The sequence below is a fragment of the Poecilia mexicana genome, unplaced genomic scaffold, assembly GCF_051168715.1.
Source record: "Poecilia mexicana isolate PSO_F unplaced genomic scaffold, ASM5116871v1 scaffold_1, whole genome shotgun sequence".
NCBI classification, from domain to species: domain Eukaryota; kingdom Metazoa; phylum Chordata; class Actinopteri; order Cyprinodontiformes; family Poeciliidae; genus Poecilia; species Poecilia mexicana.
Genome location: NW_028263370.1, coordinates 14,542,559 through 14,613,553, shown reverse-complemented (window position 1 = coordinate 14,613,553; position 70,995 = coordinate 14,542,559). Strand labels below are relative to the sequence as shown.

The window sequence follows — 70,995 nt, the reverse complement described above, 5'->3', positions numbered from 1 at the left end:
ATGCCCCGGTGCACAGTGCACACTGCTCCCAGAGACATGCGCAAAGCGAAGCTATTCCTCACGCAGACACGGTGCAGGAGGGGCAACTCCCGGCTCACAATGGTGCTTTGTACAGTACGCTCACTTGCACATACTTACACATATGATTAAAAAGCATGAAAAGTAACTGGAGGCTGGATGTGTGCACTGACCTGCAGCACTGAGATACACACACACACACGCACACACGCACACACACCCACACACACACACACACACACACACACACACCCACACACACACACACACACACACACACACACACGTGCACAAACACAGGTTTGTTTGTTTGAGAGGGCTGCAGGGGCTTGAAATGGATTGGTACTTCACATTTACTTTTCCACACATCCAAACTTGTTTCTGTTGATTGTTGTGAGGTCATTCATCAGGACTAATGAAACTGGCAGACCCAGACTCTGCTGCACTGGGCACCAACTCTGGCAGCGCAAGCTAACTCAAGGAGAAAGGGGACTGATTTAATTACACGCTGAGGGCAAATGCACACGCATGCATGGCAAAAATAAAATGGATGAAGTATAGGCACATACTTTTTTAGTTTTTAGGAACCAAGTCAGAGTAGACACATTACAAAAAAATTGTATTGCACTTTTTTTTTTTTTCTGATTCTGCTACAATGACAGCCTCATAAATCCAGCAGTTCTATGAAGGCCTCAGAGGTTTGTTAGAGAACATTAGAGAACAAACACAACAAACACAACTGCAAACCTTCGTAGAAATGGCCATCCACCTCAAGTGATGAGTCTGGCAAGGAGAGGGTTAATCAGGGAAGGAAGCCAAGAAACCTCTCGTGACTTTGGAGGAGCTGTGGAGATCCAGAGCTCAGGTTGGAGCATCTGTTGACAGGAGAGCTAGTCGTTTCACGCTCTGCAAATCTGAACTCATGAGAGACGGGCAAGAAGAAATGCATTTTTGAAAGAAAGCGATTAAAAGTACATTTTGGACAGAACATGTTAAAAATGTTCTGAGCAGGTACACTGAGGAACTTTTAGCTCTTTGTGCAAAACACATTGTGTGGTTTAAAACTGACGTTGTGCATGAACTGAGCATTTCCATGGTGAATATGGCAGCAACATGCTGTGGTGATGGGAAGACAAATTAATTAAACTAGAGAGTTTGTGGAAGAAATCCTATTACAGGTTGCAACAGAGTTGGGATTGGGATGCAGGTTCAATTTTCAGTCAAACTGCAGATGTGAATCCAATCAAAATGAAACAGATGAAAGACAAAAAAAAAAAGTTATATTCACACTCGCAACTAATTCCAAATGAGAATTAACTATTTTCTGAAGGTCAGGGAAAAAAGAAAATATTGTTTCTAGAGACTCTTGAAAGATACCTGAAAAGAGTTTTAGCAACTAACATAGCAAAATTATGTTCTTCAGCAAATTTAAAAGGTACGCTACTCATTCCAGATTTTATTTTATTATTATTATTATTTTTTAAGGCTAAATTATCCACTTCAAAATTCCATTTTTGTTGGTCTAACACATGACATCCCACAAAAACAAATTGAGTTTTATTGGACAGATGCTTCATCCTGGCAGGTGTTGAGAGTCACCGATGCAAGTCAACCTGGCATGGCGGACATTTAAAAACTCCCCACCGGTGGCAAACTTTCCTGACACAAACAGCGTCGTGCACCGACCAAACAGATTAAGGTGGACTCAGCAACTTTGCAGCTAAATTCAATGAAGGCGCCATTAGTGAGGCCACTAACCCGCCTCTCTGCAGGTTCACAGCGTTCCCTTTCCCTAAAACAAAGAGCCACTTTGGCCCTGGAACAGGATGCACTCCCATCCCTCTCTCTTTCTCTCTCTGTCTGCGTTTCCCCCAGTTTCCCCTTTCCCTGCTCGGTCTCCCTCTCTGTCCATTTGTCTCCCCACTGGGTTCACTTAATAAGCTTCAAAGGTTTCTGGGCAACGTGGTTTTAAAAAAAGAAAAAGAAAAAGTTACCATGGCATTTATTTGGCTCACAACATCTCCCCTCTTGCTGAGTATATGGGGTTGCCATGACATCAGTTGGCACATTATAAAGCATACAATTGTGTATATATGTGTGTGTGTGCATGCGTGCACGTGTTTTTTGCGCTCTTGATGGACACTGTGCGCCAACCCCGGCTAAATGCTCAGACATTGGTGGAAAAGTGAGCAGCAACCGCACTAACAGAGTTCAGCTTCGCTCTGCCAACTTACCGCTACAGAGCGACGCAGCCCACAACATACATGTGCACTCAAACTCCTGCTTGGTGGGTGATGCTAATATGAATATCAATTGGAATATTCATTAGAAAGTCAATCTTGGATGTGTGTATTTAATCTCACAGCCTCAGAGCTGAGCATAAACTAGAAAACGTAACATGTGTTTGGCTTTGACATATTATTAATAAACTCAGCAACAGAAGATCTGGCTAAGAGTAACAGCAGAAATGCATTTTTCTGCGAGTACATTCTGTGTTTGTTTTGGTTAAACTTACCCGTGAGAGTCCCGGATCCAAGTGCAAACTTTGGAATTGGCTTCGGGTTTCCGCGGATGGTTAATGTTTTCTTGCTGGCACCTCTCTTTGTTTCTGCTCCTGTTTGTCGCAGGGACTTAGGTTTTTTTGTGTTCGTGCATTTATCCTGTGCACTTCAGTTAGCGACGAGCGCAGAAGTAACTTGTCGTTCCTGATTTGCACGTTTAAGGGAACAGAAATGAGATGAGCGGGAAGGTCAAAGCAAAACTGAGTGCAGCAGGTAATGTATTGCAGAATGATTATTTATCTTATAGTCACATTACTACCTGTGATTTTGTGTGCTGGGCTTTTCATGTTTTGGTGCCACGTTCAAGAGGCCTCAGTGAGCCCCACGCCTCTCTATTGTATGCTAACTGAGCCGATCAGACAGTTAAGCACCAAATTGTTTAGATCAACTTTAAAAAATAATTTCCATTTAAAATTAGTTTGTTTCTCTTTGGATTTGAAACAAACCTATTTTAAAAGATAAAACTATTAAAAAGAAGTATATAATTAGAGGGAGAGAGAGAGAGAGAGAGATAAAAGGTTGTATATTTTGTAACAACAAAAGGCATGTTGAATATTATTACAATTAAACCCATCTAATATTTGCTAAGCAGCTTCTTTTGCATATTTCCACCAGCATTTTGATAATTTATCTTTGGTGATGAGCTTTAAACGACTGAGGTTATAAAGGCTCCTTGCCATCACCCCAATCAGGCCAGGACTCTTGCTGTGCCACTCCAAAATTATTAAAATGACTTATATTAAGAAGAAACGTGTTGACAAAATTAAAATATTATTTCAAACTAAAACCTGTGAAGGGTATTAATGCCTTTTGGCTTCACTAAAGCTATTTCCATGATTTTGCAGCATTATACATTTACATCCGGTTAAACGATGAGAAACAAAAAATGAGACATTTTGGTCAGTATGTACGTTTGTGCTGTTAATATTGATCTCTAATGACATAAAAGTAGGTTTTAGCAAAGTGAAAGATCAAATGAGTTTCTTTTGCCTTCTTTTGGTGCCCACACATCTGTGTGACTCTTTGATATCTTGTCCCTCTAGTGGCCTCTAGTGGTTTATGTAGAATGTTGCTGATGTCAAGTTTCATCAACACTCTGTACCTGAGGTGGATTGTTCTATTTCCTGTACACTGTGTTCTTTTCTATCGCCATTTAAATGCTACATGATTCCAGAACTAAATTACCTGTACGACGAATTACTGTTTAAACTGTCTGAAAATGGTGTAAATTATGAATCAAATCTCCTGGTAAAATTCAAAAATAGAGATTTAATAGCAACCAGATGACATTAAAAAAGATTTGGGACTTTCCTTTCATAAGATTTGTTTTATTAGTAGTATTATTAAAGGCATTTAAAATGTTCTCAATCTCTTAGTACAGAAGATTTCGCTTTGCTTTTTTAGTCTGAAATATGACAAAATATGGTAAAAAAAAAAAAGGCAGGGCAGTCAAAAATTTGTCATATTTGTCAAATATTTTCTGTCCTGTTTCATAGCTCTTTATTTTGATATTGTAGTTCTTGATGTACCACTCAATGCCACCAAAATAATAAAAATATATATAAATAGTGTTTTCTCAACAGAGACTTGGGACATTGATATTACCACGGAAAGTATTACCAAAATTCATAGAAAGTGTATTGTAGTTTGCAAAATAATATTTGTTTTTCTTAAAGTTAATCAAACCCGAAGAAAGTTAAATAATAAAAAAAAAAATAAAAAAAAACAAACAAATATTTTAACAGAACACAGCATTGGTAAAAGGCCTCTATCAGGTTATTATTTAATCGGGGAAACCAAAAGATTTCTTTTGCCCCAAATTTTACCAGCCAAATAAATTCTGAGTTAACCAGTTATTTACATGGATTACATCACAGTACAAGTACTGGGCCCTCAGCAAGTACTGACACCCTTGGTGAACAGCGGTAGGCCTCATTAGAAAGCCTTCTTTACTGTAGCAGGAATGTCTAATCAGGAAACTTGAGAACAAGTCAACATCTTATGCCTTGATCTCTTCACATTCACTACGAAATAACGGCAACAAAATTGTAACTGCTGATGTAATGTGCTGCTCGTGCGCAAGCGTCATGAATACATTTCTGGCCTGTGAAGGGAACATTTTCCCAGTCTTCATTTACGATATGCTGAAAACACCTGCAACCTTTTCAAGGCCAAGAATCCGGACCCGGCACTCCTCCGTTCCCAAACAGCTGCTTTTTGTGAAACGTGCTGCCCTGCACAGTAAAATGTCCTCTGTTGCATTGAAGAAAACCTGTTAGTTTTGTCAAAGACTGTTGAAGAGCTAATCAGGAGTAACACTTTTACTTTTCTACATATCTAGTGTTTTATGAACACAGCCAGTGGTCTTCAATAGGTTTTATAATGTCAGTTCTTATTTCATTGCGGTAAAATAAACTATGGAATTTTTTTCTTTAATTCAACTAATCTGGTGAAATAACTGGTATTAAAATTAGTGGTGCCTCAGGCATTCATGAGAACTGTTATAAAATAAACTGAAAATCTGTATTTCTGAACTCATCCTTCCCTTTTGTTATAACATCAGAGCATCTGCAGAATCTTTCTATTCTCTGTAAATGAAGTGTGACACAACACAGAGGACCGTTTAACTTGTTCACTCCTCAAAATGGAAGGGATAAGAGCCACTCAAGTGATGTAGGTGTTCTTTTATTTTAGGTCAGAAGAATGGTACTAAAAACATGCTTATTTTTCACTTCAGTACATTTGTAAATACAACAGCTGGAAAAAAAAAAAAATATTGCACACGTTCAATCGGGATGCCAATACCAGTGGAGTCGCTATCAAAGAAAACAATGATTGACGTCATGAGGACAGAAAGAGAGATGACCGCAGTCCTGCGTAAAACAGACTCCATCAGTGTCTGGATTGCAGTGGACGTGTTCAGTGTGTAAGACGTTTACATCATAGTCATAATTTGTCAAAAGTGGGGAATTACATGTTTAATAGTTGTTTGTCTTCCCTCGCAGAAGGCTACAGAACAAAACAACAGTTTTTTTTTCTTTTTCCTCCTGATCTGTTTACGCTCGCCTGAGGAAATTTAACCGGCCAGCGAGCCAAGAGTAAGAAAGCCCTTTCTCTTTTCTCCCCCTCACATCCAAAGTGGACTTATTATGTTACTTGTGGCAGTATTCCCAGTGTGGCATTAGGACTTTGAGCTCTGATAACGTTCCTGAATCCCGGCGCAGGCCTGCTTTAGCCGGTGGTGGTCACACACCGCTTTCTGTCTTCGCCCTGAGCCGGCCTCGCCAGGAATTAGTAATTAATAGGCAGACAACTCCAAGCTGTTACTGTTTCTTATCCTGCTGAGGTAAGGGGATGTTTTGCAGTTCTTTAATAGGACACAGAAATTTCAGTTTTGGTTTTGGAATCACTGTGTCTTTAAAGTAACTTGTAGTACTCATTTTTAGCAGTGCTGTCTCCGGGCCCTCATGTTGCAATAGAAAAAAAAGAAGAAAAAAAAAACACAAAGGGGCAAAAATCTTCCAGTCTCCCTAATGTTCACTAATCTAATGAGGGCAACAGGGATATTAAGCAGATTGCTGAGCATTACGTTTTAGCAATAGAGACACAGACACCAACTATTTCAGCACTTCTGGGCCGTTTTCTTCTATCCAAACCCTTTACAACAACCCCCCTTTTAAAAAGTAAAAAAAAAGAAAAAAAGAAAAAAGTAATTTATTATTATATTATTATTATTCCTCCAGTCTGATCATATCAGCCTGCTGCATCTTTGGTGGATTATTTTTTGGCATGAAGGCGAGAAGTAATCCAATCATGCTGCTGCAGCTAGGAGTTGTTATTGCTGAGTGTGGGAGAAAGTGAGGGGGAGTAAGTGTGAGTTTTTGCGTGTGTGTGACTTTGACAGCAACAGAGAAAATGGTGCGGTTGGTCTCGAGCCAAGTTAATAAAGGGAAACAATTAGGACATTGATAGACTGATATAGCCCACAGATTCTGCAGCTCTCGTCTGTCTTCATAAAGTTTCCTCGACTTTATCTGCTTCACACACACACACACACACGCACACACACACACGCACACACACACACACACACACACACACACACACATTCACGCATGTAGGCCTCTGCGCTCTCATTACAGTGGTCTCATCACTTCCCTCAGGCTCTCCTGACAGGTGTGGCTCACACACACACACACACACACACACACACACACACACACACACACACACACACACACACACGTTTGTTTTGCTATCTTTGTGGGGACTTTCCATTGACTTCCATTCATTTCTACTAATTTCTACAGCCTAACCCTTACCTTTACCCTTTTCCTAACCCTAACCATCACATACCTAACCCTAACCCTAACCAAAACTCAATTCATACCTTAGCCCTAACTCTGACCCCTGACCCAAAAACAGGGTTTCCCCTCGTGGGGACCAGGCTCAGGTCCCCACGAGGAGCGATTGGTCCCCACAACGTAGCATATGTCAGGAAAATCGTCCCCACAAGGTATTACAAACAAACGCACACACACACACACACACACACACACACAGATAAACATTCACACAAACACGCACTCAGACCAGACCCTACAGGGCATTTTCCCTATCCTGAGAATGCACAATGGGCACTTTGTACACACCCCAGCCTTTAGCACCCCCATCCTCCCCCCCACCAGCCTTCCATCACATCCCTCTTTAAAATGGGAGATTATGCAAATGAGCTCACACCAACATGGAAACCCCACATGTAAGTGATGTGCATTCAGCGATGTATGGGGAGTCCGCACATGGATGCTATAGTGCTCGCTGTGAGGCGGATGTGGCCTCAGTCCACGGATGACATTCAGATCGTTGGAAACCAACCAGAACTTTTCTCATGGTCACCTTTAAAAATAAGCGAAATACAATAAAATTTTACGCCACTTAAAAAAAAAAAATCTAGCTTTTAATTTGACTAGATATATTCAGTTGACAAAAAAGTTCTAGATATATAGGAACAAATATATGTGGAGGAGGGTTTTCTTTTTAACTTTTTGTTTTACAAAATCCCAGGTGCCAAAGTTATTCCCACCTTTAGCAATTTACAGAAAATAAATGAAACTACTTTTCTAGTAAAACAAATTTCTCTCCCTTACTTCCTGTTTATGTGATATAAAGTCTTAGTCCACCTCAATAACATGGCCCCGTCTGCTTACTTCCCCTCTGTCGCTCCCTCAATCCCCCATACCGCTGCTGTCTTTCTCCACACCCTCTTCAGGTAATGCACTGACCATTGTAACTTTCTCTACATGACCACTCCCTCCCGCTCCCTCAGGCCATCCTCCTCCATCCACATCCCTGCGATTCTCTCCCAGAGTTCAGATTCAGAGACAAACTTCACCTGTTCGAAACTCTCTCTGTAATTGTATTGCTCCATTTTACTCTGTGTGCAATTTCAATTCTGTGGCTTTATTGCTTTGCTTGAGCCGTGTTCTTGTTCGGAGAGGCTCTTATAAATTAAATGAATTATTCTTGTAATTATTATAAAGCATTTGTTTCTTTTGAATTCCTTTTAAAGTCATCAAAGCGCTGAGAAACATTACACTAAAGAAAGCAGGTTTAAGATGCCGCAACAAACACTGAGGACAACTGATGCTCGGAGTGTCACAGGGCATTTGAAGTGATAGTGGACAGGTGTAAAAGTGCACCAGTTGTTAACATACCTTGGAAAACCTTCCAAAGGTTATGAAAACAGATTGATATTTTAGTACCAGTGGAATAGTTTGCGGTAAGTGCGTCGAAGCAGGAATCCCATCCACATTATTTGCAGGCAAGTAGATCAACGACTTGCAGCATTTTCCCCACAGTGGTTACTTTGACCCTGAGGTCGGGACCGCTTGGGTTCACAACCATTCGCTTCGAGATATTTAACTACATCTGTTGTATCTGATTAATCTCGACCACAAAATATGTCTAAGAAATGTGTCTGTTCAATAAAAAAATATCTGTTCAACTTCATAACAGCTGTATTAAAATTGGCAAAACCGATTAAGGAAAATGTAATAAACAAGGGGGAAAAGTCTGTCTTTATGGGAGAAAAGTGTGAGCGTTATTTTTTTTTTTTACCATTATTATTATTTCAATTGTAAAAAAAAAATCAAAAAATTATGTAGTAATAATTGAAAAATATATTATTACTTAAAAAAGTATTGATTAAATTAATTTATAAAAATTAATTCTGTGTGTTTCATTAGAATGCTGATATCTTTATGTGATGTGAGATAACTACTTTTAGTTACTTATGAAAAGTAACACTAAAAGACAGACATATCTATAGTTACAAAGTAAGAACAAAATAATCTGATTTAGTAAGTAGTTATGCCATCCAGCAATATTTCAATATTTAAAAACAAAACAAAACAAAAAAAAAACTGAAAGAAAAAAAGTATCTGTGAGAATCTGACCAAAATTAGTTTAGCTCAGTGAACTCCAGCGTATGAAGGGTTGCAGACCTTTGGAGTGAAGCATGAAGTGAACAGCTCTGTGAAGTAAACTGAAGCTGCTGGTACAAACTGGGAAACCGAGCGAGTGTGCAGAGACAGAGACGTGGCGGACACAGACCTGCGTGGATACGAGCTCGCACGGCAGGCTTGTTACATCCATCCGCCAGGTCCGAGGTCAGGCTGGGACACAGGTTACCACAGGGTTAAAGCCTCCTGCACATGAGAAAAACAGCAGAAACAGATTTAGGAGTGAGGCGGATGCCAAGAGTGCCATCTGTTTTAGCCCCCTCTCGCTCTCCCCCAAAACACCCCGTTTCCACAGCTTGCTCCATCTTTGTCTCTGTGCACATTAGCCCCCTTTTTCCCATCCCTCGCCTGAGCAACAAACACATTTTCTCAGCAGCTAAATATTACTGTGGATTTGTTACCAGAGCACCGCTCGAACACTGATAATGAACTAAGATGGTATAGATATGAGGACTGGGTTGGGGGGTGGGGTAGATGAAGGGTGTAGTGGGGGATAAGTCCAAATTTGGCAACCGTCTCAAGTGTAATGACACCTCCATCTCTGTGGAAAACCATCCCCTTTTGTCTTCACTTGCATGGAAGCTCTTTCTTTTTACTGTTTTGTTCCCAGAAAGCCCATGGAACATTTGCCAACATTTTTAAGAGCTGCGAAAAGCAGGATTTTTTTCTTCTGTTTTTTTTTTTTTTTTTAAAGTCTTCCACCTCGCAGGTGTTTCTTTTTAAGGCGTGCTCAACAATGCCAAGCTCGTCTTGGCTCGCCTTGAATGCCGTGAGCCCTTGGGGGGTGGGGGGGGGGGGGATGAGGAAGAGAGAGAGAGGGAAAGAGAGAGAGAGAGAGAGGGGGGGGGGAAAGGTTGGAGAAATCTTATTGATTAGCAGTTTGACGCTTCCCTTTTCTTTATCTCACAGTCGCTCTCCTTTTCTGTCTCACTTACACCATCTTCACACAGTTTTTTAAGTGCTGATATGGGATGAGAAAACCTTTTTAGGACAGGCCAAGTTAAAAAAAAAAAAAAAAAAAAAACTTAAGCAGAACAAAATATCTCAGATATAAAACTGCTGAAAGGGGCTGAACTGTCAGAGAGCAAAGTTGGATCATATGTTTGAAAACTGCGGTTTCAGTTTCTGCAAAAGTTGACGTGAGAAACTGATGAAAAGTTCTTGACTGTGATACTTCAAGTCAGCAGTGGCTCATTTATCCATGGATGTCCATAAAATGGATTCTTTCCTACCTGAATGTAGAAAAAGAATTTGTTATGATCTCCAGATTAGCTCAGACTTCATTGATTAGTTTGCTAATATTAACCCAGAAGAACCTACAAAGATTAGATGGGTAACGTCTGTGAACCTCAGTCAGTGACTTTCTCAGATAGATCTGTCTAGACTTTGACTAGACCATTTTAACATGTTGATATGATATGCTTTGATTTAAACCTTTCAATTGCAACTCTGCGTCCATGTTTAAGGCTTTTGTCCTGCTAAAAGCTCTATCCAGATTCCCATTATTTCTGATCAGCCTTCTTGTTCTGCTGAACAAATACAACCCCACAGGATGATGCTTCCATCACCTGGTCTCATATTTTTCTGCCACTCTTTAAGTCTTACTCCAAGTAAGCCAAAATAGTTATTTCTGGACTCATTAATCACAGCATAGCTGTGCCCTACCATTTAACTTTCTCAAATGATAAATTCAAACAGAGCTCCTTGTAATGTCTGCTGTGTTTCCTTGATCTTCATGATCACCTCTAATGGATAGAGTGTAAGGGATAAGACAAATGCATCATCACATTTGCCAGATTTGTTTTTGTAAAAAAAAAAAAAATGCTTAAAACCATGTGTCATTTTCCTTCCTTTGTGTTAATCTATCCTAAAAAGTTTGTGGTTGCCATGCGACGAAATTGTGAAAACGTATCAACAGTTTTCCTAGGGCCCTGTGTCTCTCACATTGGGCATAGCTAATATATTGCATAATAAATCAATTTAGTATTTGAGCATGAATTAACTAAAGAATTATGTGTTGTTCAGTGAAAACAACATTGTTTGTTTGGGATAATTTGTTTGCAATGTATCTGCTACAAAATCTTGTGAGGAATTTTAGAAGAAAAAAAAAAATCTGTAAACATCTTGGAAAGCCAATTTGGCTGAAGTTGTTGACAAAAAACATGGCCTTCCGTCACAATTTGTTTTTTTTTTACACTTTCAGTACTCTTATGTAATTATTTGTTTTGAGTCAAATTAGATACGTTTGATATATTTGTAACTTTCAAATCTTTAAATATGTGCATTCGATCTCCTCACTGTGAAATGTGAAATGCACCAATCAATCATGCAGAAGCAGAAATTGGCCAGTTTGTCCCTTAATTTGTTCTAATCAGTGACTAGCACGTCAGGCACAAACACATCAACAAGCAGCCTGTTCTCTGACACACTCTGATTAGAGCTGATTTAAAATCAGCTAAATGTTATGGACATATTTTTTTTTATTCATATGTAATTTTCTGACGGAATCAAAATTACAATCTCTATAAAAGATAAACCTGGAACTTGTCAAAATTTTAATTGACAAAATTTCACAAGTTCCAGGTTTTTCAGACCTGAAAGTCTGGAAAGATAGCCAGAGATTGGTATCAGCCAGGAAAAGCCTGAGCAGATATATGTATGAGAAAAGTAATAATTAAAACAAACAAACAAACAAACAAACAAACAAAAAAAGTTAAGCAACTCCCCCATGTCCCTTCGGGATAAGTGGGAGTAGACAATCGATGTAACAATGAATACAAACAGCTTTTTATAATTCTCTCATTGTGACAAGTACATCTCCTGAGACTTTCCTTTATAGTTTTACCATTTAAAGCCAAATTTTACCTCCTATTATTCTAACATGTTGAATGCAAATAGTGAAGAAAAAAAAAACATACTGTTAAATTGTATTTTTGAAAAGAAATCCATGGTCAGAAAATATTAAGCTTTCAAATTACTTACATGTGTAAGTCAGTATAAATCTAGACTGAAAATTAATATTTTTTTCCTGGCCTTGATCACCATTTGAAATAAGACAAAAAAAAAAAAATAAACATTAAATCAATTATATATTGGTTATTATTTTACTATTATCTTTATTGGCATTTTATTGCCAATTTTATCTTAAAAGTTTATTTATTTCTATTACCTATCTGTGATGCCATAAATATTGTTGAGCACTTTGGCCAGCTGAGGTTGTAAATGTGCCATGCAAAATAAACTTTGAACTGAATTGAATTAAGAATTATATTTTGCAGAAGCAATATTCAATAATGCTTCAATTTTAGCAGAATGTCTTAACTTTTGTGCAACAAATCCTTTCCGACCCTTTGGACACGCATTTAACTGAAGCTATTGATTCAGTGAGCAATTAATTTAATTGTTCAGGAGCGAATGTCGGCCTGTCTAGAGAGTACCCTGCCTTTCGTCCAAAGACTGCTGCCTTATCCCATTTCCCCTCCTGAGGTGAATGACACAATTTTGTTAAAGTCTTGGAGAAAACGTTTAACAAGCCGACATGTAAGGGTACATGTAAGAGTACGTTTACGTTTTAAAATGTCAATTTTCTGCTGTAATTACAAACCCACGTTGTGCGCTGGAGGCCGAGCCGTTATGACTTCATGAAAGAAACAGGGAAGGTGCTGCCAAAGAAGCCCCATGAAAAGGTGTCTGAGAATCCACACCCCCCCCACATCCATGAAATTTGTGTGTGCAGAATATTCAGTGCAGCTGTAAAACTGCTAAATTAATCTGATAAATTTGGGACAGATCAATCTCAGCTTGTTGGTTTTATAAGCATGTTTAGGAAGGCCGATTCAAACGAAAGCGGGAAAGTCTGCATCTATCTAACTTATTGCATTAGTTAAGATAAATAATTTGAATAAAATTACATAAACTATGCAAGAATGTGAATAATTTTGGTAAATAAGTATGTTTTTAAAAATGTATATACACTGAGATCTAATTAGGTATATCTTAGCTGTTAAATGCATATAATTTCTACTCAGAAATATTCATTAAAATCTGTCAAATGAAATGGATTCAAGTGACTGTACCAATGTTATTGGTGAAATTCAAATGTCCTGCTTTTTCGTTGCATTTAAACATAATCTGAGAGATGTTACTGAAATGTTTCAGCTGTTTCAAATAGATTTTTTATTTATTTATTTATTTATTTATTTATTTATTTATTTATTTATTTATTTTTATGAGCTGGTTTCTTAAAACTGCTGACTGGGCAAACCTCCATTACAAAAATTACTACCCACATAATGGGTTAAAATTACATATTTTTTACAGCACCGGAATTATGATATTTTTATTTATTTTTTTGTTTGTTTGTTTACAGTCTCAGTGGGTTCTTTCGAGTTAAGAACAGTCTTACTCTGCAGAGCCACCTAGTGGTAGAAAAAATAACAACAACTGCTGTGTTGGAGCTATTGTGATACCTGTGCAAGGTAATGAGGCAAGGAAATACAAAATGTAACAAGACTGGACTGGAGAGCACAATAAAACAGGAAAAACCTAAAACACATATTGGTATATTTCATACTATTTTGTGCTGTCTGCACATATTCTTAAAACATGTCTTTTTTTTTCTGGTTCAATTTACAGTTCAAATAACAAGAATGGGTAACAAAAACATTTTTTTTTTCCTGCACACAAATCAAATTGATTTCTGAATTAAACAGAGAGGAAAACAGAGAAAAGACAGGTGGAGTGCCAGGATATGCCGGCTGGATGGAAAGAAACAGGATGGGAGGGAGAGGGATGAGGGGGGGGGGGACCCAGAGAGAGGGATGAAAAGAGAGAGCTGGGAAAGAAGTGCCATCTGTTTTTTTTTTTTTTTTTTTAGCAACAACGAAGAACAAAATGGGAGTAGTGCTCAGAAGCAGAATGTTAGCATTGAGTCCGAGTGGGAGATGACTCTGCGAATGGGCTGCAAGGAGCGCTGAGAGGTAAGGGAAAAAGGGCAGATATGAGGGAGGTGGACAGATGGAAAACAGAAAGATGAGAGACAGAGGAGCAGAGATTGGGTCTGGCAGCCGAGTGGGCGCGCTGGCCACGCACACATCAGGAGGGGACGTGACTCGACACGCCGACTCTGCCCAGCTGGGTCAACGCTCTGCACAGCCATGTTGTTTTGGCATGCCGCTCGCTTCGCTCAAACACACACTCGCACGAACCTACAAACAAATCCTGTCACCTCCCGGCCCGCTCCCTGTCTCATATCTAAACACACACTCGTGCGCCGGCGAACACACAGAGCTCACACCCAAAATGCCACGGTTTTGGCCAGTGCTGGACAGGCGGGTGAGGGCCCCGGACTAATGGAAACGCCAAACTCGTTACTCTAACGCTGGGTGACAAGGGCACCTTGGGCTGCAGATGTTCCTGCTGATGACAGATGGAGCCTGGCACTGCCAGGGGACAGTGGGCCAGGCCCGCGCCAGCTTCATGCCACCTGCACCCCTCTTCTGTACCCCTCCACACAAACATGCACACTCTCCCTCCCCGCTTCCTCACTTGGCCTATCTCTCCTGAACACTGGCGCAGTGCTTTCCCCTTTGTACCCCCACCTCCTATTTGCATGTCTGTCCCTGTCGCCATCACTCTTCCTCTTCCACTTTCTCACACACTGGGAAGACGCCTTTCCCACTTTGCCCACTGTTACGATGACTGCAAAAAGATAACTATGACACTGGCAAAATCTTCTGGATCCAGCCTGACGGTAGCAGGAGTGATCCTCAGCCTAAGGCACACCAAGTAGGACTCAGTAAAAGAATCAGTTTGCTGCAGGGTTGTAAAAAAAAACACACATAAGTAATGTTTGCTTCATTTACTTCGACTCTCTGGCCTGATGGCCGAGTGCATCCTGCAGCTATCTTCATTTTTGGGCAGAATGAATGTGGATTCCAGATCAGCCAGTGCATGGTGCCGACTGTAATGAGGCTATTTATCATAATGGAAGTAGTGACAGACTCCTGGAGGTGATTTCCTGGTCTGGCTCAAAGAGACGGTCCACCAGGATAATTTGTTTGATGCTATTGGTAGCCAGATTACCAAAGAGTTTTCATCTGTAAATCTAATACTGATGGTTTTAGTGTCTGCTTTGGGCTCAGTGTGAAGCACTGTCCTCAACATTATCAAAGGTGTCTCTTTAGTGCCTGGAAAACGAATATAGATTATGGCTAGAAAAGATTTAGAAGTACCTCATTTCTCACAAACAGCACAATAATACCTCCAAAACTGTGGCTTCGAATAGGTGCTCCTGAAAATGGCCAGTGTGGCCCAATCCAACAGATGAGCTGCTGTAGCTGAAATTGCAGAGGAAGTTAATGTTTTTTTTTTGTTTTTTTTTTCTGGAAGACAGGTGATAGCATAGACAACGTCAACCAGCATCAGAACTATACCATGGATCAGTTGAAGAAAGTAGCTTGATCTGATAAATTGTGTTCTCTTTCATGTCACATTGATGGCCTGGTGTGAGAAACATGTGGTGTCAAGATGCACTTGGGAACAAGACACGCTAGCAAAAGAAGAGGCTTTCATCCTTCAACCCAGTGGCAGCTGGTGAAAATAATTCTTGGTGGGGCTGATGTGCCAATAGAGTGCGCTTCCTAGTCCAGATTAAGGATTTAAATGTTGGAAAAACACTACAATTTCACAAAAATATAACATTCCACATGGAAAAAAAATAAAATAAAACAGTGCAAAATTAGCTAAAAGTAAAAGGGCTCTTCAAGTACTTAATTAAATCAATGTCAACAGCTAATCCTGAATCAGGCTAAATACTGTGAAAAATATAAAAGAGCCCACAAATTCAACTGTGAACAGCAACAAGCTTATTTTATTTTATTTTTATTTTTTTGAGACATAACTTTTGAGAGTCAACTAATGGCAGAGAGCAGAGGCCTTCCTACCAAAAAGAAATACAACCACACGGGTACAGGCTGAAATAATCACAGCTACAAGCATAAAATTAACCCAGAAATCCAGAGGACTTAACCAGGCTCTGCTGAAACCACACCACAGCACCAAGCAATCTCCCTGGATTTATCTGACAATCAGACACTCTGCAAAATCGTACATATACGAATGTTCAAACAACTGAGTCACCAAGCAGCACTGCAGGTCCTCCACAACAACATGTCAGAGCGACAGTGTGACCCAGAAAACATTATATGAAGCAAACATTGCACTGAAAAAAAGAGAATGGAGGACTAACTTAAAAAAAAGAGTTAATTTGCTACATGTAATCGAATTAAGTTTACCAAATTTATTTTATTTATATTTTGGTTAACTTATAAAATGATAAGGAATATCATTTTATAATGTTATTCCCTCATCAAAAAGAAACCTGGATTGTTGCTTTGATTTTTTTTTTTTACTCGTGTTTGAGAAATCTTTGAATCACCCCTGACAGCCATTTTGGGGTGCCTACACGGTTGCTCACACAAAGCGCTGCCTTCTGTCTCACCTCTTCCACTCAGCTCCATCAGACTAGCAGCAGCAGAAGCAATTAGCAAACAACCTGCCAAACTTACCACATGAACTACTTCTCAGTCCAACTTTCCTAAAAACTGTTGTGACACCATTGTCACAACATTGTCTGAATGACCTGCTAAAGGCGTCGGGTCAGAAAGACAAAGAGGCCCAATTTTAAGGTGGTACATTTCTTTGAAGTTACATTTGATATATATAAAGCATTTTTATATCAAGTGAAGGTGACATAATTACTTGGTTGTACTATAAAATGGCACAATGTACCTGGAAAATACATAATCCTTCCCCCCCTTTTTTTTTAAAAGAAAATGCATCTTAGCAACATTTGCAGCAGCAACAGCATTATCCTAACCAGAGCAACAGAAACATAACATTAACCTTTGGCTGATTATCACTGTTCAGAAGTGATAATCAGCCAAAGGCCAAATGATAGCAGCTGATGAAAAGGAAATATAAGCACCGGAAAAGAGCAAAGTAATATGGAAGATAAAACTTATAAAGCGTTTTGAGCAATAGAAGCTAGTTGTCATCAGGAAAATCCTCCTCATTGTGATTCAACGTGGGGAATTTGGTCTAAGCTCCCCTCCACTGTCATCACCATCAACTTTATCACCATGACAACCCAAAATGAAGTTTCTAGCCAATGTTTCTGGCATCCCAAAACACATTAAATTCAGTGATGCTGATTGACCAAATGTTTATTGCTTTTTCCTACCAACCACATGATTGGCTATTTAGCTTCACTTCTGAGGCATCCCAACAGATAGGAGTCTGTTGGGAGAAATTTGATGTTGAATGAAAGTCTGTTGGTGGAAATATCGTGCAAATAATTCAGATTACATTTAGGCACACAGTACTAAGGATAACTGGCATTGATAATACAATTTTTAAATTGTGTAGTAAGATTTTTTTTTTTTTGACCCCTCCACCTCTTCCACATCTGGGAGGGCAGAACCCCATTATTGGGGTTCGATGACCTTCACTGCACGTCTTACCCGATTCTCTCTCTACTCATTCCCTGTCTGACCTGCTGCAAATAAAGGCCATCAGTGCCATCTTGAAAAAAATAATTCAAACATCCAGAGGACTTCTACCTTGGTGATACATCCACCCATTCGCGAACATTCAAACAGTGACGTGACAATTTGTGACCCACTTGAGTATCCCTACCTTGCCAAGAGGCAAATGTTACAGTGGATGAAGCTGAAATTGAACCCACAACTTAACTGTAAGACTACTAATCTACCTGTTGACCAACACTTTCAAACTTACAGAACTTAAAGAATCCGCTGCTAACACTCTGGTGCCATAATCCACAGCACACCTCCAGGGGTCCACCTGACGCCTGTGCCTCAACAGGTCAGGGATGTTTTGGCAGAAAAAAAAATGCTGACACACTGTTATGCTAGTGTTCGTAATGTTATGCCTAACCTATCTCCCACAACTAAATGCTGATGAAAGGTGATCTCCTGAGGACAGAATGCATACATCATGACCACAAAGAGTGGAAAACTCATGGTTAACATCAAAGTCTTTTTCTCCCCCAAAATTATGATGAGATCCTGGAAAAGTGTCTGTGCTGCCACGCCAGCAACAAATCCAGGCATATCGTCTGTCAGTCTGGGATTCCAAGTGCTGAAAGAACACCAAGGCACCAGAGATTCATATGTTTGCCTTTTCATAAATTTTGATAAATCTAACCAGGACCGGTAGCCAAAGTTGTGTCTCCAACTTGGCTCGGAACAGTCTTTCCCACTGCTGGAATTTTGTAGACCGTGCATTTTGACATTGAAATCCTGTGGAAGTCCTGTGACCACAAGGCAGCAATGTGCATGGTCATAATCAAGGTTTCATGGGAGCTTGTGGATTGTCAGTAAAAAAAAAAAAAAAAAAAAAGAAACACTTTGAAGATCCACTTTTGCAGTGTGCCTTTTTTTATGGGCTGGTGTGACTGATTCCACTATGTACTAACCCCCTCCTCCACATTTTTGCCCCCCTTCAATCAAGGCTGCGCCCCTCATCCCCTCTCTGCCCACTTCATCCAAAAACCATGTGTGGCATGTCATTTCAACTCCCTCTACACTGAAGAAGGGCCCCTAACAAAACAAAACAATTATCTCTCCCCTCGTTAGGACCTGGCTTGTATCCCCTCTCCCACTCAAACCTCCCTCTTCCTCCTGCCCGACGCAGCCTTCACTCTCTCCCTTCTCTAGCTGTCTGTGTGACAATAAGTCGAGCCGAGAGTCTCTTAAGTGCTTCTCGAGTGGAGCGTTTAGCTGATTTCAGGCTTCATGTTTCTTTTAGATGCCTCGGAAGGAGCAGCGGCACAGGACAGTTGTGGCAAAACGAGTAGGGTGAGCTGCCCACGAGAGAGAAATGAAGAGGAGGCGAGTGAGGAAACGTAGAGGAATGGATGAATGCATGCTCAGCAGTGGCATGAGCCGGGCGCTGTTGTGTGCTGATGAAGAGGACGGGGAATGGATTGCTTGGCAGAGGGAGAGTGGGCAGGATTCACCATGCCAGCTCTTAATTATTTTAATTGGAGTCATTAGCTAAGTGAGCTTGAGAGACATCACCTGCATGGCATGCAGGACCGCACCTGCCATAGTGACATGGCTATTATCATCACCACCCAGCAGAGATTTTAGTTATAGCTTGCTACTTAACGTTAATGTTGCCATATTTAGGCTACAAGCACAACTAACAGTCACATGGACAACACAAACAGATACAAAGATGTGCAAATAAGCATGTATTAACAGCTCAAACAAAAATGTTTACATATGGTATATAAAAATGCACATCCTTCCCAATTTACGGTTGGTCAGGGTTACCCAAAATATTTCTGTTAGCTAAACAGCACAATAAGATGAGAGAATGTTTTGTTCTCGGGTCAAAATGACCCGAGGACAACAGGAGGGTTAAGGGCTTCCTCAATAGAGCATTTAACTTTGTGTAAATTCAAAAGTTTACATACTTAGCATTGCATATAATTGCCTTCGAAACTGCATGGCTTGGCTCCAGTCTTGGTCCATTCCACCAAACAAAACTGGTGTAACTGAATCAGGGTTGTTTTTCTGACTTGCTCACACACAAGTTTTCAGGACTGCCCTCGTATTTTATGGGACTAAAACCAGGGCTTTGCAACGGCCAGTCAAAAACATTGTCTTTGTCGTCTTTAGGCTATTTTGAAATTAATTTGGCAGTGGTTACAGTGTCACTTTGAAAAAGGGATAGTGTTATCAGGCTTATAAGTTATCCTTAATGACCAGTAGATCTTGTAGTCTATGTAGGTCTCTCTTATCAGTTTGAGCACATATCTTCATGTTCTGCATGTTCTGTTACTTGGAGACAGAAGCTCTTCACTGAAGGGAAACATTTTCAACTCAACATTAGATTTCACTTTGAACACACAATCTGTGAATGGGCAATTATGCCCATTAATTATTGCATCTCTTATGCTGTCAGTTTTACCGCTCTAACTTTTTTCTGTTCACCAGTCCTTGTTGATTCCAATCTAAATTATTTTTCATGGAATTCTGTTTTCTGTCTCTTGTATTTTTTCAGAATGAATAAAATTAAACTGTATCAATCTGCTGAATGAACTAGGAAATAAAATTGACTCATAGGATCTCCTTGCTAGTGCACCGACTCTGATGGGTTCCTGCATACATACGCATAATTCTTATTGTGTATCTACTGCCTTCAGTTTTGGTTTAGTCAAGCTGGTAGTGACACATCATCAAACATTCAACTAATATGAATGCAAAAAGTATTGGAGACTACATATTTGGTCATTTTTCGTTAAACCTCTGGTGACATCATTGTGATGCTAACTGCAACAGGGTTTTTACCCAGTGAGAAACTTTGATGTAGATAGTGCTATACCTATCTTTGTTCCCCCAGCACCCAGCAGACAGCCTGGCAGGTGGGCTGGCAGCCAGGCAGAATGGCAGTAGGCTGGCAGGCTTAGCCCCGGGGCACCATCTCTAGCAGAGCCAACTCTGACCAGCTGGTCCAGGCTAACACTGCACAGCGAGTATGTACCACCAAATCAGAGGGGAGGTAGATGTTAGCCATGGAACAGACAACCCCACACCAAGAGCCTGACACCTACAGCAGAAGACCTGTCCTGGTGGGATTTAGGTGAGAACACGGTGTCTTGCTTGTGATTTGACAGTTTCTTTTTAGTGATGCTTACAATTATCTATTCTGGCAGCATCCTGTTTGCTCTCCAAGGCTGATGTAAGACCTGCAGTCCAGTCTGGTCCACAGTATCATAACTCTGTATGAGCTCCAGGAAGCTGAGGAAAGGATAGAGGGCCTTACCCTTCAAACATCGCTCAGCTGGTTGGTTAGCTTAGACGTGTTTAGACAACTGAATCATAGATCTTAACACAGATGAACAGGCGGCAAGTTGTAGGGCGTCTTTAGAACCAAGATGTCCTGCTGTGATGAACCATGTCATTTTAGTTTGCACCCATGAATGCATAAAAAGCATTTATCAAAGCAAAACTTTCACATATTAAGCCAAAATATGTTATACCCCTCGATGCACCTTGATGGAAGTGATCTTATTCAAGTGGTCCCATCCCACGCATCTCTCAGCCATCTCCACATCTGACGGTTAAAAGGCTTACACACACACAGTGAAAGAGCAGGCAGCTCATTGTGCGTCTTAAAGCGCTAACTAGGCCACTTAGCACCCTGTGACGCTGATCTGATCCCCGAGGCGCTGAACTTGGCAGCGGGCCCTCCTTCTTTTGCTCCTTCCTCTCCCCTCGCCATGGGAACCAGGCCATCCTTAATGACACAGGAGCGCTCTGCCGGATCCCACAATGTGAAGGGGGCTAACATCTGTCTTGCTAAGTGGCGTACTCTCTTGTGCACCTTGTTTGTTCAATCAGCAACCATCCTCTCCAGCCTCCTTCCTGTGCTCCGGCAATTACTGCCTTTTCGCCCCCAAGAAGAAAAAAAATCAACAATGAAAAAACATAATAAAGATCGCATCAGAAGTCAACCCAATATTGTCTTCTTTGCGTCATCGTTGCAGACAAGTTCGCTAGAGGGGGATTGCTAATTCAGTTCTCTGTTACGGACATATTACTCACAGCCCTGTCACTGTGAGAAATTTGGCCTGAGGGGGGAAAAAATCCCTTCAGTCTCTCGTCCCTCTGCATGTTTAGAAGACATACAAGTGCCTGATTAAAAGAGGCCTCTAATTCTTCACCGTTAAGACCTGGGCAAATATTTGCCCCATCAATCTTGGAAAATATAGCCATCAACCCGAGATGGTAATCACATGCTAATGGAATCTGCAGGTCTCAATGTGAGCCCCCTGTAGCGTACTGAACGCTTTCACTTTCTCAGAAAACCCACGTGAATGCAAATGGCCATCCAAAGCAGGCATTTTGACAGTGTGCCAAGGTAACGTAAAGAGCCTCCTTCTTTATGCTCCTCTGGGAATGTATGTTGGGATGTGTGGGATGAGTTCACTTTACCAGACCCAGGTGCCAGGATATAAATGAATAATAGGTTTTATGGGCCTTAACTGAAAAAAAGAAAAAAAAAAAAAAGCTCATGCACATATAATCACACATGCGTGCCTGCTCAAGTGCATCTGTGGTGAAGGATGTTCAAATTCCCACAACCACTCTGAAAAGACATCGAGCATGAGAATAGGTGGTGCCTATACATAATTCAGGAGTCCATGCTGAAACAATTATGTTTGCTTACCGCTAAGTACCCATGCTCAATAGCTCGTTTGCTCTCCAGTCTGGTGCTTTCAGATGTAAGTGCAGTGTGCAAAAAAGTCGGTGGAACATGGCTTTTTAATAAAATATAGGAGCCAACACTTGAATGCTTGAATATGAGAGTGAAGCGGCGGGGGGTAGAGGGAACAAAAACAACAAATACTCTTTGTGTTTTCACTCCCATGCAAAATAAATTGAACTTGTAAACCTAACAGCGGTGGGAGGAAACCAATTAGCAAGGCCAAGCAAGAGGTAAGTGGATGAAGAAGACATTTTAATTACATCATTACAGATCACATTATTTCAGTTTAGAGTAATCTAAACACACTTTTATAGTGCAGTGTGAAATAGACGTGGACTGATTACCAGTCCAGTCAAGACTGAGTTTATGCCCTCTCCTTGACGATGTAGGTTTAAATTTATTTTCTTTCAACCAAGTAGGTTGTTTGTGTTTTAAGATGAGACAGGCATTAAAAGACAATAACACAAGTAACATTTTTAAACCAAAAAAATATATCATGTTTAAGATGTTTTATGTAATTTGTTAAAATCTCTGGGAAAGCCTTTATTTCCACCAAAAGCAATTAAACCTTTACAATATACCTTCTGGTATTTGACCAGTAAGTGATGGACCTCAAGTCTGTCACCCTAATCCTTTGCTCCTTCCACAGATTATCCATCAGATTTAAGCTAGGACTCAGGCTCAGCTTCAGCTAAAAGAATTTATATATATATATATATATATATATATATATATATATATATATATCTCAGTGACGTGCGGTGAGATTCATTGCTGGTGAGGCGCTGACTTATGACTTAGACACCACACATGTTATTGGACGTACGGACATTTCGCGCAAGCATACAACGCTGGAAGGCAAAAAGACTAATCTTTTACATGTCATCCATAGCCGCGTTAACTCAGTGAAACTTAGAAATGTAGGTATTGATTTCGTGCTATGATCCACAGCGAAGTGATCTGTATTCGCCAAGCTACGCAGATTCGTTGCCATAGCAACTGACAACAATGCTACTCCATGTTTTAGGATTTAACACCAAAAAACAGTCAAGAATTTTGCGCACAGAACAGAACATTCAGTCTGTTGTTGTAGTACGTTTTAGGCTTAATGTTTAATTAATAAATAATTGTTGTGGTAGACTAGCTACCGCTTCTACTTTACTGAATTATTTAGACATACAAACTGTAGCCCACAAAACGCACATTTCATTAAAAAAAACATCTTATTGCTGTCTTACCTTTATGTATCAATGAAATCCATGCACCGCTAATTCTGCACAAAAATATCCGTTCATCCAAAGCCAAGTCTATCCTCGGCATGTCTTTTCTACTCCGTTTGAGAATCATCAAACTGTCTCGAAGCAAAACCTTCAGCTCCGGTGTTGGTCTTCATTTAGTTATAATCTCCTGCTTCAACTGAAAATCCACTTTAGAAAACTGTTTAAGTGTAGAAATGTAGTCTTTCATGTTGACGTCGGAAGAGAAGAGAAAACAAATATATAACGCTGTACTTTACTTATTTACTGTATGGCTAGCTCCATGGCTAGCTCACTGTGTCTTACTCTGCAGTTGTGCAGTCACAATGTCTGGGATCATGAGCGCCCCCTGTCATGAGGCAAGAGAACTGCCTGCCTCCCCTGGAGTCTGTTTTCTGCCGTTTCTGATCGCTCCTCCGCACACAAAACACGATACAAACACAGTTAGTGACAAAAAACACACTGTACATTATATACATAAGCGAAATTATGGAAAATCAGTCGATATATTAAATGTTTTTTAGCCATTTTATTGCTGGCGTACAGACAGGACGAACATGCTCTCATAGAATGGCAGCCAGTGCAGTTAGCGAGAGGTTGCGCAATCCCAGGTGAGGCTCAGCTCGCTGCTGCCTCACCGGCTTCGTTTCTGAGCATTTGAATGGGAAAATGCGAAAATCCAGCGATTTTGAAGAAAAAAAAAAATCATCAGAATTGGTTAAGCTAAGTAAAAAATAGGTACTTTATAGTACAAACCACAGGGTGAAAATAGCAATATAAATGGTTTTATTATTATGTTATTTTTCCATGACAAGTGAGGCTCTGCCTCACCTGCCTCCACGTCATATATATATATATATATATATATATATATATATATATATATATATATATATATATATATATATATATATATATATATATATATATGACTATATATAGTCCCTTTTTAAAACAAAAATACGGAATCCAGCAAAATTATGAAACAATGTTGCGATAACTTACAGAAAACATATTTAAGAAGGCAAGGAATGTCCAAATAATTCTATCTTCTAACGGGGTTAAGTATAGTTAATTGATTACGATTAAAATAAAGTAACATTTGGATTAGCCAAAGTACTTTTGTGCTTAATTTCTTCTGTTTTTAGGTTCAATTTTACTCATAAAAATGATCAAAAATCTATTTAAAGATCTTAATTTACTCTGGCACTCTGGATATACCCCAAATCCAGTAGAGGGAATCAACAATGTGACCCCGACAAAGTGTGGTCACACTTGTTTGGTTTATTTGTGATTTTAGTTTAGGACGTGAACCTGTCTTGAACTTTTTGGAGCAATGTCATGCAGTAGCACAATTGCACCGCTAGATGGCACAAGTGGGACAGACGGTGCATCGATTCTGTCTCGATAAAAGACAGAATCGCTCCCCTCCAATCAGATTAGTAGCTCTTGGTTAGCTGCTCAGGGGATTTCCTCAGATGGTTTTTAAATAATGCGTATGTTTAAGATAGCTGTCTGTAATGTGCATAAATTTACAATGTAAAAGTTCTTGATATAACAATAAGCTGACATTACTAACTATTACGAGTGTGATTGATCACAATAATTAGACAAAGTTGTATGATTACTTTATGAATACAACCTGGAATAATTTCAGATGACAACATCGTCTCCCATTGTTCTCTCATTTCTCCGTATGTGTAATTGAGATGTTTTATATATGTATTTTTTGGTAATACATTATTTAGGTAAGAAAGACCCAATAAGAACTAGTGTCTCATTTACACAGGTGTCCTGGCCAAAATGACAACAGGTCAAAGCAACAATACATTTCATACATTATTAAATGTCACAAAAGAACTAACTGTAAGAGGAGTCAAATAAAAAAATATATATATGTGACAGTGGTTTGAATGGTCCACACACAACATCCAAAGCAAAAAAAGTACAACATACTATAATGATGGAAACAGCTGCATAATGTCGTTTGCTATCTAGAGCCTCAATAAAATCATAAATTATTTTTAAAGTTCTTGTTGCTTTCCGTGTATAAAAATGGCATCTTAAATAAATTATATATTTTTGCAACCAAGTTGTTTTTACTCTGGGTTGTTATAACATAAGAACATCACATTAAAAAAAATTCGGCATGACCAAAGTAGGTCATTTGTCAACAGTCATCGGTGGGACACTCCACCAGAGTAGTTTACTCTGAATGACACACTCAGACTTGTTCAAATCTAAAGCAGAACACACAGTTGCATACAAATGTGAGAGGACTTAATGCACATGTGATGAAAAATAATTGCCCCCATTTTTAGCAGCAATCTCACGCTGATCTGACTGCAGACATGGATGCCAATGTTTTGTCCTTTTGGCAGCTGGGACTGTTACAGGTGGGTGTAAGCGGCAGCCTCGGCGCTCCTCTCCTCCCGGCCCGTCTCACACTTGCACTCCTCCACCACCATCACTCTCTTCTCCCAGACCTGGGCTCCACAGCGCAGAGGCACAGCGACCGTCTGAGCTTTGAAAGGGGCACAGCGGGAGCAGGGGCCCCGACGGTGGAAGGCCCCCGTCCCGGGACTCGGATCGGCAAACTCCCCCTCGGACGGGACAAAGAGCGAGCTGCACTGGCCGAAGCACAGCTTGTTGTACACTGTCACTGTTTGGCATCCATCTGCCGTCACATGCTGGGAGGAAGACAGAGAGGGCTGAGTTTGGGATAAACAAAGCGGCAGCCTTATGAGTAAACACACGTAACAAAAAGTTGACTCTTTAAGTAATTTTAGCTCCTTAAAATAAACATTTGTAGTTTTAGTTTTTACATTCAAGTTCTTCTCAATAATTTTGAGTGTCATCAAAAAGTTTGTGTTTTGATCTAAACCGTGAACCTCAGTATTTCACTCAAACAACACAGCTGTAAATGTGAAATACTTCTTAACTAGCCAGTAGCATAAGTTCTGATCTCATCGTCCTGTTGCCATGCTGCTCAACATACTATGAAGCGATGAGCTCATCTTCACCCCCTGAATTCGTCTTCGACATGTCAGTGGACACTGAGAAGGTCACTGACCTCTGAGCTCGAGGGGATGCTGGGGACAGTGGCGGGATTGAAGAAAAGCGAGCAGAAAACTGGCAGCACCAGCAGCAGGCAGGAACAGCACACGAAGTGCAGCGGATGTCTTGCAGCTTAAATGAACCTCCCAGATCGTGAGGACCGTGATAAATTGTGATGTGCTCTGAAGAATGTGTAACAGATCGCATGAAAAGCTGTGATTTTGCAGGGGCTCGCTTCAAAACAAAGCGGCAGGAGCTGCTTTTGCAAATCTCCAGATAATTTCAACGGACTATGCTGTTTAATTTGTGTTGTTCCAAGATGCTGTGTTTCATATTATTGATAGTCATTGATAATAATTTATAATAATAATTTATCAGTGGCACAGAGGAAGCAATTCAACATATTTAGGTCTACCGACAGCTATGGAAATGTGTGCTTTAATTAATGCCAGTGCTTTACTTTTATTCTAGAAGAAAATATGGAGCAAAATTGCTTTTTTTAAAAAAATTATACTGAAAAATTATAGTTTTTATTTCACTTTAGTTCTCAGTATATACTATAGAATTTTGACGTAATTAAGTTAATCAACTTATTCAGCAGAATAATCCAAGATATGTTTGAAGATTCATGTACTTGTAAATATCTGTCACTTTGGCGTATAAAACTATACGCTGTATTATTATGATATTTTGAAAGTATATAACGATTACATAATTTTGTTGTCTGCAGGGTGCATTACACATCATATTTCTGTTCCCTTTAAATAAACATAAAATGTACTTACCCTGAAGGATTGACAATTGTTACTCAACACATACAGGCAAGTTATTGCATCTGTTTATGTGATGCAAATTTCTGCTTCATGAAGGAATGTCCCATCTCTCCTTGGAATATTTGACTACTTCCTCAATTAAGTGCTAAGAGTTTGGGGAGCAGCGGGGAGCAGGAGTGTTTGTTTCAATTTTGGAAGACTGATTTTTTTTTGTTATCATCCAGTTTTAATCTGAAAAAAAAAATGTTGTTGATGTAAACTCTGAAAAAAAAACTAAATGAATGCTGTTTTGCTTTTTAACATCCAACATACTCAGCTGTGAATTTTGCGGTTTAAGCTTCTTGTGTATTAACTTTCTGCCGGGGGGAAACTTGTGTTTACGTCAGCATCCATCCCCATGTAGATTGACATAAATGACTTTTTTTTAATGATAAAACGATTTTATTGGTGTTTTACATTTGCTTGTTTGCTGTAAACCAGAATCATCCAAATAAAAGTGTGTGTCCACTGTGTGTCTGAGTTTCACTCTGTTGAATAACTGAAATAAACTTTTTGAAAATATTTCTAAGTCATTAAAAGGAAACTTTCTTACCTGAGTAAATGGCACTGCAGTGCATGTTTGCTTAGTATCCTTCAGGTTAACAGGCAGTGACACCTTCCCTCCTTTATCCATGACCTTCTGCCACATCTGCAGTCCCTGTTTCTTCTTCAGATCTGCCTCTGCGGGTCGTTGAGGGCGCAGGTGGCGTAGTGGACTTACAGGGTCCTTGGGGGCTTGGGCAGGACCTGGGCGGCCGCGAGACAGAAAGGCAGGGAAGGACAGTCTGGAGGCGTGGGAAGGAGCTCCCCTCTGAGTGAGTCCTCTCCTGAAGAACGCCGAACTGACCAGGTTACGAGGATCCAGCTGGACAACCTTGACCGTTCCCTGCACCGCTTGGCCAGCTCCACCACCCGACGATTCAGCTTCACCTCTGGACTCTCTCAGAAGAGAATTATAGGGAAAAATAAAAGCTGAGGCCGCCGAGGCGGGCAGAATGACCAGGCTGATGAGGAAAGCCATAATCTGAAAAAAAGACATCATTTTTGAGCGGAGACACAGTTGAAACAGCTGTAGAAGTACAGCAGATTTTAACACTAAGACAAAATCTCAGTAGAGAAAACCAGGATGATGGTCCAAGGTTCCAAACGGCAACCTTGCTGTCAGCGCTTTGTAATTGTGGTGGAGGGAGTCTTCTTATGTAGGCGGCCGCCAGTTCTCACCTGCTTTACAACGCAAGGAAGGTGTCGCAATTCCCACACCGGACCAGACATCGCACCAAGCTTACAGCCCCGGGCCATGGTTACCACACAGAGAGGGCCTCTGTTTCAAGATAAGTGTTAAAAAACCCCCCAGCAATCATAAAAACATCTGAACGGGGATTCAGATGGGTGAGATTTGAGAAATGATAACGTCTGGACCGACTCTAGACTTTTATTAGGTTGTAAGTGTGGCTTCGGTTTGTTTTAGCCACTGAAACCAAGTTAACCCAGAAAGTTCAACAAAAGCACACGCAGAGTAAAACCTTTCATGCACAGGATCGAACCTGACAGCAGACAGGCCAGCTTCAATCTTAAGTTCTACTAGCTGGAGGTAAGGTTAAGATTTTTCCAGTAAAAGTTCCAATTTTTGCTACCAGGCTTCCGGACATGGTGAGTGATTAAAAGATGTACATGGTCCAGTTAAAACATCAGGGTTTTTTTTTTATGATGTAATGAAATTCATATTATTAGATTAGGTGTATAAAAACAAGCAAACAAATCTGTAAGTCTTAAAGATTTCCTGTCGCACTTAATTCTGGATGTATCGTCCGTTCCAGAACTGTAATTTATTTTCTTCAGATGAAGCCACTCTGTCGTTGCTCTTGATGTGTGCTGGGACTCCTTGTTTTTAAAAATATGAATTCTCTTTTGACTGTCCAGCATTTGGAGCAGGTTATAATTTCATTCCCCTCATAAAAATCCCAAATTTGTCTTATTTTTTCTTTGGTTTTGGGGACATGTTCACTTCAGATTGTCTCCATATGTTTTTCCACTTCATGCTGCCAAAGTATGAATAAAATGCTGTGGAACTGTTTTTTTTTGTACCATGTTAATACATTTGAGCAGTAATAGCTCGCTGATGCTCTTAAAGCTGCAAGCTAGACCAAATTGAAAAAAGTTTCCTAAACAATGCTCTATCATAGAATGCTTTTGAGATCTACTGCAATTCTCTAAGGTTGTGGGGGGGAAAAAAACAGGAAACCTGTTGGTTTTACTGTGCTAATTTATTTTCATCTTCATTTATTTTCTAAAGAAATCAAACCCTTTTAAGACGAAACAATTTTAGCTATTTCATTGTATTTTTATGTGTTTAATTTAAAAAAAAACAACAAAAAAACAAAATAATGTAAAACTTTTGTCTGCAGTAGAAAGCAAATATTGTGTCATATGTTGAATAAATTGATCATTCCCCAATCACCAAGTGGTTAAAAAAAAAAACTGTTTTAAAAGTGGAAGCTTAAAACTGTTGGTGCCGGGTCGCTGCCGTTGAACAGTTCGGCTCCTCTGGCAGACGCTCCTGTTAACTTTGTTTGTGAAGCCATGATGAGTTTATGTTCCCTGTGCAAACAAGCCGTGTCCTGTTCTTTATTCCCAAAGGTCGCTTCTGAGCCTCTCCCCCTGTCATTAGGCCTCACTGTGCCCCGTCGTCCGTGACGTGATCACACGCTGGCTGATTAGCTGACAGTTTTATAAGGAAAGGAGTGTTTGACATTCTCATGTACGAGACAAGAAGCAAGTCTGACTGAGCTTCAGCTTTTATGTGCAGACGAACTGGCAAAAACTGCGGTCTGGATGTGCAAAGCTGGTGGACTCACAGCCCGATTGGCTTTCAGCTCTAATTGCAGCAAAAAGAGATTCAACAAAGCATCTTCTTTGCTTCAAAATGATCTGCAACTTTGTTTTTGCGTAGCACATAAAATCTTGATAAAACGCATTGGCATTTGTAGTTTAATGAGATCAACTGGATGAAAAAAAAAAAATTAAGTACTATTTCAAAGAACTCTGTCACAGCTTAACATTAGTGAATAGATTGATCATTGTATACATTTTTTTAATTATAAAAACCTAACTTTCTACCAAGTGATGGTACACTATTTTATATCCACTTTATTTGTGTGCCCGATATGATAATCTACCACATTTGATGAAAAATGTTTCAACCACAAGAGGGCACTGTTTACAAACTATTTCCTTTCCTTTCCACTGCTGATGGCCAGAAGTATCACTTTTAGTGGCTTTCTAATAGTTTTTCTCTGTTACAAAGAATTAAAAAAAAAGAGAGGGAGAAATGATTGTAATAAAAATTATGAAAAACCTGCTGTAAAATCCAAATCCAATAAAACAGTGTCTGTTCCTGCATAGGTTTAGAGAAAGCAGTGGTAAATCATACCATATTTCCACCAGTGAAACATTGAAGGAGTAAAGAGTAAGGTCAGTTTGATAACAAGGTGGCAAAGTTTGACAAAGCCTCTTTCTTTTAGGTGTACCGAGTTTATTCTGCACAACTTCCTGTAAGGGAAAGCAGTCAATAAAGCCATATAAAAAGAACCAAGGTAACCGTGAAGAGAAAGCTGCTCGGGGCAAAAATAATAATAATAATAGGCCTGAGTGTGTGAAGAAAGTGACACATAAATGTTTAACATTTAGAGAAACATTAAAGTTAACTCAGACAGCCACCTTTGTCAGAATACTTATAAACAGGATATAAAAGACTTCCTTATTATGTCCTATGTGAGATACAGCCTGCTATATGACACCACAGTTTACAGGAAAATACGTCACTATCTGCTAGCTGATTTCAAACTAGTTGGATACGGTTGATGGAGAACTTTGCTTCAGAAGTTTCAGTGTGAGCAGGATCAGCTCTCTGTACCTCCCTTGATGCAGCCTGTGCTCTTTTCCTGCATTCGTACCTGAAAAGCGAAGAGTTGAAGCCTGGTAGGAGCAAAAGGAGGATGAGATCATCACACGATGGATTTATTTTCTGATTTACAACCTCTCCCTCCAGACAGCATTTGTTTGAGTGGAAAGATCCGGTATCAGCAGCTCAACATGTGACAACCCCGCCTGCAACTTTTTGGAGCGCCACTGACCAGACTCTAGTAAAACACACTCGAATGCCAGCGCATGCTGTACGACGTAATCAGCCGTGTCTAATGTAAATGGTAATGTATTAAAAGTAATTAACCTCACACGGCATAAAGTGAATTAGAACACACTTCTGACCATTTGGCGAGACCATATTGATCAAATGCACCTTTTCGTTCCCCGCGCAATTAAACAGCTGTTGGTTCATATCGTCTAATGCCAGGGCCCGAGCTCATGAGCCGCGCCGAGTGCACTAATCAGCTGCCACATGTGCAGCTGTGCCAACACACAGGGCTCAGAGGGTTAATTAAAATAGGAGCAGAAAATGATGCAGAAACACACACTGCTTTGCGGTTGCATTATGTTGATTTGAACTTGTTTTGTCACTCCACCCCTTCCCCCGGTGTTGAAACACAGTATCTAATTTTAATAAACACAAAAAAAGCTGACGGCAGATTCAACGAGCACACAGTCAGATCACCAAAAAATGGAAAGTAGTGCATAGAGGTGGGAGTGAGATGATATGGGATATTTTAGTGGTATTTATAAATGAATCCAATCAAATATAGAAAAACTAAAGAAAGAAAAATTCAAGCAGAATAACAAGTCGACAGCAGACTATAAAAGCTTGTCTGCTTAATTTTGAAATAATGCATGCATGACAACAACAACAATAATAACATAAAAATCTCTTTAACTTGCATTTGACAAATTAGCATAACACTGCAAGAAGTGGCTCCATCCAGATACATGTAACATAATCCAAGAATAAAACCTTTAATCAGTTCAACACAAATGTATGAAATACAATCGCACAGAAAAAATAAAAACATGGTAACACATCAACAAAGTATTGATGGAATGTGCTCCTCCATTTCTGCTTAGTCATTTTACTGTGTTTACTTGTTATTTATGGACCATGTGGAAAGAGCTGACCTATGTCACAATGATTATGCTCAGTGGTTAACTGTAGTCCGAAAGATAGGAGGAGTTGGAAATCTAATCAACAATCTACACGACGTCCGCGCTTTCACCTTAAAGTGCCCTTTGCTTCCCTGACCTCAGTGTGTTGAGTGTCTGGCATAATTATATTATACTGTGGAAAACTGTAAGTCTTTCCACATCAGTTTCAAGTTTTAGTACACTGACTATGGTACAGTAAACATGGTATGCATTGTGCATGAGATAATCTAATATCAGAGAAACAGGATTGATGTTTTGGTAAAAGGATTCCAGGTATTTTCTTCAGTAATTATTGTGCTGAGCAGAAGTTTACATACACTGATAAGTAGCATGTATGGAGTCTAAATTGGTACATTTAAAGAAACAAATAAAGATGTGATTTTCAGAGTGATGGCTGTACTTGCAGCAACTTTAATAGTTTTAAAACCACATCTTGAGATGGTTCCCCCACCACAGTTTGGAACAAAGGCCCAGTTGAGACTTTACTTCCCGACGCACGTCAAGAAGCAGTACAACCCGCCACATGTGCTGCTGATCGCCTTCTACAATGCCACTATTCTGTCTGTCCTGTGTTTCTCTGTCACTGTGAGGTTTGGCTCGTTTGCAAAAACATGACCGGACCAGACTGCAACACACAATTAGGTCTGCAGAGAAAATCATCAGGGCTGACCATCCTTTAATCCAGGACATGTACAGGTCTGGGGTCAGGGAAAGAGCAGCTAGCATCTCTGGAGACTCCTCACATCCTGGATACAAACTGCTTTGTCGTTTACCTTCAGGCCGGCGTTGCAGAATGCTATTTACATAAAAACAGCCGCCACAGAGACAGTTTCCTCCCCCAGGCTGCTTCTCTGATGAACACTTAACAGTGTCCAGATCAATACTATGCACATTTGCACTAATTTGACCTTGTCTTCCTTTTTTGTAAAAATGGAACGTCCAGGAGAACATGAGAGATTTAACGTGACGTCCTCCTCATGTTAAATCTGCCAAAACTTTCATAATACTGAGGCCTAAAGGCTCGGTCTTGAGCTCAGTCTTTGCCATGCCCTTTCGGAAATCTGCAAGTTTCATATATTTTGGAAAATGTTTTTGGAGCAGACGCTTTTCAGCTGACATCTCTTCATCCCATGTTGATGCTAAACTCAGTTCAGGGTGGACAGTGACACCAGAGTCCCATCATCTCACAGCTGCTTTCACACATCCTGGCCAATTTCCTTCCAAAAATTTCAGCATAGAAAAAGCAGGCTGATATCAAACTTCTAAAACGCCCTTAACATAAACCCTTCTTAGATAGTTTTTGATTAAGCATAAGCAAGAAAGCTTTACAGATGGATTATCTAACTCCTGGAGGAGAACTACATCGTATTGGAGCTGGGAAATTAGTTCAGAAAAAATAACTCTTAACCTGAGTGAACTGAATTTAGAACTGGGTCTTGATACGTGAACTGGAACAACACCGTTATTAAAGTAGAAGTCCATATTAAATAATTTGCCGAATACTGGTGGAAATGCATGGTAACCTATCTGTATAATTTTAACCAGGTGTGGATTTGAGAAGATCCACAATAAATTCAAACATGGTTGTAGAGTCATAAGTCAAAAAGAATGGTCCAAGTGTCTCACTAAAATCCTAAAGTCTTGAATATAAAAATCATACTGGTAGCAAGTGGATTTATGTGAAACTTCAGCAAGAGGTCGGCCTTTTATCTGCAAAATTATTAAGTGAATTGCTTGTCTTGTGCAAAATCAAACATGTGCAGCAGTTGGAAGATATCCTACTAACAACCTCAGAAATCACACCTTTCTCAACGAATGTGTTCTGTTCTTCATGTTTATTGCACAAAACTGCACAAACATGTTACAAAAACAAAATAAATCACATTTCTCAAACAAGACAAAGTTTCATTCGACGTCCCTACATAATTAAAAAAATACAAAATAAATGCATTCTATTATTGCCATAAATGTGAGTAACATAAAACAGACATAAAAGCTCAGCAGAAGTCACCTCCGTGTGCATCATTACATCTCAATGTGGAATACATCAGCACAAACAACGTCAGTGGAAGTAAAGACTTCCTAGAACTTTAAATAAGTTGCATTATAAATATAAACCAGCGGTTTTAAAAATGCACAACTTATTAGTATTCCTTCCATATTTTAGTGCTCGTAAAGAGTGACAACACTGCAAAAAGAGTGTCATCTGTTCATGTTTGAATCAACCTGCTTGAATTAAATATCAGGAAAACTTTTTACATAAAAGGTGATTTTTTTTATTGCAACCAATTCCATTATCTTTTTTCTTTTTTTATCATCCCCAGGGCGAATCACTTTGAGTTTTTGCCAGCATTGCAGTAGAGAACCATAGAAACCACCATGGCAGCGATCTGTAAACAAATAAAATTCATTATTGGTTGATCAAATTCAGTAGCATTCCAAACATGTTTAAAAATCTCTACTCGGTACATTTAGAATAATAAAAAAAAAATAGTCAAACATAAATCAAATTAAATACTGATTTACCTCAAGGGAAGCTATTCCTATAGCTACACCAGCAATGATAATAGCGTTTTCCTCCAACAGCTCCACCAGCTTAACAAAGCAGCCTTTAACGTTCTGAAAGGGAAACATTGGGTTTCACATGAGGAACAGACCTGAGAGGTAGATCTCCTTTGTATTTGAATAAGAAGCTGAAACAGAAATGAGTTGGTTTCATACCGATTTATGTGCTGTATCTAAAGTGCATGGTCCTGTGCCAGAGAGGCAGCATGGTGGGGGGTATTCACCTCCGATGTTAAAAGGGGAGCCATAAAAATCTGTGTAGTTCTTGTAACCACAGCAATGAAACTGAAGATACATAAAAAATATAATTACACATCTCCTTCATTGCCTCAGTGGAATATATTTTACCACAATAAATAAATGGCTGATAAAAGGAATAAATTCAGTACCTGCTCCATGGCTGTATCCCAGAGTTCTGTCTTTTCTGTATCTTTTCCATAGTTTGTTTGAATTTCTGTCCTTACATCATTCTCTAAATTGTTGAAGATTTGATCAACCTGTGAATGAAACATCAAAAGTAACACATTGTTATTTGCTTTTAAAAAAAGATCTGATCTGTAAAATGTAAGATCAGGAACGTCCTGGTTTACGTTCCACAATCTCTTACCTCATCGGTGAAGACGAACAGCACGATACCCCCTGCAACCTCGACGATGAAGATGATCAGCACAAGACTGAAGAACTAAAGGGGGGCAAACAATATAATATGTTTTAAAGAAATTAGCGAAAATGAATTGTTTTACATATTATAAATCTTTTTCTTTACAGCAGTTAAATTTATATTCTACGTAAGTGTGGCAATAGTAACGATTACCCACCGTCAGCAGCATACACCTGCTCTCTTTGACGGCGCCGCAGCATCCCAGAAAGCCAATGATCAAAAGCACTGCGCCCACTCCGATCAGCATGTAGCCTACATAGTTCAGCTTGAAGACCTCATCTGGCAACTTGACCACATTCTCCACCAAACTCAGCAAAGAGTCGCTGTCCACCGTCACCCATATACCAACTCCCAAAATGACCAAACCTGCCAACTGAACGAGCAAAGAGAAACAAGAGCATTAGAAGAGCAAAAACAAGCAAACAGTGAGAGAACATGTAAATGATGATCATCCTCCTGGACATGCTGGGAAAATCAAACTATTCTAAATTATTACTCAATAATTATTCTTATCAAATGTGGTATTTGTTAGAGGATTTTGTCATATCAAAGAGTTAATGGCAGGATTTGTCATGTTTTCTCTTCAGCATACCACCTAATTTTGTGGAAAAGCACATTTTTAACTTCTCAACCAGATCAGATTTCGATGAATATCTTCCACAGGATGAAATACGAAAATGATGGTTAAATGATGCCGTATCATAGTGTTGCTGACAGTGGGTGGTGTCATCCGCTACAGTTTACACAAGAGAAGAAGTTTCACAGAAAAGAAGTAACGCTTTTTCTCTTTCCCCAACTTACAAAGATGCCACCGTTGAAGATGAACATCATGACTTTAAGGAAACCTGTGCAACACATCTTGGCTGATTTTGGCTGGTGAAAAGAAGAAAACAAAAACAAAAAAAAAGATTAGTATGAACAGAACAGATAAATTTTTTTTTTACTTGAAAAGAACAGGTTGGGGCACAGGTGGACACAGAAAACGTCAAATAGGATTACACTGTCAAACATTAACCTAGGCAAACTACAAAAAAAACAGAGAGGAGGGTTCTAATCTTCTTTAAATATTGCAAGTTTTTCTTTCTCGCATGGGGCACAGTTTCGGTTTAAGCATTAAGCTGAATAATCAATGCTTTATTTTAAGTCACTTGACTGTAAATGGTGTACGTTAAGCCCGGATTTACCACAGCATGTAAAATTTACCTGCAGCCTTATGTCTAAACACATTCTACATATTGCTCATATAACTTCCTAGTGTGCCAGTGTAATTTATGGGAGCATATAAAGGTGGTGGCTCATGTTCTCTTCAGTGGAGAAAGCGTTGCCATGATTTCTCAGAGTTGATGACTGACATTAACTTTCTCTAATTAACTGTTTCCAAGGGTTTATGGGTCGAAATGGCACTCTGTTCTAAAAAAACAAACAAAAAAAAATGCTTTGATATCTTCCTGGAACAAAAGCACCATAAAAAAACAAAAAAAAAAAAAACGCACATTCACCTTTGAACCTATCATTGCCCAATTTATTCCTCTACCTATTCCCGGTTGAGCTCAGTTTTATGGTTATTGAAGTTTTTTTTTTTTTGCCCTTCCTTATCAAAACAGGCAATAAAACGCTCAGGTGGCAGCAGGAAACCCGACGCTTGCCCGACTGCCTTCAGTGGAGACAAGAGGGCTATTTTATCCAGTGTACATGCTGTATATTATTATCACTTCTTTTTAAGAAAAATGTAAAAGTTTGATAATTCACTTGTTTTTTTTTGTTTTGTTTTTTTCTTGTGTTTTCTGTTTAAGAGAACAGCATTGGACTTTGGATCTTCAGTTGGTTGGGACTAAATGGCATAAAAAAAGAGAAAATAATAAAAAGAACGTCTGCGACTGAAAAGCACAATCTTGCATCAAATGATCAAACTATGGGATAAAATACTGGCTACGGCTAAAATGTTGACAGAATTCGTCACTTCTTTGACTTTTTAGACAAAAATGTACCTATATGTACTTTTTTTTTAATTTATTTTTTTTTAAGTCAAATCTGTCCAGGTTCTGCCCTGATAAGTATTTTGGCAAAAGGTGCAATAAAGCATAAGATCATACCTGTACTGCTGAGATGAGTGTGTGTCCGTTGAGGTCTGATGCTTCAGGAGTGTGTGTACTCAGCGAGGCTTGTGGTCGTCCTTATATCGTTCACACAGACACACGTAAGCTGGAGTTCGTGCCCGATATGTCATCAGGAAATGTTTTTAATCTGATAGGATGACAAAGATAAATTCCTGCTGACCAAAGTCCATCCTCAATATGCTTTCATGATCCAAACGTTTCCAAACAATTCATGATCAAACTAACTTCAAACAGCATGTTGAGCAACTCTAACATTTGATTTGACAATTTGATTTTGATTTAAAACTCCAATGAATGAAAAGTAGAGAGCCTTTAGGAAAAAGTCATATGACTTGACAACTTGTATCAGAGGTTAATTAGTGATGTGAATACGTCATGGAAACATTTTGTAATAAATAAAGAGATTGATTGTTTTATTTCATGCAAAGATCAATGATAAATGAAACTGCAGCCAGAGCAGTGAACAAGGTGGAGAAATGAGACAGAGATATCTCACACAAGTATAACGCTTACGACTATTTGACCGAACACGTTTGGTGTTGGTAAAAATGCCTCAAAGTAAAACAAATAAGACAATATACAATTGTGAAGTGGAAGGAAAATTTATCACAAATAAAAATCTGAAAAGTGTGACGTACGTTCATATCCAGTCCCATTTGCTCTGATAGCTCTAAAAGAAATCTAGAGAAATCCACTGTCTTCAGAAATCACCTGAACGGAGTCTGACTGTCGATAATTTCATCCCCGTATAAACGTGGCTGTTCTGTGAAGGCCTCAGAGGATTGCTCGTGAAGACCATGGGACACAAAGTTCTGGAGACGTTCAGAGCAAAGTTATGTTATAAAACGTTGGCCCAAGCTTTGAGCATCTAGTGGAGCATTGTTCAAACAAATACAAACCTGTATTTAACACACGTGGCCTTTAAAGAAGAACATGTTGATGAAAGCCATTGTTGAGAGAAAGTCAGAAGAGATAGTGTTCACAGTTTGTCACAAGACATGTAAGAAGAAGGAGCTCTGCTCAGATGAGGCCGGTATTGAACCTCATGCTGCGTGGTGGAAATCTAACACTGTAAATCTCCTTGAACACACCATGATGCTTTTCTTAAGCTGGGGCAGGGAGTCTGACTAGACGTAAAGAAAAGATGGAGGGGTATAAATACAGATTGATTTTGGAAGAAATCCTTTAAGTCTCACTGTCACTAAACTGGAAGTGAAATTAAATAGTGACTTTAAATTTGGCACAAAACTCAAATCTATAGTAAAACAGAAAAAAAAATCTCAATTGCCAAAATAAACAGACAAAATTTTGAAAACACGATTTATGCTTTTATTCACACATTGTATTTTGGTGACAGGATTTCCTCTCGTCTTCATCTTGTCCAAAAGGCAGATCAGTCACACGTCCCTTCTGTCCTGCTCTGTACTAGCTTCCTGCGTACTACAAAGCTAATTTTAAAATCTTTTGATTTGTTTTTAGATGTGCTTCAAGGTCTCCAACGTCAGCAGACCAGCTGCTCTAGATCGCTCCAAAGACAGGACTGAAGTTCAGAGGCGATTGGGTTTTTACCATTGGTTGTTAAAAAAAACTGGTTGTTTCTATGTAGTGGACAGGCTCCTTCACTGTCTTTTCTTAAATTTGTTTTGAACACATGTTTTCACACTGTTGTTCACCACAGCATTAATCATTTACGAGTTGTGCTGTCGACCAGAGTTTTACACCCGTTTTCACTTATTTAGTAATTTTATTTATTCCTAATGTACAGCATCAGATCAGAAAATGTTGCATGATTTCTCTACAAGGTCTTCTTAGATAACTGTAACCGCTTCAGAACATATTTTTTCCCTGGTTTTGGGATCCAATTTTAAACTATTTCAGATCATTTTAGCCGCTTTCCTGTTAAGCTGACAAAAAGTATGGAAGTACTTCACAAAAGTAAAACTAAGAGACATGATGCACAGATACAGATTTTTTTTAATGTCAACTGTAAGAGGCTAGAAACCCGACAAATGAAATAGTACAGTGGCAATTATTAAACACACATGACAAAAATAAGTTAAATAGAGGGAGATAACGGCATCTTTTCAAAACAAAGAGTTACATGCTTTTTACACAACGAGCACACCTGTTATAATGGCATCCATACACGAGTTTGACCTCAACCTTCAGGAATGTTAGGGCTTTTTGGTGATGCATTTACACAAAATGGCCACAGGAGGGCAACGCAACACAAGTAAATCCATGCTGATCTGGTTCGCTTCCTCAACTGCAACAGGTGCTGTTAAAGCAGGGATGTTATGAACAAAGGCAGAGAGGAAGCTCTTTGGCTTTACTGGATAACAGTCTGAGGAAAGTATGAGGGATCTCTCAAACCGCCTCAAGGATGAGGAGAAAAATCCAGTGAAGTTCATCTGCTTAGGTGTGTGAAGTGAAACCGGTTGAGAGGACCGCTCCTGTTGGCGCCGATCGGCTATCAGCAAGCACAGCCTCTCTGACTCGTGTCAGGCTTATCCTTCAAGGTGTCCCCCTTCTGATTGACTGGCTGGCTGGTGTAACCATTGACACTCTCGTTCATCTTCTCACAGATAAGGTCCACCAGCTTGTCGAAGACCTGCTTCACGTTGATGTTGTCTTTGGCGCTGGCTTCGAAGAACTGAAAACCTGTGGACAAATAAAGATAATGGGGCGATGAATCAAAACTCATCAAGTGACAGACGGGTGATCCGAGTGCTCCTGCAAGATTAGATAAAAACAAATCCAACGTGTGTGTGCGCACATGTTTGTTTGTGTGTGTGTGTGTGTGTGTTATTACCAAGCTCTGTAGCCACTCTTTGGGCATCTGCTTTGGGGACTTGTCTGTCGTCTTCCAAGTCCAGCTTGTTGCCCACCAGCACGACCTGAGCGCTGTCCCAGGAGTAGGTCTTGATCTGGGTTGCCCTGGGAAACAGAACATTTTCACAATTATTCTGCTGCTGAGCCCAACATGGACACTGAAGAAAAGCTGATTTCAAACAATGAGACAATGTGGTTTTATTTGAGAACTATTTAAATTTGGCAATGAACAGAGTAACTAAGGGTCACTAATCATTTATTTAGGAAGTAAGGCTCAATTTAATAACACTTGCACTGATGTCTGCTTCACCTACCTTAAAATTAATTTAACACCAGCTAGAAGGAAAAGTTACTACAGACATATATTGGCATTTATGTATAAAAAAAGTCTGAAAATAAATTTGTTAATTCACTTAAAGTCACCAGTGTCACCATTGTCGGTACCCGTGATGTTAATACAAAGTACTGTTACTAAGAAATTATCATAGTCTTGTAGCATTTTACAAGGTTGGAGCATGCAGAGAAATTGATCTTTGACCCTTCCTCTATGCCCGTAGTATTTCTCAAAAAGATTTAGGCAATGAAAACGACAAATTGTTTTGTGTCTGTCAAAACATTTTCAGTGTTCTGGAAATGTCAATCAGTTTGTTTTTTATTTTAATCTGCTGGTATTTTAAAGAGTTTGCAATGCCATGATCTGCAGCAGGTTTCCAGTGTCTTTGAAAGAAAAACGGTCCCACAGCATCACAGAACCTCTACTGTGTTTAACAGTGGGAATGAGTGCTTTCCAACACATCCTTTGTTTAGTTTGCTTTGTCCATTTAAAATCAAATATCTTATTTTTACACATCTGTACAACATATTTGGGTGTTGCCAATTTATTTATTTTCCATACCCAAATCCTGACATCTCAAGATGACTCGTTATAAACCGAACATAAAATGAGTAATTGTAACCCTACCCCCTGACCGGATTTTAATAGGCAAATGCTAACATTTTAGGTTCATTTGTGTTTATTTTGAAACATTTAATTAATTTCCTTAAAAATATCTTTGGACAATTACAAGTGGCCAACAGAATTGGGGGCTGAAGTAAAAGTTTAAAAATCTAACAACCTAAGCTGCCGGTAACTCAGAACGTAACGAGACATGTTGTGATTTTTAGCTCTATTTAATCACACCAATTTGCGTACAATAAATTTCTATTGCCATTTTTGGCACTTTTTGACATCGACGAGGGTGAGTTAACTGTGAACAGTTTTTTTTTTTGTTTTTTTTTTAGGAGGCAGGGGGTTAATAAAATAGTTGCTGTTTTAGCTTTAGACTATTATTGGTCTTCAATTGATAACAACCCTAGGTTCCAAATTAATGAGATTAGAAGACTTTTGAGATAAGTTAGCATAAGGCGAGTTATCAGTGACAGTGGAGCTGAATTTCCTTGGTAGGGTGGAAATACAGGGAACTTCTGCACATCTGTGCAGACTCAATTACAGCTGATTGGTTTACAAAGTTATAGAAAACCTGTAGGTTTCCATCTTTTTCCATCTGTTCATCTGGAAATAACATTTCAAACCAGATTTTGTATGCATTATAGCTGCCTGTCGAACTGCTTTTCACTCGCCAAAAACAACAGGAGCATTTCCAAACAGCAGCAGCTGAGCAGCTGTAATCATTTATCAGTCTAGCATGGAACATAAACTCTGGTGTTCAGGCATTATTGGGAGCCTTGCACCTGCACCAATAAGCATGTTGTTATTAATGTCACAACAAGCAGGTGTTTGTTTCAAGATTTATTTTTTTATTTTTTATGAAAATTATTACAATAATTATTAAAAAACAATAATAATAAAAAAAACAACAACTGAAAACCTTTATATTTGTGGGGTACAACCGTATAATAATAAATATTAAACATCTGCTCTTTGTTAGGTTTGTCTTTGTTTCGGCAGTCAAACAATGTTCATGTTACTATGCTAAAGTTATGGTGGTTCAGTCTGGCCTGGGCATCATTCCCCCTGACCTCCTGTTCTCCCTACATGTGTTAAGATTTCTCGATTCTGTTTAAAGCCGTTTTGTGCCATTTTGGCTTTGTAGTTGTTTAGAAAATGTCCCAGCTAAATAATAATCAGCTTAGGCTTGCTTATTAAACCTGGCAGACGACAATAAAATGCTGTGGTCTCATGTGAAAGTATGGAGTGTTAGTATTGTTTCTTTTGGCTAGAAACATGGCCGTCTTGAGTTGTTTTATATCGCTAAATTCAGCTAAAATGGGGGTTTTAAAATTAAAAAAAATAAATAAAAATCTAACTATAGCAGAAAGAAGTCCTTACCAGTCCTGAACCGCACAGAAGGACTCCTGGCTCGTGATGTCATACATGAGCAGGAATCCCATGGCTCCCCTGTAGTACGCTGTGGTGATGGTCCTGTAGCGCTCCTGACCCGCCGTGTCCTGCAAACACAGGGTTTCTTGGTAAGAATCGAGAATTTCATTTCAATAAATACCAACAATCACACAATCGCTTCCCTCTGATTTTTAGGACAAAAGTGACACAGAAAACAACGGTTAGCTGGTAAATAAAAGTTTGGTTGTTGATTTGGTGTTGCGTCACTGCTGCAAAAAGTGTTATTTCTGCTGAACTTTCCTTTTGTCAGAGGAGAGTATAACACCCAGAACAGAAGATTTAGTGCAGTTATCAGACGGGAGTCCTTGCCTTCCGCTAGCATTCAGTAATAGATCTGTCCCCGGTGTCAGTCTGCGCAGTAAGCACATTGGGCTCCGGCAGCTCAAACCCATGCATCTTTCATGAAGCCTGCCGTCTGGGGACAATGTTAAACATCAACTGTCATTAGCTCTGGAGCGCGATAAATTACTTTAAATTCATGACAGGCAGCGACACATAAGAGAGCAAACAATGGAAAGCTCTACTTGTTCTGCTACTCCGTCTGCGGAGACTGACGAATTAAAAAAAGAAAAAAAAGAAAAACTTCTCACCCACAGGTAAGTGCTATTAATTATCTCAAGTAAATTACAGTTTTGACACTACAGAGACAGCTGCTTTTTGTGCCCCGTTTTGCTGATACAGAGACTGTCAATCTTGTTGTCTTTTAAACAAGATATTTTTATGTCATAAATAAGAAAAGCAAAAACACTTTCTGAGAATCCAAGCCGCAGCTGATCTTTCAAGGCTCATTGCTTAGCCTAATGTGAACATGAAATGCACATTTACAAGGTAAAATATACAGCAAACATGTAAAATAATCTCTTCCTAATGTAGACAGCAATGTTTTAATGGGCAGCATAATTGCAAAAAATAAATTCAGAGTCCAGACTTCAGGAATAGTTTTTTGGCAACTCATATAAAAGCTCAACAATATTGAAGAATTAATCTAACACTAGGAGACAGGGGAATTGCTTGAGATGCACTTTATGCATATAAAAAAATGATGATTCTGCAGTAATCAAGCACATCACCTGATGTTCATTTGTCAAAGATGCAGTTTACCCCTACCTGCAGAAAAGACAAAGAGACACAGAACTGAAGAAAAATGGAGAAATGTTTGGCTGGGCCTGAAAAGCATTTCTAGACAGAGAATAAAATATTGGTTTAATATTTCCAGTTGCTACCTGCAGGATACAAGTCTCTTCACAAAATGATGCAAACAAATCCAATATAGTCATTAAAATGCCATTCTTCTTTTATGTTGTTCAAGAACCTCGCTGCGAGTCTACAAAATGCCCTCACTGCCTCAAACTTGTCAATGCCCACTTGCCATCAAAGGTACAAACTGATAGAAAATGGCACAGTTGCGCTTTAATTTGCCAAGCTACCGGGTCGGTGCGGCTCAGTAAGCTGTAATATTGTCCGGCTTATTCGGGAGTTAATTAATTAAACTCTGTCTGGCCAGGCGGGGTTAAACCCAAACCTTAAAGGCAGCAATTTACTAGTGCGGTGACAAAAGTGACGCGCCAGTACGTTGCACCTGCTTGTCGCAAGCACAACTGAAGGGGGTCCAGGATGGCACCGTACGGGTCTGCTGTACGACTCGCTTTCACATGGGCCAACCCGTGTCACAATGCCGAGTGCAGTTACAACACTCTTCAGTGCAGAGCTTGTAACTGAGTGAAGAAGGCTTAAGTTAGCTATTTTCAGTGTTAGTACAGTGTTTAAAATCAATTCAGAGGAAGCGTTGAGATTTGAGAAGCTATTAAATAAAAAGAAACTGTTCTCCACAGCATGTCCACAGTTCACTCAGGCAGGAAAACAAACGAGAAACAGCAAAGAGACGGGAAGAAGCAAAGGTGCCCTTTGTTACCCTTTTCAGCTTTCAGTCTCTGTTAGGGATCATGCTGGAAAACTCAGTTTTGACAAAGATCTGCATTTTCTGGGGAAGAGTTGAAGTGTTTAGTACTATTAGTTGCGCCCAATTCTAAAAAAATATAATTTGTCACATTAACTCTATAATCATTTTGTTTTAAAATGACAGGAAACTCCTCCATTACAGCAAATGCTCTCACTCAGCAGGTGACAACGCCTCTGCCTTGAATGTAAATCTTTAATGACGATTTGCAGCAGGAGGACCAGGAAAAAAACCATCATCTTATCTTGTATGCTGTATTTTTATATCTTATTATATTATAGTTCATTAAGAGAAATTGACTAAAATATTCACAAAGCTTTAAAAAAATGGAAATTACCCCCCAAAAAAAGAAAATTAAACAACAATACTGCTTTGACAATTTAAACTAGAATACAAAATTTGTGACACTACCTATATATATAAACCCATCCGTACACATTGTTGTTAAAATAGAGTTGTTGTTCACTTTTTCTCAGAACTAAAACTGAAGTGAATGCAACAGGAGGGAAAAAAAAGAGAAACATTCCCCAGGAAAACCTTTTTTTTTCTGAAACCGTTTCTAGCATGTCAAAATCTTGAAACGGCATTCTTGTTTTGTTGAGTTTTGACTCTTACCTCTAATGTCAGTGCATCAACTTTCTACGCGTTTTAGTTGATGTACTTTAGGGCTGCATTCTGCGTTTTTGCTTGGGTGAGACATTTTAGAAACACTGCTGAATAAATGTTCTCACAAAACATCTAATAAAAAGCAGTGTTCAGTCTCTATTTGAATTTTTGTTTTTTAATTTCTGCAGGGAAGAAAAAAACAACAACACGCTTTCCCTTGAAATAAAACAACGGGTTTTGGTGTTCAACATTTAGTTAATTTGTAATAGTTTGAATCAAATCCTCTTCAAACCTGAAGAGGAATAAATAAAATATTTATTTGTCGTTTCTTTTTGCAGTTACTCAAGAGCTTCTGCACCTGCTTTTGTAAATAGCATAAAGGGATCGACAAGGAGATGAAGGATTGAAAAGGAGAAAGAAATTAAAAATGTAGCAAAATGGATGTGTAGTGGGGTTTTTTTTGCACGTTAAAATGAGTCTATTCCTTCTAACACACCATAGACAGCTGATAACCGATGGCAGTTTTTAGGGGGTGAGCCTTTACTTCATCATCTCACCCAGATCTGGAGCTTGACCCTCTTGTCGTTCCTGTAAATTGTCTTGACTTTAAAGTCGATGCCCACTGTGCTCACAAACGCCGAGGTGAAGGAGTCGTCTGCATAGCGAAACAGGAAGGAGGTCTTTCCCACGCTGCTGTTGCCGATGATCAGCACCTTGAACATGTAGTCAAAGTTCTGGTCGGCCGCGTCCCTCTGCTCCTGGCCGACCCCGGGGTCCCGGGCTAGCGCCATCTGCTGAACGACAGCAAAATGAGGACAATCCCACATTTGGCAGCAGAATACAGATATGTTCATGGTCACCTTGGTAAAGTTTCCATGGCTCGTCAGCTGCAAAACAAGCCCTAATCAACACTTGCACAACTCTCTGCAAGACGGCTGAAATGAGAAAAAATTTTCAGCTGCTACACCGTTTGTTTTTGCACCACAAGCTGTCAAAACGTCTTACCTAGCGGGGCTCAAACCTGCTGATGATCAGGTAATCAAGTGGTTTTAATTGGCAGCACCTGGCAGTTACTCGCCTTATTAATTCCTCTGAAAGTGGCAAAGCTTTGTTCCCATTTTTTACCTTTTTAGAAATTTTTGTCACATAAAAGACAAATTTCGGCATGTTTTGGCAGAATTGAATGTAATAGAGCGACACAAATTGCACTTGTTAAGTAAGAGTAAAATACAGTTTTTTTTTTTGTTGTTTTTTGCTTTTATATAAAATAAAAATCTGAAAAGAGAAGAGGGCATTTGTAATAGGAATGCACCAATGTAGACATTTGAGCCAATATCGATACTAAAAATTACTATTACCTTTAGAGCCAGTAACAGATATTTAAAGATATTATCTATATTATATACATTTCCTTACCCTTCTGAGATCATGAAAAAAAAAAAAAAAAACATCAAACATTTCACAGAGCTCTGTTTAATCTAAAAAATGACACTGCTCAACTCCACACCTACCAAGATGTTGCTGTGAACCTGAACTCACCGGTCAGATAAAAGGAGAATTAATAAGTGCAACTGCAAAGAGACCCATGCTCACTCTAAAGGGTCTCCAGCAATCAACAACTCAAGTGGATTGAGGATTGCTGGCAAAAGGAGACATGCGCTCCAGAAATTTGGCCTTTATTGAACAGTGCCAGGAAGAAAGCTTTTTTTTTTTTTTTTTTAAAGCTGTAAGAAATCTCATTTGCAGTTTGTCACAGCAAACATGTGCTCTGGCCAAATGAAACTAAAATGAAACATTTTCTTCTATATGAAAAACAGCATGTTCACACCGTCCCCAAATTAAAACCTGGGGGTGGCAGCATCATGCTGTGAGGATGCTTTTCTTCAGGAAACTAGTCAGAGTTGATGACAAAATGGGTGGAGCAAAATTTTTGAGTGAGACACAGCTGAACAGATCTACAAAATGAACATTTATAGTATTTATTAATAACAACAACTGGATGTAGATCCAGATTTGCTCCATAAAGAAAAGACAAGAATTGTAAAAATGTCCTTAAAAGTCTTGAAAGAATTATGTTGTGCGCTGAGGTTTCGACAATCTCCTATTTGAGAATCACCTTGCTGGTGGTAAGAAGGTGTTTCATATCTACCCAACTGTTTTTTGGTATTTTTCCAGGTTTAGCTAAAGCAAATGGAGCAAACCGAGACAGGCCGTTAGTGAAAAAGATCCTTTTAAGATAGCCTATCTGACTGGCTGTCAGTTATGCGTAGACAACACTGGGTCATCTCTCTGTGGAGTTGTAATGTCTAAGGGATCCATAGTGCAAAAAAACTCCTCTAGAAAATATGTTATACTGGTGTAAAAATGGGAGAAACTGGAGCAAGTGTCAAAAGAAAAACTTTGAGAGACCCTCAGAAAATGTGAAGGAACATTGCTAATACTTTTCTAAAAGAAGACAAAAGCACACTGTAAGCATAGCAGTAAAATAACAGCGTTAAATGATCAAGTTATTTTGCTATATAGAAATACTAAACATGACATAACATTTAGGAGAAAAGCTAAAAGTCTCACATTTCCATTGTCAATGAGAGAAAAGTAAGTCAGAGGAAGCCCAAAGACTATGGGAGTACTGAAAAAGAAACCATTTTCCACTGAGCCACATGTCAGCAGATCAAAAGCTGAAGAGTTTTTGAGGTTATCCATTTAGGTTTATCCATTAGTAACAGCTTGTTTCTACAGCAGAGCTGTGTCATTCTTTCTCACTCATACAGTGTGATGCAGCCTCTGGCTCTTTTATAAATAATCACAATTTTTTTTTTTTTACTGTTCCAAAATATATTTTAAATATTATCTGTCAAAGACACACTGATTTCAATTTGTGACACGCCCAAAAAGTTTCTTTTTAAAAACACAATGACAAAATAGTAATATTTAGAAAAATTTAAAGCCAACCTTCTTTGAGACCTCATTAGTAAGTTAAAGGGGTAGTATGTATTTTCCAGGCACATAATGCCATTTCATAGAATGACCAGGTAACAATGCTACTTTCAGTTAATATAAAAAATGCTGCATAAATCAAACTTAAAGAAAATTGACTTTACAATTTGATGCCTTGAAATTGGCCTCTGTCTCTTTAAGAAGCTCCTACCCTTACCGACACTCCGCTTTAGCACATCTCCACAACAATGCTTCTCATTATAACGTTAACAGCTGCTCTTAGAGTTAGACCAAGAAGCAGTTTGTACGCTGAGCTCAGCAGACTCACAGTTCCACCAGGTGTTTGCTAGTGCTGCTGCTGCTAGTCTGATGGAGCTGAGCAGCTCAGCTCAGCTCAGCTCAGCTCAGCTCAGCTCAGCTCAGCTCAGCTCAGCTCAGCTCAGCTCAGCTCAGCTGGGTACTGCAGCTCCAAGGAGGAGCTTTGTGATAGCAAGCATTTAGGCAATCTTGAACGATAACATGATATAAAGCTCAAAAAAGTCAATCTTACATAATACCCTCCCTTTAAGAGGAGAGATAAAGTCAGTTGTGGTCAGCGCCACCTGGAAGTAACTTTCGTAAAATGTGGTTATTGATCAGAATGGCATCAGAGTATTCAGTTTCCAACAAACAGTTCACTGGTTAAAGCCTATAAAGAAGAAAACTGTCTTGTCCCGTCACAAGCTGATTTTCTCTAAAAATGACTGGAATTGCAAACTTTTCTATCTGCAGTTCCAGACCATTACCAAGAAACAGAGATTTGCCAAGAAACACTGGACATCTGAAAGTCTGTGCACTGAGGAAGAGCATGAGTTCTCTGAGAAGTATTTCTTATTTTTCATTTTTTGGATGCGAGTAACAAGTCTTGTTTGGCAGTGCCCACTTTGCGACTTTGGACCGTCTAGATACGGGCAAAGTTAATGACTGGTGGAATAAATGTCTCTCTGTCTTCCTGCCTTTCCTTTCTGAGAGATCATCACTGGGCTGTAAGTCACATCCAGGGCGTGCTCCCTCCACAGTATCCCTCATTATCAGTCACCCGCCTCTCCCTCCGTCCCATTTGTCACATGAAGTCACCACATAAACTTATAGCATCTGTAGGCACTGAGTGGTGTGCTGAGGGCAAAACATCCTCTTAACCTCTGTGTGCATTTCATCCATCACCCACTGACATTCCCACTCAAACATATACACAAGCACACACCCACTGTCATCCATCTCCCTTAACTCGGCCATATTCATCCATCTATGCATCCCCTCCTTGTCATAAGCCATCCATATCTCACCCACTCTCTCCTCCCCTCATCCCTCTGCATCATAATGAGGCTGAACCATCCATTCATCAGCAGCCCACCCCCTCTTTCGTCCCAGAGGAACAGGATGCTAGTGCTCCTCCCTGGCTGGCTGCTGATGGGATCTCTGGAGACCAGCTCAGCATTACCACTTCCAAGATCCTGGAGGAGGCGGATGGGCAGCGTGCTGCTGCGCGCACACACTCAGCAAAACACCCCGTGCCCACGCATGCGCCTACACATCAATGAGCAGCAAACAGTTGGAAGGTTTTTGCAGTTAGTTTGCAGTTAGTTTAGTACAAAGAAGGCAAGTCTTTCCGCATGAAAGCAAACATGCCGCACCGCAGCCGCTTTAAATGGTAAATCTAAAGAAACTGCTCTAACGAGAGCAACTTATCCCACTTTCTAACTTTTAAACGACTACAAATTCCCCCGGTTTTCTACAAGTTAAATCCGTAAAAAAGTTATCATTAAGTCGAAACACGTCTCGTGGCTATCTATGCTTTATCTAGTCTGGCTGCAACAAAGCACCATATGGTATGGTAGCTCTACAAAAACAAACAACAAAAACAAAAAAAAGACCTCCACTGCATCCCCGACTCCCTGAAACACACGTGAACGCAACTTTACCTTGGATGTCGTTTATGATCTGCACTCCTCCGTCCTTATCCACAAACCGCCACCTGAGAGCCGAAAGTTGCGTGCTGCTATCGGCCGCTCCAGCTCAGGTGCTCGCCTCCCGGATCGCCACCCCGGTGCATGTGCCTGACACTGGGGCATCCACTGTGTAACGTGTCAAGTTAGACAAAGAAAAAAAACCCCAGAAACACTTCCGGTTGGAGCTCACAAAAATAAAAGGCTTGGTCAAAGAGGATAACAAAAACTGCACATATCTAAACATCACACATCTTTTTTTTTTTTTTTTTTCCAAATTTCTCTCTGTTCTTCAGAGAAAAATGTCTTGCTATAAATTGAGATTCAAATCATGTCTAAAAGGTAGGTGGGCCACGCCTGGAGAGAAGAGAACAAAAGGATACCAGGATACCAGACAGCTCCAGACCTGGGTAGACCACCCCAAAATTATACTCTAAGAAGAGACACTAATATCACTCAAGTAAAAGAAAGCACAGTGTAGTAAAACTCTTTCTAAAAGTTTTTTTTTTTTTTTTAATAAAAGGTTGCTCAAGTAAATATAACTATACCCATCACTGTATAGGTCAACTGTTGTTTGTCCTCTTTGCCTACTGCTTGAAAGAAAGCAGGTAAAGGGTTAGGAGACTATTTTTAGTCAGCAACCATATGGAGTGTCCAAAGTTGCTGAATCAGCACATGTCCAGTTAAACTGGCCTTCTCATAGGAACTGCAGCACCTATGGAAGTCCAAAGGTGCTGCAGTTCATAAAACAGAAAATCAAATACAACTTTTTTTTTTCTTATTGATCAACAGCAATTTTAAACAAATATATCAGTAGCTTATTAAATAAATATTCAAGTGGATATGTCAAGCTCTGAGAACTACTTCTTATTGTAAATAAGTGGCACTTTAAAAAAAAAATGTTTCCGTTTTAACAACAGCATATGGGCAGTTCTTTATTTTCACTACAGCATACCATTTATGGTCCGAGTCAAATATTTTTGGGTGAGTCCACTATTATAACATTTCTTGTTAATTGTAATCCAAAATCCAAGATAAAATCAAGCCACACTCTTGAATGGAAGAAAAATCCACATTTTCAGTCATTGACATATGTGGTCAACATTTGTTTTGAAGGTGCTCTCTTGGTACTTGACATTTAGTAAACTTCAACATTGTTGAGCAACAACCTTTACCCACACCCATGACCTTTCTGTTAAGCAGACGGAGCCTGACAGAGCGGTGGTTTTAGAAAATTACCGCTGCAAGGATGTCAATATTTAAGACATGATCTTTAAAATACAAAAAGTAGGACAAGCAGATTCTTTCTTTAAAGTGTTGGCTGAGTGAGGACAAGCAGAGTCAGGAAAAGTCAAATGTTTCATGTTTAAACAAGGTCCCCTCTACACATTGAAAATCCACAAGCAATGGTGCACACAAACAATTCGGAACAACATAAAACACGTTACAGCGACAACAAAAAAATCAACTGCACCAGGTAGAAAAATGATGCAAGACTGCTGCACCGAGCCTCCAGTCAAAACACAATAAACTTACATTTTTACAGCCAGTGTAACTTAGTGTTGAACAATTATGAAGATTTCCATAAAAACAATAAACCAACTTGTATCCACAGTTGTATTAAATATACAGCAGAATGCTATCACATAAAAAACCTCAGCTCTTAGATTGTCAGATCTAAGAGCTAAGAAAGAATTAAACGTGTGACATGGTATAAAAGTATAAAAAAAATTGTAGTTAAATCAACAGCATATATTTATCTATATTGAAACAATAGGGATTCTGTTTGTTGGTGAAAACATTGTTTTAGAATACTGGGACACCATCTGTAAACTAGTCCATTGGTTAATACCTAAACTGAATTGTTTTTCAGCCACAAAAAAAAAAAAAAAAAAAGAAATACTAAAACAGTCCACAACAAACTGTAAAGTAAATGCCGACTGAATGATTAAACAAGTCTAATTCCCTTCAGAGTATCTCAGAATCATTTTAACTTGACTGAGTTAAAATGAACTTGACTCAGTGAACTTAAAGTAAACACACCAAGAAAAGATCTACAGGGTAAGCTGAATAAACAAATTTTGCTCACACATCTCCATCTGTCAGTGACCATCACGGCTAATCACTTATTAGCGCTTATAGAATAGGGCTGGATCATTAAGCGCCCATATCTGGTTGAACTCCTTGATGAAGGGTTGAACCAACTCTGCCTCCTCCGTGATGATGATGTTTTCCATGTTGCTCTGCACTGCTGTCAACGTCCAGTTGAGGGAGCCGGTGATGAGCAGGCGGCCGTCCACCACTGCAAACTTGTGGTGCATGTGCACAGAGCCAGCGTCACATCGCACGCAGACGCCTATGGCGAGAATGTTGGACAAGGGAGAAAGCCACGGAACGTGAGGGAAACCTTTCATATTTGCATTCATCACACATACTGCCTGTTGTGATGTTGAGTTCGGATTTGTGTTTTCAGTCATTGAGATTGGTCGTGCAGTTTTTTTTGATTACTCAATTATTGTATCAATTATTCCACATAAACCTATACTTTTATGTTAACCACGTAGTTAATAGTAGCACACGTAGCATATATGTTTATATCCGCAAGCCCTTAGAAAAGACCAAACACAAAAACACAATTAAAATCTGAATGGGTTGAATTCAGATCAAATTCAGCTCGATTGGACTAAATTTTCTTAAATTTGGAAGATCTCTGATTGGCCGACACTTCCATTTAAAACCAAATTCGTCCACTACTCTTATGTACCTTCGCGAAGGTCCATTGGACCCTTTCTCTTAGGACTGCGGGATGATTAAAAAGAAATCGGTATTGTTCAAAAATCGTAATTGGTAGATCAAGCTTTTTAAAGATAAATTGCACTTGCTGCTTCCCTGCTTTTGAATATTTGTGAGCTGAGAAGTTTATGGCTCTCTGGCTGCAACAGTAACCCAAGTCATTACCCTTCTACCACCAAACTTAACAGCTGTATGAGGCTCTGCTGTTTGAGTTTCATTGAAAAGGCCTCTGTGTGCTATCAATAGTAGCAGTGTGGAATCAGCTGTGTGTTGATTTAAATCATTTTAGTCACAAACAAAGAGCAGATTTCATACCAAAACCCCAGACAGTAAAGAGTTTGTACTTTCTATTTGTCATGACTGTATTTTGACAAACACCAGACTACTTCAATCAAACCGCGACTGCAAACTGAATGACCTTGTGGTGGACCCAGTGGCATTCAGCGAGAATAAACAGCTTTTGCGAAACAAAATATGGAACAGGAGCTTAATTTTCCTCGAGCCAACTTAATTTTCCTGACGTTTGCATTCAACATTCACTTAGGCACGCACAAACACACACTCAGAAACACTTTGCCTAATAACATTTGCTGTCTGGTTGCCAGCTTTGTACTTACTTAATTCTAACCCGACCATATGCAGTGACAGTGATTTATTAAATGCAGAAGGGGCTGAGAGACAGAGTGAGACAGCATGAGTCACACATGTGATACAAATCTTTCAAAGCACTATTACTCTGAGTCATTGAAGGGCTTGTAGAGGCAACCTCAACTAACCCCAACACCCCCATTATCTCACTGCTCGCCATTATAGATCATGTGGGACTTACTGACAATGATACTTCAGGTCTGAAAGCCTGGAGCGAGCTCCTGTTATTGAGTAAGACTAGCGTCATGCTCCCTGTATCTTCAACTAAATGTGACTATAATGGTGTTAAATAGGTTCAGAGCAACCTTTTATTATACGTCTAAAATGTTTCTACAAGGGAGTCATGACTCTATATCCACGACATTTCTAACATTTTGTGATGGAAGGACCCTTGGCCACAATTCATTTTGATTTTTATAGCAACAGTTTACAATAAACTGAAGCGCAGAAAAGACAATTCTATTTGTATGCACTTAAGTTTATATTAATCAAGTAAAGTACATTAATATTTTATTGATCGGGGTTACGAGAGAAATCTCTTGTTAAAATTCCAAACTTTCCAGATTCTTATCAGCTGAGTTTCCTGTTCCAAGTAAAAAAGTTAAACGTGAATTCCCAGAAGATTTTTGCTACCGAGTTCACACTTCCAACAAGATACTTGCAAAACTACGGGACCGGCAGACGGATGGAAAAGTTTACAAATACAACTTATTTTTAGCTTTTATTCTGAAATGGAAACCAAAATAAATTGACCAAATAATTCTAAAGGATAAGTTATTACATGGAAAATAAATTTGATCATTCTACAAAAAAAAAGAGTGTAAAAACAGAGTTTCTCTTACCAGCCTTGCGAAGAACTCCTATTTGTGAGCCTGTGATGGCAGAATAGTCCTTGTCACTAAGGACTCGGATAGTTACGCCCTTGCTGTGTAACAGGAGCACAGCTCTACTCAGATCCATGTTGGAAAAAGAAAAAACACACAGGTCCAGTGAGGAGGAGGCAGAGAGGATGTGGCGGAGGAGACAAGAGAAAGACGTCTCTACACCGTGTGGCAGTGGACAGAAACATGAGCTGAAGCAGAAACAAAGAAGCAAGTCAGAGGCCTGTGCTAATCCATACATCTCATGCTACTGTACTGCTACATTATGCACTGACATGACAACGTAGGTTTTCAGAACTATATGAAACTCTCAAAACTTAGTGGTTAAAATTCACCAAAATGGCTTCAAAAAGTCAAATGTTGAGAGTAAATTATGAGAATCTGATGTATTCTTCATATGTTCAGTTTGTGAGATAACACTAATTTCGTCACGTTGGTCTTACCAAGCTGAATTTTGGCTAAACAGGTGCTCCACACAAGACACCTTTGAGGGGAAGAAGAGGACCTTGTTGAGGGTTCTTCTGCGCCTGCAGCGACCAAAGACCCAGCCAAGCAGTTCCAGGCTGAGAGAGAGGGCCATCACTCCCAGGCCAACAACCTTCACACTCCACATCAGTGACATCTAACTCACATAAAAAAATTCAGTTAAGTCCAGTCATCTTCCATTGATCCTCTTACATCAGGATAACAAACATCTGGTATAAGAATATAACTGTTTTTTTTTTTTGTTTTTTTTTTGCTGTGCATTACAAATAGTATTTTCAAATATAGTTGAATAAACTGTAGAAATTGCAAATGTACTTGCGTAGAAGAATTAAGAGCCCTTTTAGTAAGATTCTCAGTTAACACCACAGTGGCTGGAAACCTTTTTTTTCACATTTTGTCATGTTACAACCAAAAATTGAGTGTATTTTATTGGGATTTTATGTGGCAAATCAACACAAAGTAGTGCATAATGGTGTGTTATAAGGAAACAGATTTTTCTTTTTTTGTCAACAAGAAAATTGCTATGTGTGGCAAAAAACTGACACTGCACATTACCCTGAATATGCTAATGATGAAAAATAGTGGTGGCATTATCATGCTGTGCGGATGCTGAAAACATGGCTGCAAAAGACTTGAGACTGGGCAGAGGTTCAATTTTCAGCAGGAAAATGATCCAAAACAAACAACCAGAGCGGCAGTAAAATGGTCTAGAACAAAGCACATGAATCAGAATGGCAACATCAAAGTCCAGACACATAAATCAAAGTAGGGAACATGTCAAAAGACACAATTTCCATTAAATCTAACTGGCTTGAGCTATATTTGGAAGAGAAAAATGTCAGTCTCTAGATGTGGAAAGCTCATAGAGATATACTCTATAGTAATTGCAGCTGTAATTGCAACAAGTTGTCATCTCAATGGCTGACTTGAGAGAACTTGTCAATTTAAATATTTGTATTTTTTCCTTATAATTCATAAACATGCACTGCATTGTCCATTTTAATCACATAAAATCCCATTAACAAAACATTGAAATTTGGGGCTGTAATATGAACTATGAAGGTTTAAGGGTGTAAGCATTTTGTAAGACTTTGAATCTTCTCATAAAGGTTTTCTAACATTTTTTCTCTACTATTATGTAGTTTAAATACATATTTAAATATTAATAATTTAAATAAATAAGTAATAAAAGTTCTTATTATAACAGCATAATTGAAACACATCTGATATAGAACACCTTGATAAACGCTAAATGTATTTACAACACTACTGATTTGTCAGTTAGCTAAGCTAGCTGACAAAAGCTAAATGATAAAACTGATTACGGTAAAGCAGGAAGTTTCTAAACAGCGCAATATGGCAAGGTCAGTGTGACGGAAATGTTATAAAAACGGAGACCTTGTGGAACAAGTAAGGGTTTAGCAACAGTTTCAAGTCAAAACAAGAAACATGAACTGGTTTTAACCCAAACCTGCTAGAGTTTCTGTCGCCACCATGCGGGAGAAAGACTTGTCAGGTGCTGCCAATCGATGTAACTGTCGTCTCAGACAGCCAATGGGAGATCGTGACGTAAACGCTATCCTCCAATAACTTCAATCGAACTGTTGTTGGTACCGTGACTTAAGGAACTGTTTTGCTGAGCTCTCCAACGTGTATGTTCAGCTTGAACTCAGGTAAATACGATTAAACTTACTCTAGTTAAAGTGTAACAGTCACGCAGTGTTCCGTTGTTGTTAGTAAATGAAAGCACTGGAAAAGTAATTTTCTTTGAAAAACATAGTCGACGTGTCTTTTATCCTGAGGTGAATAAAGTTGCCAAACAAGTCAACAAACATGCTAACGCTAGCCTGCTAAGTTAACAACATGGAGTATTGAAATTATTTAGGGCCCGTTGCAGTCATTAATAAGGTTGTATATTCTCTCATATTTGGTGATATCTTCTTTGAACCGTTTTTGTTTTGTGTTGCTCACCCAGACTTTATAAAGCTTGTGTAAAATGGGTCGACGCAAGTCTAAAAGAAAGCCTCCTCCAAAGAAGAAGATGACAGGGGATCTGGAAACTCAGTTCACCTGCCCCTTCTGCAACCACGAGAAGTCATGTGATGTCAAAATGTAAAACGCTATACGTTCATCTGATCTGAAGTTCTTTTGATTTGTTTCGGCTGGGTTCTAACTTGTCTTTTTGTTACAGGGAGAGAAGCAGGAACACTGGAGTAATATCATGCTCTGTCTGTTTGGAGGAGTTCCAGACTCCCATCACCTGTATCCTTTTCACCAAGTGGATTATAGCTTGGTTGTTATGGTCCTCTTCTTAAAAAGAAACAAAACAGTAGTGATATGAAGAACCACTGCTAACTTTAATGTGTTTTTATTTTATAGTGATGGGAAATTTGACTCGTTTAAGAGACCTTGTTCTTGTGGTTTGGCTCTTTAAAAAAAGCCATCGTTTTCTATTCCCATATGGATCCTCAGATATTTATTTATTTTTGTTTTTTTTTCTTAAATTAACATCTTATTTAAAAAAACATTATAAAATGAATTACTCATTTACAAAACATTCATTCTATCCAGTGTTTATTATTTAAATTGATTATTATACTCCATGGAACACAGTGCTGCAAAAAATACATTCTAGAAGAGGCAGCTTGAGATTTTAACCTTGTGTACTGTACAGTCTGCTTTTGCTAATGATGCAATTTAAATGGCATCTAAATGTAACATCTTCCTCATATTTCTAATTGTCTCACTTTTCCAGCTTGTTGTTTTTTATTCATTGTTCTGTCTCACTCCGTAGCATCTCCCTCCCGCCTGTTTCCTTCTCTCTTTGTGTGTGTGCTGTGTCTGTAGCCGCTGCCCCTCCCATTCCTGCTCAGAGAGGCCACATAGCTGCTGTTTGTGATAAATATTACAAGGAAAGGGGGGGGAAAAAAAAGAAAAACAGCAGCTCTGATCCTTTTCTACATATGCAGAACTGGTTCTTTGAGTTGGTTTGTTTATGATCTGTTTGAAGATTGGTTTGTTTTAATGCGGGAAGAGGTCTTAAAAAGGGTTGTTTTTTGTTGTTGAAAAATTCAGTTGGTTCAGCCCTTCACCGGTTATTGCCTCCATCTATCCACCTCATGGCTGGAACCTGTCAGTCTGCTCTAAACCCACCAAGAGTCGAGTAAACCTTTGGATTTTGCGACAGGTTGTCAGTTGTCCACCTCCATCAAAGATGGTGGATTGCTTTTCTGGTGCCTTGGTTTTATGAAGCAGGTTTATCCTTTTTCGGTTTTCTTGGAGATCTTGCTGAAGATTGTGCTTAAACGGTTCAATGAAGCTAGCTAATCAAATCAGTAAATCAACCCGGGGTTACTGACTGTGGATATCTGTTCGCCATATAAAACAGGTGGAGCTGCAGTAAAAGAACTTAACCAATGTCGCCGCCGTATCATTAAAGCGTGAAACCATATACCATTTTGTCAGGAATTTTGTCATTGCTGCAATCCCAACTGCTTTAAACCTCCCTTTGCACTAAATGATCCATCAAGGTGGAAATGTTTACATCGAGCAGGTGGAGATACTATAAATGTCCAAGACTAAAACATGCTGTGGTTGTTTTGTGATGTTAAACAGTTGTTATAAGTACAAACACGAGTGTAGCAACACATGCAAAATGATAATCTCTAGCTCATGATGAATGAGATCTTTAAAGACGGAGGCATTTTAATTGATTGCTGGTTTTTAATCTTCAGCTTCCAGCGTAAACTTTCAAATAATCAGCCTCAGTTTTTGGTACATAAGTGTCAATTCTTCTGTTTCTATTTCAAAACGGCATCACTCGTTGAGGAGAAGAATAAAGGAGCGCAAGCAGTTTGTGTTCATTCGTACCTATCCTTGTTGTCTTTTTAAATTTACATACTGAGGAGACTCGTTGGTGGGAGAGCCGGTCCTTTTGTTTCTAATTCGGAAAGCTAACTTGCTCTATTGTTTAATTTAGAGGAGCCCAAATCCAGCCCTCAAAAGCAACTTTTAGATACAAATGGCTGAATTGTCTCATAAGAATACCATTCAGCTCTGCAGAGGCCCAGTAATGAGGCATTCATTTGATTCACGTGTAGAGAAGGAATGCCTCTAAAAGTTTCAGGATAGTAGCTATTGAGGAATAAGTTTCCATGGTAACAGATCTAGATAAGTTGTTGACCAATTCAAGGAGAAGATGGATTTTACCTTGATAAACCAGTTTCCCCGCTTCGTAGATTAGGCCTCTGATCTTGTAGTTGGGAAATTATTTTTGGCTGAATCGCGATCGCCTCATAACAGCTGGCAGCCTCTGACAAAGTGATTGTAACATCATCTTACCCACAATAACACTGTGAGTTTTCCACTTATTCTGTAATTTAACGTTCATCTACTTCAGGTGAGGGAATTATTCCTGCTGATATTTTTCCAGCCTCAATTAAAATAATGTGTGTTTTAATCTATTTTATAAAGATAAGTAATTAAATATTTGTACACTTCCTGCATAATTTCTGCTAATTTCTTTCCATGTTGTTTTCCAGTTGCTTTCTAACACACACACACTCCATTTTGATTCTGATTTAGAGTTGTTGACTACCTCTGAGTTAGGACAAATTATGACCCTGATCACATCAAAACAACCCCAACACATCCTGCTTTTTCTTTTTTGTATTATTTAAGCACATTTCTCTGCAGCAGAAGCCACTTATAAAAGGGGTGTTCTTAGGCTGTTAAAGCTGCTATGAAATATTTCCCTGTCCACTATCAATAAGTGTAAAAAGGTGTAAACCTGTATGTGTGTGTTTTTTTTTTCCCATACTGAAATAAATAAGAGTAACTCTGTAGCTAGATGGTACTCTCTGACATCTGTTCACAGATTCAGAATAATTAGGATTCTATCGATAATTAAACACGTTCCACTTTCAAAGCCTAAGAAATGGCTTGGAAGCAGAAGGACTTTCAAATATTTTATTGCAATACTTCTTGTCATATGTTTAGCACTTTGTAGAATTATCTTTTCCTTAATCAGATTCTTCTCAGATCTGTCGGAGCCTGTAGATGTGTACAGTGACTGGATAGATGCCTGCGAAGTAGCCAATCAGTAGTCCTCGTGGAGCTGGACGCGCCTCAGGAAGCTAGAGAGGTCAAACACGCGTTAATAGGGCCGCGCCTATTCAGATCATGCTGCTTCAAGGATACAGTTGAAACGCTGAACCGTGATATTTTGTGAATTTTTATGGTCAGTAAAGACACACAACTCTGGTAGCAGTGGCGTCGCTTCAGACTCCTCAGCAAAAACCTTGTTTGAGAAAAACAACTTTCATTCTGATCAAGTTTATTGTAAGATAGCCTACGACTTTAGCTTTAAATTAGATTTTATATAATTTTATTTTTCTGTGCAGGGTACCTTGGCTTTCCCTTGATACGACAGGGCGGTTTTGTTTTTAAATGTAATGTTTGATGGCCCTGAAACAAATGTTTGCTTTTTAGATATTTAATTTTGAAATAAAGTAGGAATCGAGACATTTAGTTTATTCTAACTGCTAGATATTGCAGATTCATAGTTTATGCAAAAAGTGCATAATTTGAAGAAGTCAGGTCCTTGCATTTAATTGTGAGATCAGTAAGTACTGGATGAAGTGTACTAAATTAACTCGCAATGATCAATTTATGCAAAGGTTTAAAAATTCAAGCTCTGCAGCTTTTTCATCTTAATCCCTCTGCAGGATCTCTTTGAATTGCAACATTGTCTTATTTACTGTATTAAAACTTGGAGCAGGTGGGAACTTCTTAAGATGGATTTAGATAAATGATGCTTTGAATTGGTTATTTTTGTCTTGAATGCTGCAGATTGCCAGTTAGCTTTTGTATAAATAAAGTAACTCAATTTTACCTCGAGAGAGAGAGAGCATGATATCACCAGTTTTCTTCGCCAACACAACACTGTTACAACACTCTGCCTCATCTTAAAGTACTGCAGCTTTAGGTCATCCAAACACAATAAAACAACTAAATGCAGAATAAAACCAGTTAAGAGGTAATTAGTTAAAGGTTCCTCATCCTTCACTTCATTGTTTTTGCTTGTTAGATGAAAGAATCTTGCCCTAAAATAGGGAAATTCAGAAAAGAGTATTTTGCTTTGCTGAAATCTGTAATGCTGGTTGATTTTTAAATGAATCTAAATGTAATGTTTTCAGCTGTGATCAGTGAAATAAAGACTTCTTACTTGATTATTCTGGTGTTTACTTTTACACGGAATCAACAAGATTTTGCGCATTCGAGCTGTTATTTTGTCGAGGTGAAATGATCGTACAACTTTAAGTTTAAAAAAAAAAATTGAAGCACAACTTAGAACTTTATGGAAATCCACACAAGTTAAAATATATATACATTTATAAACCACTAAAATTTGGATAAATGTCCTTGAGCAAGTAGCGGTTCAAGAGGAACCACTTGGCTTTTTGTGTCCATGAGCATAATGCTAACTGAATATTTAACTACTCTTCCGGTCAGAACTGGCAGACATTATTTATATTGGCACAAACAGGTTTTTAAGCAAAGTCTATACATTTCCAAAAGGGCTGAGTTCAGGTTATTAGGGATGCCATTCAGGAAGCCTTCCAAAACTAACTCTGATTTGTTTTTAGGATCTTTGCTTTGTTGAAACACCAAACTGTGTTCATGTTTAGCCCCACATGACCTGAACACTCAGGACGAGGTAAGTCACCTTTAGAATCCAAAGAATTGTACATAATTGTACATACATATTCCTACTAAAATATATCCTACTAAAATATATCAATTCTATTTTGACCTTATAAACCTCTGACTTAAAACTTTACTTAAATGGAATATTCCGTAGTTTTAGTAAGATAAGAACATAGCTTGCAACAGGATGATAAAATAATGTTCTCCACAAGCATTGTTCTTCTGTTGTGGGATTTTTGAAAGTGTTTGTTTTTGTTTAATATTTCAGGATATTGCTCAGCTCTGTCTTGTTTTTGGCCAATCTTAGTCTGAGCCACATGTAACTCCAGAGCAGCAGGTTTCAGACATCTGCCCGAGATCAAAGATGGTCTTTCAGGGTTTTAACAAACAACCCTAGAACCACCAAAAGTCAAGTTGATCATAAACTGGAAGACGCTATAATGGAAGCGTCATCACTGTCGACAGTGAAGCAGATCTAGAAAAAAAAAAAAAAGCACTTCTCCAAAATAAACACCTTGTAACCGCACATTTACAGCCACATTTAAGGTCAGATAAAACACAAATTGAGCTATTTGGTCACAATAGCCAGAAGGTGTCTAGGCAAGGCTTTTATGCTTTACTTTTTTTTTTTTACTTAGTACCATCTTTTTATATGATGACGGCACACCTGGGTGTTTTAACAAGACAATCATCCAAAACACACATCAAATCTGAGTTAGAGCAGAGATCTGGGATGTCCCAGACCTCTGCTCTATTGAAAATGTTTGTACTGAGGTTGAAAACCTGAGCCATGCAGGGAACTCGATCGGTTTAAATCGACCGTATCATTTCTGCCAAACAGAAAAGTTAAATATCCTGGCAGAAATCCTGCCAAACCTTGTTGATGGCTTCAAATTTTGTTGGTTTGCCTGTGACTTACTAAGTACATTTACCAAAAAAAAATGTTTGTGGAGGTGTATGTACTGTACATATTTAAGCCTGCATGCAGAATTTTTAACCTTTTGTGGATTACAGAAAGTCTACCTAAAATTCAAACATTACACCAATTCTTTTAAATCCCGACTTAGTTTCATTATTCTACCCAAAAAAGCAACAATTCAAATGCGTCATTAAAAATCCAAGTTTAATACATTCAGAGAAGAAGATGGCTGTGGGTATACTTCTGACCAGAACTGTACCTTGATAAAGACGACAGAACTCAGTCCTGTTAACACCATTCAGTTTAAATCTGTCATGCACTTCAGACATAAAAACACCTTTTTTTTTTTTTTTTTTTTTTAGTAAAACAATATCTGGACAATGGAGGCTGTCTAGAATAGAAAACGTAGAAAAAACACATCTTCCAAAAGCCACATGCTGATGTTACATTTCAATATGCTAAAGGAGGTCTTTGAATGCCAATCTACTGTCCTGAGGCATCTGTGACTGTTGCACGTTTTCAGGAGCCCATTCATCCCCACGGAGCACAGAATGTAGCCGAAATGAAAGAAGGCAGTGTAGTGGGGTTGTGCACCAGACAGGCCTGAGTGATAATAGATGAGATGTTGAGTGCTTGCCTGGGCTCTCCACCCAGGAGGAGTGTGCCCGTGCATGCATGCTCTGCGGCGTGCATTGTGTTCGATGATGGACCCCAGCTGGAGAGGTATTGACAGCGCCTTATGAAACATGCTGGAGGATGATTACAATGGAGAATGATTATCACTCAGCTTCTCCTGCTCCCTCCCCCTCTTCTCCTCCTCCGTCTCTCGCTCCTTCTTTTCGCCTCTCCCATTCAGCACGCGAGGTCAAGTGTCACTCTGTCTCCCTGTTGTCAAGGCTGCCAATCAACCCACACAGCGAGTCCGGGGCAACTGTTGCCAGGGAAACAGAGCGATTTTGGTTGCTAGGCACCTGGAGCTGTGCTCACAATAGTCATTTTGTTGCTTGGAAGCAACATACACGCGCTTGCATAAACACACACATAGCCACAGAAAGCGCTCTCCCCTAATCAACAAGTTCACGGAGCGTCAGAGGGAAATTTGTGTTAATTATGATTACATACTGTCACAGATTTGCTTACACATTGGAAAGAAATCATGCAAGTGTATTTGACGGGAGCGTAATCCATCTTCAGGCTGATGCTGACAAATTGCTGAATTTGCAAACGGATGCTGATCTTCTAATTTATAATACTTTAGCAATAATGCTAATGCTCCGAAAATGTTATTCCGGATGTTTCATTCCACCATCTCAGCCACCTGATTAATCAGCGAGCCCAAACGTCCCAAGAATTCTTCAAACCCACACCCTGGACCTGATCAATAAAAGACATAAACATCCATCACTGTGACCAAAAATAGTTACCCATAAAAGCAGTCAATCCCTCAACCCCCACCCCCCCTCCTCCCTCCAGGCGTACGGACCCAGTGAACCTTCACGCAGCATCGCATGTGTGCTCAAATGGATGGGATCTATCCATGTGCCTGTTGTCATGAGCCTCCATCAAACCCCGCTGTTTCCCTGCTGGCATGTAGATCCCGTGTTTGTGTCAGCGCGAGTCTGATTCTGCATCATGACAGCCAGTCAACTGAGTCAAAATGCTGAAATGTCAGCCACGGGTGCAAGCTTTACATGTCCTCATGTGTTACTGTCTCCTGTTGCTGCAGCTACTGGCATCAAACTAGCACTTTTTTTTTTTTTTTTTACTCCTTTTATAAGATTTGAGCTGGAGAGTGGGGAAAAAAAAAACCGAGCGGTAGTGTGGATGGGCTCGTGGCTGAGCAAAATTCTCAGCACCGTGTCTGGAAATTTAAAGCGTTCTTGTTTGGAATGAATATGGACATAAAAACGACAGAAGGCAGCCATTAAATGGTGAGACTATGACATCGCTTGTGAATGACAAGAGTAGATAATCAAAAGATTTAGTGTGCAGTGGTGAAGACTTTTGAGATAAGCTCCCAGAACGGCCCGGGTTTTAGCTCAGCAGCGTGGTGCAAAGCTTCTGATGAAGGAGCTGCTGAACGCACCAGCTCCACAGGTGGACAGAGTGACACGGCTGATAACACCTCGTCAGTGGCTGAATTCAATTGAGACTCCTGGCAAGCCCCAATTGCTTCTTACTTTGCCTTGCAAAAGTAATCACTTCCGTTTAACTTTTTTGTCACATTTTGTCACATTACAGCCACAAAGCTCATTGTATCTTCTTGGCTAGTTTTGGCTTGTGTTTCTCAGAAGGATGTGCAGCGCTAGCTTTCAGATACACCTGGGATTTTTCTTGCATGCCAGAAAGTTTTAGTCTCATCTGATCAAAATACCTTCTGCCATATTTTTTGCTGTGTTCCCCTACATGGCTTGAGGCTAACCGGACTTGTTCTGGTTCTTATGGCCAACAAATCATATCGACACATCATCGACAGATTTTCCTGACTGGGCTGTGAATCTCTGCTGCTCCTCCAGAGTTACAGTGATTCTGCTTCTCTGATCTTTAATGAATGAACCAAAGTTTATTTAGGGGTATCGGAGCAAAAGCACGGCCAACTTCTCAGATTTTAAATTGTAAAAATGTTAACATTTTTATAAGATGTCTCCCTTCACTTCACAATTATGCACTAGTTTGTGCATAATTGGGCACAAAGTACACAATATATATAATAATAATAATAATAATAATAATCTTGACAATAATTAAGACAATAATAATCCCAATAAACCTAATTGAAGTTTGTGGCTTCAATGTGACAAAATGCAGAAAACCTCAAGGTTTATGAGTACTCTTACAAGGCAAGGTAATTCAAAAGCCTGATTGACCAAACATTTCCATTCATTCCTTCCCTTAATGTTTGGACTGCAGCACTACAGAACAGATCTCCGCATCAGATCCAGTGTTGATGATAAAGCTTCCCCTCGACTACGCGTATTCTCAAGCAATAACATCCACATCTGTATTATCAACCCAAGAATACCCGTGGTCGAGACCGGAGCACAAAATGACCGCCTCCACCCACGCTTCCACTCCTTTCTCACTCCATTCAGCTCCTTTTTTTCCCTTCCTCTTCTGTATTATCCTTTCAGCTCCTGAATCAGATTACATCGTAGAGGCGAATCTTTAAGGACAGCACCTGTGATGAAAGGAGACAAAAGAGATGATATTTAGCCTTGAGTGGCAATGCAGCAGCAGCAGCATTCACAACTTAAGCCCACTGCTAGAGTACTAATTAGATTGTATGCTTTATGTATGTCCACACACATTAAGAGATCACACTGCCATCAGCTCTTCCTCACATCAAGCCACCGTTTAGCCGAGCACTCGGGGAGAGGACAGGATCACCAATTATCTGCAAGGTGTCAGGAATTGCTACTCTCCAGTGAGGGGGAGGGAGCGATTACCAACAGCGGATGATGTACATAACAGATGTTCAGCCCTCACCTATTGTCTTCCCTCTTTCCCAACTTCCAGCTCCTTTCCAGGAAAAAAAATAAAAATAAAAATCCACAATCCTCCTGCCTTCCTTACTCCGTCCCATGGAGAATAAACCAGACTCTTCCCAATCCACACTTGCCAATTAGAGACACAGTAGCTGTCAGCTGAGGAGGAGAAAAGATGGGAGGAGGAGAGGCACTGGGAAAAGAGAGGAGGGGAGTTTGCATCAGCACCACAGTCAGCTCCTCCTGGAAAACTCCAGCCTCAGTTTACAAACAGGGCATAATGGTCTTCCTCCTTGATTCCCCCACTCCTTCTCACTTTTCCTCTTAACCTTTCCCCTCTAATCACGCTGATCCGTCTGCCGCCTCTTTCCCGCCCCTGCCCCGTGTTTGCTCTCTCATCGTCTGGACGGCTGCTTGTTTATCCGTCCAGACACATCCAGCACTTGAGCCACACATCCCCTTCACGCTATCAGGAACCCCGACTCTCCTGCAAAAATTCCTCTGAGACCCTTAACCTGCTGTCACTTAGAAGACCTCAACGTCTCGCTCATTACCTATAACCCCCTTGGTCTTCCTCTCCTCATCTCCCTTCCCTCTTTCTTGCCTCTTCCTCCGCCCCAACTGTCCAAGTCCGGCCTGCCGGTGATGGCAACTCGTGTGGACGTGTCTTCTGTTCTCACCACGAGCTGTGAAGAGATGTAGGGAGGTGTCACAGATCTGGTGTAAAAATACACCCCGCTGCTGCCCGGCTCACCCCGCAGGAGCTGCCGTGTGTCTGCTCTGTGTCACCGGGAACGTCTCGGTCTGATCTGCAAACACTTTTCAGTGTGGTACATCGAGGTTAAGCTATGATAACATGACACTCATGTGGGCGTGCCTGGAGCAGCAGTTCTGACACATTCATGCAAGCTGATCATGTACCCACATATTTATGATTCTCTACCTTCTTCCTCACCCACCCCAATAATATATTTATAGACTGGTAAGAAGTTTATTTGATGCCGAAAGACATCTGGTTTGCATCTATAAGAAAATCCATTTCCTGAATTGACTTGATTGAAAGCGAACTGGCTCCAGCTGGAGGGCCTAATGAAAGAAAATCGGTCTGTGTTTCATATTTATGTCTGACGCAAACAGACTTATCAATCATTTTATGTACCTGGTATTTGGAGTAGGACGCAGAATTACAAGTGACTGAGCCTGGAGGCAAAGACAAGATGGGCTTGTGATGGAAACAGAAGCAGAGCGGATGCTGGGCCTGCTGCTTGCACATTATTGCTTAATTGTTTGGAACTAAAGGCCCTGTTATGAGCATGTTTATGCTTTTGCCTGCAACAGCAAATCCTTCCAGTCATTTCTGCCATGCTGTTGAGTCTAATAGTCTCTACATAAAATAAAATAAAAAAATAAGTGACCCACTCGTAGCTGTTCTAATGCATTTATGCTGGAGTCCAGAATGAGCAGATCCTCTCTACATTTACCAAACTTCGGACTGCAGAACCCCGAAGCACAGGGCCAGATTTAGGAGAAAGACTCCGCCTGGGACACCGCCACTTTTGATTCCCCACCCAGAGCTTGCTATATTAAAAAGCTGCCATATTTTTTGAACAAATCAAAATCCGTCTCAAGGAGGGAACTTCCTGTTAGAAATAACATCTGCCTCCACCTGGCAAAGTAAATATGAGAATTTATTATCATCCTCAGAAATGAGGGTGTGTGCTTCAAGCTTAACACCATGTTGTACTTATGCCTGAGGCTCATGTTTTTTGATAATGAAAAGGGATGCAGTTCTTCGGTTGTTGCCTTGCACTGTTGACAGAGCCAGCTAAAAAGTATGGACAACACTTGGTTACAAAAGTGCTAAAGATTGTTAGTGTAATAAAATATTGAGGAGAGTAAGCGCTGACAAAATACGACCATTAACCGTTAGCCACGAGGGAGCAAAGGTTAGCTTGCAGTGTTCAGCTAACAGCTAATAAAAGGGCTATTTACATTTCATTTTAATAGTAATCAAACTGAATATTTCTATGTGAAACGGAGATTATTTTTAAAGCATAGTTTGAGATGAACAAATCCTTTATTCTCTAACAACGAGACATTAAGGAGCATTTTCAATGCATTTCTGTCAGAAGCACCACCTTAAAATTAGACAAGCATAAGTAACATAATATATAAACTGGTAAAATTCTTATCATTCTGCACTGTTCAACAGTCCTTTATTATATTGCTTATTTGAATTGAGAAACCTTTATCCTATTTGTGAAATACTAATCAGGTGAAATCACATCTTGTCTTGTTTTCTTGAGCAGAGTATTGAATATCATCTCATGGCCTGGATGTATTATGGCCACAAATTGCATTGAAACTGCTTTGGATAATTATAGTGACAAATTAATGTCAGTGTACATACAGGCCTTGCCTACATGAAAATAGAGGTTTTATGGTATTTTTTTTTCCTTTTTGAAAACTTAATTTTAAGAACAGCGTGCTTGAATCAAGATATGTCTCCAAAAAATAAGATGACCCAAAATTTCACAGCAACACCCAAGATGATTTTAGTTGCATGTCAGAAAATCAATGCAAGTTGCAAGTTGCTTTGGTGCTAACCGCTGTTAGCAATACCAGCTAATAACAATGTATTACTCTCTCTTCTATTACTCTATTGTGTTTGTTCGCAGAGTTAAGAAGCAATAGAAGCTGTATTGTTCTATGTGTGGCTTAATGTAATATAAGTTGTGAGAATTACAAATAAACTGTATGATTCTGCAAGCGTTTGGGCTCTACGATCTGGTTTGTATTTGTGAATTCATTGCCTTAAAACAGTTAGACATGGAAATCACAGGGATATGGGCTATGAAGTGAAGCAAACATTTATTTAAAAGCTGAAAAAATATATATTTGAGGCCCCCCTCCCATGAAAGGCCACCACCAGGCTTCTGCCCCCAGTGAGCCTTTGTTAAAGTCCGGCCCTGCCAGTACAGATGGCTCCAAGTTGGCCTACTGGCCCAGATAACCAAACAACCACACACTGTAAAATCGCACATAGCCAGCAGCACCTGTTTTCTACGTGACAGGCGTGGGTTATCAAGCTTTCTTTGTTTGTAAATACATCCGCTCCCACTGACAAGGAGATCCCAGTTCAGATGCCATAGTGGCAGGCGTGGACTGAATCCCTAACCCCTCAGCAGGGGAGTGTGAACGGGATTCAAAACCAACATACTTCCCATCCAGCAGGCTACAAAAAGGAAGAAGACGCGCTGCGGTGAAACACTGAGAGCTGGAAGCAGGTGTATCTCCCTTCGAGACGTTTGATAGGCACTTTGGTGGGGATGCTGCTGGGACCAACCTGTTTAGTTATCAAACCACAAAGCGTGCCAGCATCCCACTGATCACTGATAGGGCGTCAGTGCCGCGATTTAAACGGTTTCATCCGTAATCTTTAAATCTAGTTTCTTCACTTCCACGATTATAAAGAAAGGCTGTTTAGCCACGATTACAACATCCTAAAGTGCTGGAATCCACGCTTATCAGCTGAGGCAAAATGTGATTTTATGAAAGGGAAAAAAAAAAAAAAAATCATCACTTACCGCTTGGTCCACGTTTACGCTGCTCCCGCGGAGAAGCCGTTCTTAATGCCACGCACTGTTTCCACGCTGAAGTCAGAGAATAGGTTACACTGTGCAGGGAAACGCCCCCCGCCACCCCCTTCTCCCACCACCACACCTCCACCCCCCTCTCCTCTCCATCCATGCTATTCCTTTCTCAACTGTGCGCGTCTCCTCCCGCTTGTGGGGGAATCACATAACCACTCCTTTTTTTTCCCCTTCCTCTTTTTTTTTTTTTTCCCGCGGAATGGAAGGGATGAATGGAGCGATGACGACTCTGCAGGTGCTGTAGCAACAGCAGCATCCTTTGCAATGCAACTCATCTGCAACCTCTCACCTCTCTCCTCCCCCGCCTCTAATCGCACTCTCATCCTCTCTTTCTCTCTCTCTCTCTCTGGTCCATCCCAGTAGAGCGTGGTCCTATAGCGCAGCGGCGGCAGCTCCAGAGCTGGGGTTTGGCTACTTCCAAGTCATGATGGAGTATAGGCTAACACAGAGTTCAGGGTTAATACAATGAATGCACCTCTGCGGATGGGTGATTAATTTGTCTCACTGACCACACACACACACACACACACAGACAGAGAGAGAGAGAGAGAGAGAGAGAGAGAGAGCGCAACAGAACACTGTCCTTTTTTCTTCCAAATGGAGAGCATTTCAGGAAATTCATGTTTTTTTTTTCTTCACACAAATTGCTAAGGATTTATTTTACAGCCCTACATTATAACCTTTGTTCCATTAGTCACAGTTGACAGAGCTTTAAATTATTAAGCAATTAAATAAAGCACTGT

At 39.6% G+C, this 70,995-nt stretch overlaps 5 protein-coding genes across 9 annotated transcripts; 1 reads left to right on the top strand and 4 right to left on the bottom strand.

Annotated features, from left to right (window-relative positions):
- Nucleotides 1-25,274: 25,274 nt before the first annotated feature.
- On the bottom strand, nt 25,275-28,569 carry dand5 (DAN domain family, member 5). Its single transcript, XM_014981441.2, has 2 exons — nt 28,081-28,569; nt 25,275-26,348 (listed from the first exon to the last, which is right to left on the bottom strand). The coding sequence occupies exons 1-2, from the start codon at nt 28,567-28,569 to the stop codon at nt 26,049-26,051; spliced, it is 789 nt and encodes a 262-aa protein (XP_014836927.2). The 3' UTR covers nt 25,275-26,048.
- Nucleotides 28,570-34,434: 5,865 nt separating this feature from the next.
- Nucleotides 34,435-38,045, bottom strand: LOC106914578 (tetraspanin-1-like). The gene is made up of 8 exons (XM_014981454.2): nt 37,938-38,045; nt 36,646-36,717; nt 36,002-36,217; nt 35,791-35,865; nt 35,573-35,680; nt 35,340-35,468; nt 35,145-35,237; nt 34,435-35,008 (listed from the first exon to the last, which is right to left on the bottom strand). The coding sequence occupies exons 2-8, from the start codon at nt 36,700-36,702 to the stop codon at nt 34,949-34,951; spliced, it is 738 nt and encodes a 245-aa protein (XP_014836940.2). The 5' UTR covers nt 36,703-36,717; nt 37,938-38,045; the 3' UTR covers nt 34,435-34,948.
- A 1,872-nt stretch (nt 38,046-39,917) lies between these two features.
- rab3da (RAB3D, member RAS oncogene family, a) lies at nt 39,918-50,826 on the bottom strand. 5 transcript variants are annotated; one of them, XM_088005065.1, is made up of 6 exons: nt 50,656-50,826; nt 46,618-46,692; nt 46,315-46,548; nt 43,123-43,241; nt 40,774-40,898; nt 39,918-40,622 (listed from the first exon to the last, which is right to left on the bottom strand). In XM_088005065.1, exons 3-6 carry the CDS (start codon nt 46,546-46,548, stop codon nt 40,435-40,437), a joined length of 666 nt encoding a protein of 221 aa, XP_087861191.1. In that variant the 5' UTR covers nt 46,618-46,692; nt 50,656-50,826; the 3' UTR covers nt 39,918-40,434. The 5 variants fall into 5 exon arrangements, with proteins under 5 accessions (XP_087861191.1, XP_014837480.1, XP_087861192.1 ...); XM_014981994.2 differs by lacking the exon at nt 50,656-50,826 and adding an exon at nt 47,297-47,778 and having other exon boundaries at nt 46,315-46,551; XM_088005066.1 differs by lacking the exon at nt 50,656-50,826 and adding an exon at nt 47,297-47,777.
- A 777-nt stretch (nt 50,827-51,603) lies between these two features.
- On the bottom strand, nt 51,604-57,048 carry pld6 (phospholipase D family, member 6). The gene is made up of 4 exons (XM_014982006.2): nt 56,959-57,048; nt 55,445-55,623; nt 54,963-55,192; nt 51,604-53,035 (listed from the first exon to the last, which is right to left on the bottom strand). Exons 2-4 carry the CDS (start codon nt 55,621-55,623, stop codon nt 52,809-52,811), a joined length of 636 nt encoding a protein of 211 aa, XP_014837492.1. The 5' UTR covers nt 56,959-57,048; the 3' UTR covers nt 51,604-52,808.
- LOC106914881 (transcription elongation factor 1 homolog) lies at nt 57,023-61,717 on the top strand. The gene is made up of 4 exons (XM_014982052.2): nt 57,023-57,160; nt 57,463-57,599; nt 57,679-57,749; nt 60,528-61,717. The coding sequence occupies exons 2-4, from the start codon at nt 57,484-57,486 to the stop codon at nt 60,590-60,592; spliced, it is 252 nt and encodes an 83-aa protein (XP_014837538.1). The 5' UTR covers nt 57,023-57,160; nt 57,463-57,483; the 3' UTR covers nt 60,593-61,717.
- The last annotated feature ends 9,278 nt before the right edge of the window (nt 61,718-70,995 follow it).

Coding starts and splice junctions, on each gene's coding strand:
- dand5 (XM_014981441.2), bottom strand. CDS start 28,569: ATGATGTCTTTTTTTCAGATTATGGCTTTCCTCATCAGCCTGGTCATT. Junction 26,349..28,080: donor CTGCAGTGCCATTTACTCAG/GTAAGAAAGTTT, acceptor TCTTCCTCCCAG/CATGTGACGGCAGATGGATG.
- LOC106914578 (XM_014981454.2), bottom strand. CDS start 36,702: ATGTGTTGCACAGGTTTCCTTAAAGTCATGATGTTCATCTTCAACGGT. Junction 36,218..36,645: donor TCTTCAACGGTGGCATCTTT/GTAAGTTGGGGA, acceptor TTGCTCGTTCAG/TTGGCAGGTTTGGTCATTTT. Junction 35,238..35,339: donor TAGATACAGCACATAAATCG/GTATGAAACCAA, acceptor TTTCCCTTTCAG/AACGTTAAAGGCTGCTTTGT.
- rab3da (XM_088005065.1), bottom strand. CDS start 46,548: ATGGCGCTAGCCCGGGACCCCGGGGTCGGCCAGGAGCAGAGGGACGCG. Junction 43,242..46,314: donor GGGTCAAGCTCCAGATCTGG/GTGAGATGATGA, acceptor CTGTGTTTGCAG/GACACGGCGGGTCAGGAGCG. Junction 40,623..40,773: donor AAGAGTGGCTACAGAGCTTG/GTAATAACACAC, acceptor ATTTGTCCACAG/GTTTTCAGTTCTTCGAAGCC.
- pld6 (XM_014982006.2), bottom strand. CDS start 55,623: ATGTCACTGATGTGGAGTGTGAAGGTTGTTGGCCTGGGAGTGATGGCC. Junction 55,193..55,444: donor TTTAGCCAAAATTCAGCTTG/GTAAGACCAACG, acceptor TTTCTGCTTCAG/CTCATGTTTCTGTCCACTGC. Junction 53,036..54,962: donor AGGAGTTCTTCGCAAGGCTG/GTAAGAGAAACT, acceptor TTCTCGCCATAG/GCGTCTGCGTGCGATGTGAC.
- LOC106914881 (XM_014982052.2), top strand. CDS start 57,484: ATGGGTCGACGCAAGTCTAAAAGAAAGCCTCCTCCAAAGAAGAAGATG. Junction 57,600..57,678: donor AAGTCATGTGATGTCAAAAT/GTAAAACGCTAT, acceptor TTTTTGTTACAG/GGAGAGAAGCAGGAACACTG. Junction 57,750..60,527: donor GTTCCAGACTCCCATCACCT/GTATCCTTTTCA, acceptor GATTCTTCTCAG/ATCTGTCGGAGCCTGTAGAT.